This window comes from Neophocaena asiaeorientalis, unplaced genomic scaffold (genome assembly GCF_003031525.2).
Source record: "Neophocaena asiaeorientalis asiaeorientalis breed wild unplaced genomic scaffold, Neophocaena_asiaeorientalis_V1.1 scaffold149, whole genome shotgun sequence".
In the NCBI taxonomy this organism is placed as follows: Eukaryota; Metazoa; Chordata; class Mammalia; order Artiodactyla; family Phocoenidae; genus Neophocaena; species Neophocaena asiaeorientalis.
This window is the reverse complement of record NW_020174442.1, coordinates 1519073-1591161: the sequence shown is the minus strand read 5'-3', so window position 1 is coordinate 1591161 and position 72089 is coordinate 1519073. Positions and strand designations below refer to the sequence as shown.

General features: G+C 39.9%; 1 protein-coding gene across 1 annotated transcript; it reads left to right on the top strand.

Annotated features, from left to right (window-relative positions):
- Positions 1 to 60722: 60722 nt before the first annotated feature.
- On the top strand, positions 60723 to 70875 carry CTXN3 (cortexin 3). Its single transcript, XM_024757173.1, has 3 exons — positions 60723 to 60781; positions 63244 to 63458; positions 69700 to 70875. Exon 3 carries the CDS (start codon positions 69790 to 69792, stop codon positions 70033 to 70035), a length of 246 nt encoding a protein of 81 aa, XP_024612941.1. The 5' UTR covers positions 60723 to 60781; positions 63244 to 63458; positions 69700 to 69789; the 3' UTR covers positions 70036 to 70875.
- The last annotated feature ends 1214 nt before the right edge of the window (positions 70876 to 72089 follow it).

Sequence of the window (72089 nt, the reverse complement as noted above, 5' to 3'; positions counted from 1 at the left end):
ACACTACAAGGGCAGAGCTGCATAGTTAGCGCAGAGACCTTCTATCACGCAAAGCCTGAAATATTTACTATCTGGCCCTTGACAGAAGAAGTTTGCTGACCTCTGAAGCACAGTCATAGGGGATAACTCTTTGAGAAAACACTCAGCCCAGAAGCTGTTCTCTTCTCACCAATAGCAGTTAATTCATTCTATTTCTCTTTTCTTGTTCCCACGAAGAACAAATGGAACATTTTTCTCAGGCAAATACAGTAAGCAGTTTTCAAGTCATGAGTCAGACTTCCTGAAGTTTTAGGATTTACATGGATCCTCATAATAGCTAATGGTTCCAGCAATAGCTATAGTTAGGAGAAATGGAATCATTGAGGACTATACTGTAAATTAATACTAATGGCACTACTAGAGGCCAGATTTTGTACAACACCCTCCCTATATTAACCTCTTACAAAATCTTGTGACGTGTGTCCTATAATCATGCCTGCAGATGAGGCACCGAGAGATTAAGAAATGTCCCTGGTTTACACAGCTGGTAAGTGGCTGTGGCTATAACTGAAAGCCAGTCTGTGGGACTCTGGAGTCCACAGTGCTGACTGGTCTTGGAGGCTGCCTTTCTGAACTGGAATTCACACTGAGCAAATGCAGACAGAGGCTAAGAATTACCTGTTAACACACAACATGAAAATTGTGAGATGTTAAAAGAGAGCAGGGGACTTCCCTGGTGGCACAGTGGTTAAGAGTCTGCCCGCCGATGCAGGGGACGCGGGTTCATGCCTCGGTCCGGGAAGATCCCACATGCCGCAGAGCTGCTAGGCCCGTGAGCCATGGCTGCTGAGCCTGCGCATCCGGAAAAAAAAAGAGAGCAGGGCACTTCACATGACCAGACCAGGAAACAAAACAGAGGAAGTCAGGGACAGAAAATAGACCTTTCCTTTAGCCAGCCCTCACTAAACGCTCAAGCAAGATCCTGATGAGGAGGGCTTTGGGAGGGAATGCCTCAACCACATCAGTGTCAGACAGAATGAGTTTCCTGGAATATGGTCCCCAGAAGTTGCTCCGTGGAAAAATGGTGCTGGGGTCAACTCATTTGTGGGAATACAGCATCCACTAACCCACTCAAGGAGATTCCCGGTGCAGACATTAGGAGACTTTCCGAAAAGCTAGAGTAAGGAAACCCGTTTGCCATTTGCTTAACCCAGGACTTATTGAGTTTATCTGACCACCGAACACTCTTTTGGGTATATATGAGGTCTACAAATATCCCAAAGAATAAACTTTTTTTTAATTGAAGTATAGTTGATTTACAATATTGTGTTAGATTCAGGTGTGCAGCAACGTGATTTGGTTATACATATATATATGTATATATCTATTTTCTTTTTTCAATTCCTTTCCATTTATAGCTCGTTACAAGATATTGAATATAGACTAAACAGACTCACAGACATAGAAAACAAGCTTATGGCTACCAAAGGGGAAGAGGGGGCAAGGGATAAATTGGGAGTATGGGATTAGTAGAGGCACAGTACGAAAGAACAAACTTTCGATCCATTTTGTTGTATAATTTAAATGCATCATTTAAATGCTTAATAATATGAGTTATTCCATAGTCCATAAGGTGAAACCATTGCTTCTCAATTTATCTTTTTTGGTTGTCTTTTTATAATCTTAGTAAAAGGGCCCTTCCAAGGTAATTAAAATAGGAATCTGAAGCAGATGGATTTCTGGGGGCCAGATGGACTGACCCAGCCAATCAGGTGAGCTTCCTTGCCAAAAGGTGCTGTGTAAGACCAGCTCATGGGAAGGCCTGCAATATTAGGTTCACCCATTACAATGGAGCCATCATAAATAGTATTGTTATAATATACTGATATATGAAAGGGCTAAATTCCGCAGGATAACTAAGTAGGAAATCAGAATACAGAAAAAAAACCTGCAAATCATACAAGCGATGAATTCAAAGGAATTTAAAGACTGAAGCTACTGGCATGGCAGGGGCTATTGCTAACAGGGGAGTGTGCATGGCAGGACTGAACGGCTGAGCTGGAGCTAAAAGGGTCTAGTGGACATGGCCGGGGCAGGGCAGGGGGAGAAGTTCGGGTGGGGCTCAGACCAGCAGGAACAGAGGTAGCCTGGATGGACACAGGGCTGGAGGCTTGGAGTGGCTGGAGGGTGTTGGCCGTGGTTAGTGAGATCGAAGAGGTAAAGCAGCCCATTGCGTGGATGACCCTGAAAACCTGGCACAGGATTTCAGCTGATAACATTGCAGGTTTCCAAACATGAGCAAAGTATGCGTTGTTTGACACAGATCTTGGGGGCTGCAGCATAAAAATGGATTGGGAGCTAGGAAGCTGAAAGAGGAAGTAGCATTCCCTTATGACGGACGAGAAAGAGACTGTTAAGGACTGTTTAGTTTCATGCTTCCAAGGGGGCGAATTTCTAAATTACCAAAGTTAAAGTCATTGATTTTATTTTTCATATATTTGTCCATAGGCACTGATTCTGTAGGCAACTGTAATAGACCCGACCCATTGTTTAATCACTGTCTTAATTCGGAAGATGATTTGCTTGCCGTCTTCGAAACTAACGTGTATGTCAAGGGACTATAACCATATATATTATTTGTTTATCACAACGTCAGAAACGACTGTACGCTTTGGGAGCATTTCCTCCTGGATGCAATGCGGTGGGGCCTGTGTGAGGTGGTGGCCGTGCTCAGAGATCACTGCAAGGATGCCTGATGGGAGCCCTGGTGTCCCACTGAGGGGAAGAGCCGGAGAGGGGCAGGAGCGGAGCCTCATCTGTCTGGCTCGTAAGGACGTGCAGGTTAGGGTTAATTGCTCTTGCCAGGCTTGGGCCATTTCAGTGACTTTTCATTCTCAAGAGCAGAGCCTCAAATGCCATCATCTCATTTTGTGACCCTGTCTCATGCCGCCCAAATCGTGGGCATCGAGTCCTGCTTTAAGGTCCGGTCCAAGTCAGTTAACATATTTTAAAGAACCTTTTGCTTTCCACAGGCTTGAAACATAATGTGAGTTCTTACTGAAGTCTTTTGAGGGGGGATTGCATCTTATAATGTATAAATGAACTGCCTTGAAACCTCTCTGCCTGTTCAGCTCCGTGAAGCCCCACGTTGCCCAGCAGTGGCTTCCTCCAAATCTCTTCCCACCATCTCTATAAGTCTTCACGACCCTCTGGCTTTCTTTTCATTGCTTTTGATTCTTAGGCTTGTCTCCTCCTTTCTCTGTTGCTTCTGAAAGTTTTCCTTTTTAGAGAGCTCAAGCTTTTTCTTTCTTTCTTTTTTCTAAATTTACATAAAAAAAGGTAGCATCTCTAAGTATTTTTCTTCAATTTTACCCAAGACACCACCCAGGAGACAAAGGCTGGGAAGTTGAGAAATTCAGCTAAAGAATCTTTCTTAGAAAGCGGAGGAGAGTAGAAGATGGTGAAAACTATGTTTGCATAATATTGTACCTGCCTCACAAACAGATGGGGGGGGTGACCCATATTCCTAAGAGGCTGGAACTTTTTAATCCAGATTATCTGCCGATTAACTCAGGCAAAGATGATCTCTGGAAAGTAGAAAGCTGATTACTGCTAGCAAATAAATGGGCTCTAAACCCTAGTAGTGCCTAAAGAAAACACTGACTTCAAATGAGTTGGCTCCTTTGCTGAACTTTTCTGCCACTTAGAAGCAAGTGTTTGGACACCCCGATTTATAAGATTAAAAGACCTGCGCACCAGGCCGGGGGCCCTGAATGTTGAGCGAGGCCACCTTGCTTCCCGTGGTTGTAGTTTTATATAAACCATTTCAGAAATTTCTGGGTGTTATTTGAAGGCTGAAATGATGACTTGCCAGCCTCATGTTCTCTAGAGGTTATCATCAGCAAACCCAGAGTATTACTATATCAGGCATCCGGGTCAGGTCCTGTGTTAACGTTACGACTGTTAGAGATGGCTGGATGTGGTCTCACTTCTGAAAACGTCTATGGGCTTTCCTTGGAGTTTCCAGGCATCTGTAGGGAAATCTTTCTTTCCTGTTCTTCCTTGAGTCTGTGGATCTGTTCTCCTTTACACTTTCCTTGTCCTTCTGTCTCACGGTTATACATACTCCTGGCTACATGTATGGGTATCTTCTCTATTATAGAGCTTTGCCCCAACTTGTCTTTGTGGTTTCTTCCGGAATTCCTTGAGCACAGAGTATTACTCTTCCCTTTAGCCATAAGAGATGGGCTGTAAGGCTGGCATTGGAAGTCTACAAAAAGGATTTCGGCAGTTTATGCTAACATATTTAAGGAACAAGAAACAACTAATGGGAAGGGATTAACTGTATATTAAAATTATTCCCAGATGCCAGAGAGATTAGATTGAGGACATATATTTTAATTGCAAGTCAGTCATGATGACCAGTAAGGCTATGACTCCTTCCTACTTTAGCCAATAATTTGAATTTATGAAAAAGGCAAATTTTATAAGGATATCAGTATTTTGAAGAGTGGTGTGCTTTTACAGTCAGAAGGAGCTTTAAAAATTACCTTGAGCAGCTCCTTGACTTTGAGGACAAAGACCCAAGGCCTACAGCAATGGAATAACTTGTTCAAGGTTCTTCTGGTCAGTGGCTAGAACTTCTTTAGTTGGGGATCTAACATGTACCAGATGTTACTCTAGGTCCCAGATAAGCCAGAGACAAGGTCAAGGTCGCTGCCTTCTCGGGGTTTAAACAGCAGAGGGGGAGGCAGATCATAACAAATAGCAAGAACATTTTAAACTGCGATGACTCCTTGGACATCATCAAAGGAGGGATATGATAGAGAGATGGAAAGAGGCTCTGAAGACAGGACACTGGTGCTGAGGCCTCAGTGGCGAGAAGTACCGGTTCAGTAAAGTGCTGTAAATCTAAACGTGCAGGACGCCACAGCACTCCAAATGCTTCCAAAGAAAACACCTTCATCAGTTCCATGGAGAGTCTGTCATCTCCTGACAATGCTCCCAGAAAGGTAAGTACAAGCCGTATTAAGGATATTCTATAAATAAGCATCATGTAACAAAACCTAGCATATACAGCAACAGTCCTAGAGCCCTGAAAAATTTAATTTACACAGCATCCAGTCCCTGCCTTCGAGGAGTTTATAGCCTGCTGAACAGCTTCTCATTACAAAAGCAACCTCCTGGGCCTTGACAATTGCTCTGAAATCTATCCAGGTTGAAGGAAGAGAGACAGCTAATTCGACTTAAACAGGGTCTGGTCAAGACCCTGTTCTCTTCTAAAAAGAGCTCTTAGTCATTGTACCCAGTGCTTTGGTTTTATATTTTATCTACCACACATATTGGTGTTTAATTATATTATTACACTTACACAGTATTAAAAAAGTCAACATATATATTCATAATATTGACCCTAAGATGGATACTAATCATTGGAAATAAAAGAGAAGAGCCAGTGAAATTTCAATGAGCAACTGCCAATGTTGCAAAGCATTGTTTTCTTTTTTAAAAAATAAATTTATTTATTTATTTATTTTTGGCTGCCTTGGGTCTTCGTTGCTGCATGCGGGCTTTCTCTAGTTGTGGCGAGTGGGAGCTACTCTTCGTTGCGGTGCTTGGGCTTCTCATTGCGGTGGCTTCTCTCGTTGCGGAGCACGGGCTCTAGGCACACGGGCTTCAGGAGTTGTGGCACGCAGGCTCAGTAGTTGTGGCACATGGACTTAGTTGGTCCACGGCACGTGGGATCTTCCCGGACCAGGGCTCAAACCCATGTCCCCTGCATTGGCAGGTGGATTCTTAACCACTGCGCCACCAGGGAAGTCCCTGTTTTCTTTTCCAAAATAAAATTTAGCTAAATATATTGGGATTGAATGTGAAGAATTCAAGCTTCAACTTGATCAGTATTTTTTAGCCTGTGATCACCTAAGGAGCCACTATGTGATGGATTAATATATATATATAGTGCCGATAATAGAAAATACATTTTGTTGAAAATATTATCTCCATGCCTATTCTCAGAGAAAATTTCTCCCAGACTATATGGGCTTCACATTATGATTGAAGAGAGAAAAACAGAAACCTTAGATAGTGGTATTTAAAGTTTGGAGAAGAGGGCTAGTCTAAGACAGGGAATTTTTTTTTTTAAAGCAAGTTTAACAGAGATGTTGGGATTCTTTAAGACATTTCCAAAGGATCTTTACAATGGTTATAAAATTGTTTTCAGTCTGATTGAAATAACATTTCATAAATTGTTGAAGGGGATGGGATGGCTCTAAAGAATGTAGAAGAGTTTCATAACCTCAAAAATGTGAAAAATCTACGTGGCCTATTCTTCCCCCAGGAAGTGCGGGCTTATGTCCAGTCACAAGGCGAGAGCCAGAGTCGGGTGCACTGTTCGCTACTCAAGAACTTGACAATACAAGGCAATTTGATTGTCACAAAGCATAGAATTTCTCAGAAAGTGTGAGTGATGGAAGGGTGGGAAAGTGAATGTGCACCCTTCCTGGAGTACAATAGGACCTCAACGGCTTCTCTGTGGTTTCCATTGAGCTTCCAATCCGGGAATAAAACATGAGGTGCCAAAGATGTTATTTCCCATGTGCAGGCGTGTTAAGGAGATGGCAGAAGCTCTGTGAAACTGATCAAGGGTTCACAGATGTTTTCTTTGGATGCAGTTTGCAGTGCTGTGGGATTCTCTACTCTCTTTCTCTCTCACCCCAAGTCTGGCTATGGAGAGAGGGAGAATGTCACCTTTGGGCCAAGGGAGAAGAGCTTCAAGGGGCCACTCAGACAGCTAACCTTGTGTCTGCCACACTCCATCCCCGGGCTTGAGTTCACGGCAGGGTCAGCCAGGAGTTAGCAGAGCAAAGGCAGGTGTACCTCCTTGGGGGCAAACAAGATGGCAGGGCGAAAGCGATTGTTTTCCATGGATCTGATGTGGGTCTCACATGGGAGAGCCAGCTTGTCCACGAGGGTAGTCTGGAGCGGGGAAAGGACCCCTCAGAGGCAGACAGTCCTGAAGCTCAGAGGCTGAGGGGATGTAGGCGGCTAGCCAGAACAGAGGCATTGCCTGTTCAAGGGCACTGTGGTCCGAGGCCGCAGCTGGGTTCTCTGAGGAACCTGCGTAAGTGCCTCACACAAATAAAAGCCAACCTCAGACATCCCCCGTGCCCAAAGGGCACTGGTACCAATTTAATCTGCGCCTTTTCTCCCTAAACCCTACCCCTGGGCCTAGTCACAGGGAGGGTGAGAAATAGAAACTGGTGGGGGAGGAGAGATGACAGGAGGTTAGAGGCCAGTGGTTTGCTTCTCCCCTTCCGCATGGCAGAACTCCAGCGGGAGCGGACCTGGATGGAGCAGTGGGGAGAGGACAAGTTGTAACTTTATGAGTTTGGAGTTTTGTTACTCTACCAGAACAGATTGAACACTGTAATTGTCACCGCAGTGGACGGGATAATGCTTAAAGGTGACCAGAGAACTTTTCTCATCTGAGCGTCCTCAGAAACCAGAGACATCCCTAAGATTTCATTTCAGGGTCAAGAGAGAACAGATGAGGGCATTTACCAGGCAGAGAAAAATAAAATGAAACTGGTTTTTAAATCAATTACTTAGCTGCTTTCCTGACTTGAACACACATTGAGATTATGTGGCTTTTGGGTTCCAAGGAAAAGGTCAAATGCTGATGACCAGAGATGGTATTTGCTCTACTGGCATTCTCTCTGAGACAGTGTCTGTAAAGTGCTTAGAACAGCACAAGCCCTCCATGAACAGTAGCATTATTATTCTAGTTATCTTTAATTATTATTACAGGGATCTGATTTAAGACATATCCAACTAAACTCTGAGTACATCTCAACCAGCGGGTTAAGAAGCAGGGGCAGTTCCAGGCCTCAGCAGAGGGAGCTCTAAACCCATCTCTCTGCAGGCCAAGGGGTGGCGGGCACTCTACCACTGCAGCTTCCCTGGGAAAATGGTTTAAGTGATGCATTGGATTCTGGGGAAGTACCATGGCAGAGGTATCAGGTCATCCTAACTCGGAATCTGGGCTCAAGAGTCAGTAAAGGGACAAATTATTAACTTCTCTGTACTTCAACTTTTTCAGGTTTAAAAATCCAAAAATAACATGTACCTACTATGGGGGGGGATTAATACCTACTTAACTGGGCTGTTGTGTGCATAATGGATATTCCATTTGTTTGCCTCCTTCTTTCCAGTTCACCTGGCCATGTTCCTCTTTTTTAATTCCTAAAACCCCTCTGTGGAAGGCCAGCTTCCTTAAACTTTCCTGCTCTGTGCCCCGTTTCCTCCACTTATGTGGAAAAGTAGCCTCATAAATGAATCTCTACTAAGATAGAAATAAAAGGTCATTGCTTAGACTTGAGATTACCTTTTAAAAGAGAAATTTGGAAGGCAGAAAGCAGAGAAGACATCTCAGATCCTGAACTTTCACACTTGTGCCAACCTGATGGGAAAGGTTGAGGGTTGGAGGGACCACATGAGGCATCCCCCAGCAGGCTGGGGCTCCCCTGTGACCTTTCTTCTCACATGGGTATCCGACTCTTATAGCCACTGACTGGTGCCTGCTCTGTATGCCTCTGTGCCCAGCTCTAAGCTCGAAACTTTGCAACAGAATCACGCTGGTCTTTGTTAATCCAAGAGGAAGGTATGTTACTCAAGAGAGGTGGCTTCTCAAACCCCAAGCCAGACAGACTTCAAAGTAGTCATTCATCTCAGACATACCCCCATGAGAAGACGGTGATAAATACAAGTGTGGGTGAAAAAACGATGAAAACTTTGCAAAGAGGAGCAGAGGGCACAAAAAGATGAAAAGTCCCCAAATTTAAATGCTCGAGGTTGTCCTTGAACTCTTTATCTTTCCTTCCTCGTGAGTTAATACTCATTTCTGTCAGATCAGCACACGAGCTACTTTCCACAAATCTGCCAGGTACTCAACCAGCGTCAGGAGGCCACAGCCTAATTCCTGTCCACATCCTTTAATCTGGGGCTGGCAAGTGTTTGTGGGGACTTAACTTTAATTAATTGACTCCTTAGGAATAGAGCTGACAGTTTCCCTTTTATGGATTTTAGACAGTTGAATTATTTTCCTCAGAGAAACTCGCAGGGCTCTAAATCCCTGGGTCTGTGGAGGAAGCTACCACAAAACAGATGTCTTCTCTCAGAGGGTGGCTCTCTTCACCGCCAAACACAAGGTTATTCAGCCTCGCTAGACAACGTAGGTTTTAAAGGATAGTCAAAGGGATATTCGGTGATGAAACCGAGGAGAAATAAAAATATTATAACCGAGCTGTGGCCCCTCTCCCCAGAGGTTCTGAGCCCACAGTTGTCAGTCACCTCTAATCCAGAAAGTACCTGTGACCTCACGCTGCAGGCAGGAGCTACAGGGGGAGGCTGAGCTGCACTCACCTTGAGGTCCAGGCGTGCGCGAACATGTCTGCACAACAGCGGATGGGCTGCCAGGCTCTGCTTCCGTGTCTGACCAGGGTACCCGCTAGGCAAGATGGTGCCCTGAAAGCAGTGAGTCATGCTGCAGGCATTGCACAAAGTGAGTTCTGGGGAAGCACAGGGTGGAACTGTAATTGTCCCCAGGGGTGTTGACCTGTGTCCAAGGGAGGGGGCTAAAGTGAGATGGGGCAAAATCTAAAGACCTCGAGACGAGGTGCCAGCCATCCAGGCCTTCAGAGTCGGCATTGATGGAAGACAGCTCCCTTAGCGGGCACGGCGCCTGCCCTGATGTGGCTTTGCTGGCAACTGCCAGTGGTCTTGCCGTATCTTAGTGCCCTGGCCACGTAGGAGCCGCAGTGGCAGCACTCTGGTGCCTGCCCACAGTGCCGTGCTTCTCGTGAGCATGGTCCACAATGACGGACAACAGGTTGCAGTTGCAAGTCAGCCATGACAAGAGACAGCTCCCCGGTGAGCAGCAATGATAGCTGTGAAGACTGTGAGAAGTGAAATCTGTGAACACTGAAAGAAATACTTCAGGCGGCATGTGCAGGCTGCCTCTGAGAATTCCCAGAAGTATCCAGCTGTATTCTGAGAGTTCCCTCAGACCTAGTGGAGCTGAATCAGAGAAATACTATGTAATTGTACTGTTTTAAGACTCTTACTATCCCAGGTTGTTGTGTTATGGGAAATCAAGCATACATGTATTAGGATAGTGGGTCTATATTTTGATTGTTGATGGTGGGCCATGGGGATGAGACAGTCAGAATGCTGACTGAGAAGCATGCTAGGTGAGGAAATTACTGACCTTCCCTTCTCTTTGAGGTGGCTGGACTATATTAGCAGCACCACTGGTCTGTGAATCCCGGCCTATACCTATGTTTCTAGTAAAGCAGCACAGGGGACTCATTTTCCAAGGAGAGTGGACTAACTGAGCCATGGTAGTAAGTGGTGTTTGCATAGGGGGATACAATTCTGGGCAGAACATGTGTTAGATGACTGTATACCTCTGGTCCAGCTATTTTAGCATCATGGAATAGTGGTCTTGGGATGGTGACTAGGTTTTTGTGTAGGGCAGGGACCTGTGTCTCTAGAGAGCTATAGGGCTGAGAGCAACCTTAGCTGAACAAGACACCAATGCTTCTCTCCCCTGAAGGGGGAGAAACTCCTATGAGGTTAGCACTGGCAGATGTGCTGTGGTCTCTTCAGTAGGCAAGGACTGCACTGGCACATTGGCAAGAACAACCTCTGCAGCTGAAGATCACCAACTACTTGCTGGACTGTTATAGACTGAACACTTGTATCTCTCCCAAATTCATATGTTGAAATTCTAATACCCAATGTGATAGTATTTGGAGGTGGGGGTCTTTGGGAGGTAATTAGGTGATGAGGATGGAACCCTCATGGATGGGATTAGTGCCCTTATAAAAAAGATTCCAGGGACTTCCCTGGTGGCGCAGTGGTTAAGAATCCACCTGCCAATGCAGGGGACACGGGTTCGAGCCCTGGTCTGGGAAGATCCCACATGCTGCAGAGCAACTAAACCTGTGCACCACAACTAATAAGCCTGTGCTGTGAGCCTGCAAACCACAACTACTGAAGCCCACGCGCCCTAGAGCCCATGCACCACAACTATTGTGCCTGAGTGTTCTAGGCCCTGCATGCTGCAACTACTGAAGCCTGCATGCCTAGAGCCTATGCTCCACAACAAGAGAAGCCACTGCAATGAGAAGCCCGCGCACCGCAATGAAGAGTGGCCCCTGCTCGCCGTAACTAGAGAAAGCCTGTGCATAGCAACAAAGACTCAACGCAGCCAAAAAAATAAATAATTTTTTAAAAAAAGTATTAAAAAAAACTCCAGAGAGCTCCTTCAACCCTTCCACCATATAAGAACACAGCGAGAAGAAGGCCCTCTATGAACCAGGAAGCAGGCTTTCACCAGACACCACATATGCCAGAACCTTGATATTGGACTTCCCAGCCTCCTGAACTATGAGAAGTAAATGTTTGTTGTTTAAACCTAACAGTCTATGGTATTTTTGTTACAGTAACCTGAAAAGACTAAGACTCTGACCAAGGTGGGTATTCCATTTACTCATCTGAAAGAGTAAAATGGACCCATTGGACTGAATAAACACCTCTGAGCCTTGGAACTTCTTTTAGGAAGGAGGGCCCCAGAGATGGAAGAGGTATTTTCCTCCATAGGTGGATTGAGGGATGAGAGTAACTTAGTTAGAATATTAAAAAGAATGGTACCTTACTACCTCACACCAGTCAGAATGGCCATCATTAAAATGTCTACAAATAACAAATGCTGGAGAGGGTGTGGAGAAAAGGAAACCCTCCTACACTATTGGTGGGAATGTAAATTGGTGTAGCCACTATGGAAAACAGTATGGAAGTTCCTCAAAAAACTAAAAATAGAGCTATCATATGATCCAGCAATGCCACTCCTGGGCATATACTTAGACAGAACTATAATTCAAAAAGATGCATGCACCCCAGTGTTCATTGCAGCACTATTTACAATAGCTAGGTCATGGAAGTAACCTAAATGTCCATCAACAGATGAATGGATAAAGAAGATGTGACACATACATACAATGGAATACTATGCAGCCATAAAAGAGAACAAAATAATGCCATTTGAAGCAATATGGATGGACCTAGAGATTAAGTGAAGTAAGTCAGAAAGAGAAAGACAAATGCTGTATGATATCACTTATATGTGGAATCTAAAATATGGCACAAATGAACCTATCTACAAAACAGAAACTGACTCACAACCATAAGAGATCAGACTTGTGGTTGCCATGGCGGGGGGAGTTGGGTGAGGGTTGGAGTGGGAGGTTGAGGTTAGTAGATGCCAACTATTACATTTTAGGATGGATAAACAAAAAGGTCTTACTGTATAGCTCAGGGAACCATATCCAGTCTCCTGGGATAAACCATAATGGAAAAGAATATTAAAAAAGAAAGTATATATGTGTAAAACTGAGTCACTTTGCTGTACAGCAGAAATTAGCACAACATTGTAAATCAACTATACTTCAAAAAAAAGAGAGAAAAGAATGGCACCTTATTTTGTTTTGCTGCTGGTGAAGCAGTACAGAACAATTCCATATGTCACTGCACAGATTCTTGAGAAGACAATAAATGTATGTGTCCATTCTGACTGTCTTCAGAGCTGATGTAATGGCCTCAAGAGAACTTTGAAAAATTTGAAAAATCAGTAGTTCCTGCTGGGAGCTGTCCTCATGTAAAGATAGGGAAGAACCTGCAAACACAAGATAGACAAGTGAGAAAACAAGTTTGAAGCTTGTCTTCATGAATTAATTATAAAATGCCTGAAGTAGAAGATCGGCTCTGGTTTGAAAAAGAAAAATGTCCTGCGGTTTAAATCACTGAGCTGTCCGCATGCCATCAGCCTCTGGCAATGATCTCTGAACTCAGTCTTTCTTTTCACAGTCTTTGTGAAATAATGAATCACTTCTCGAAGATGACGGGTAGATAAAATAAGAGATGAAACAACAAAAAAGAAAATAAAACATTTTCTTCCAGGAAAAATGGAACTAGGCACCTTCAAATCTCATAGGCTTTGCTGTAAAAGGTTTTCTTTCTTAAAGCATATATTTAATTAAGTTCTGCCACATGTCCAGGACCAAGATTGAAGAATGAGTTGTGGTCTTGTTTCAAGTATTTCACTGCTAATGGAATGATTCAAAATATAAAGGCTTTATTTTTAACACACTCTCTTCTGAAACATTGTATAGTTAAAACTGCCAGAGGCCAACTTGATTTTGGTCAGGCAAATTAGATTATGTCCAGCAAGTGTCAGAATGAGCAAAGGATGCCTTAAAGACTATGAGGGAGACCATCTCAGTCTACAGGTAATAATCAATTGATTAGAAACTTCGTTCATGTCATCATGAGGGTCAACGTATCTCTAATTATTATTGCTGTCTACTCGAAAACTAGGGAATTGTATACTTCAGAGCCTGACTTCACCTTCCTTTCCAATGGTAATTAACCTTTGAGGCCTGTTCAGGCTATCTTGAAACTGTCTTTCAAATGGAGATTTGTGTGTAGTAATTTATTAATGTAGACACTCAGGAATAATACCTATAAGGGAGTGAGGGAAGCGACTGACCAGAGGAAGAAGTTGAGCTGCTACTGTTGCAACCAAGGCCTTAGCCTATCGCACAGGACCTCTGGAGCTGTGAGGGTCCTTCTGTGTTGCCTGAAATTAGGCAAAGGAGGCAAGGTCTCAGTATCCCACATTAATCGCTATTAGATGTGGGCTGTCCTCCGGGAGGGGCATACCGTGGGTGAGTCAGCTTCCTTTGGCTGAGGGCAATGCCTGGAAAGGGACGCAGCTGTGAGCCCTCAGGGCCAACATTCCTCTCGTCTGGGGGAATGAGTTCCTTGGTTCTGGGATGGAGAGAGATGGAGGGAGAGTCTGGATGATACACACAGATCCACTGCAAGGTCCTTTATTGAAGAGGTCCCTTAATTAGAGAAGTTTTTTTTCCTGTGATCTGATACCGTGTCTATAACACATTACTCCCAAACTTGCTGGCTTAAAACAGCAGACGTAATTTAGTATTGCTCCTGGTTTCTGTGGGTCAGAAATGCCCGAGTGGCTGGGCTGGGAGTGGGTGCTCTGCTTGAGGTGTTTTGTGTGAATGCAGTCAGGTGGTGGCTGAAGCAGTGGGGCTGGCCGGGCACCTCTCTCTCTTCCTGCTATCCTGGGGCCTTCCCTTGTGGTCTCTTTGTCTTTGTCTTTGTCCTCGTTTGGCCTTCCTCACAGCGTGGCCACCTGGCACTTCTCACTGACTTGGAGGCTTAGGGCTCCGCAAAGTGAGCATTGCAAGAGAGTCTGGAAGACGCCGCGTGGCGTCTTCTGACTTAGCCTTAGAAATCATGTGGCATCGGGTCTTCCCCACTGGATTTGTCAGGGGCCCACCTAGTCTCAAGGGGAAGAGACAGGGATCCCACCTCTTGATAGGGAATGACAAGATCTGTGAGAACACAGGATGGGACAGTTTTTGAAAATACAAAAGGCAGTAAAGCTAATATTTTCTGATGGTAATAAATCCAACCAAAAAAGTTTAAAAATAATGGTATAATTCAAATCCTTTGATTTCTAAAATTCTATATATATGCATATAAATTCAATGATTCAAGTATTATGGATCTGCATTAGCAACAAAACACTTGAAGTATGTAAGTTCAGCCCAGAATAGTCCATCAGTTGTAAGGAACCAGATGTAGACAGATATCAAATCCAGCGTTACTGTCTTCTGTTAAATACTATATATGAGCGTACAGGAGACACTAGCTAAACAAAGGTATTCCTGTGTCACAAAAGCCAGCTAAATGAATAAATGAACTCTACATTAGTTTTCATTCGTTATCAACATAAATTTTTACCTTTTGTAATGCATAGAGCTCAATAGTCAATCCCCGTTTTTGTGGCCGTGTTAGGACATCATGAGATCAGCACTCATGTTTTCAACACTTGGAACCTCAGTTTTAGACCAATATTTAGAAACACTATTGGCTCCCATATTTTTACTTGGCCAAAGAAATGTGGTCCCCACCATGGGAATTTGGACTTCACATTCAGTTCCAAAACTCACATAAACTTTGTTATCAGGAAAATTATGTTAGTTCTAATTACCATAGACTTTTGGATTCGTTTGGTCAATGCTAATAGGTTTGCTGCTCTGGCATTTATTTGATGTTTCCCAGGAGGAAAACACAAACACCTCTGTGTGATGTAATGTGAAAACCAAAACCCTGTCATCAGGCCTCAGAGTTTTGCTCTTTGGTGATGGGATTCAGACACTTTTTGCATCTCTGTCATTTCATCTGACCTCTCAGTGCCGTTCTAAGTGACTGGGATTATTACCGAACCCTGCTGGACAAACCTATTGAAGCAGCCACACAATCAGTGTTTGTCATGGGGGAACAATAAGATTTCTTTTAGGCTTGGAATCCACCAAATCATGCTTTTCAAAATGCCTCAATTGTTTTATTATAATATCTTTTGGTCAGGATAGGAAAGGCTGTTCAGTTTACAACATGTTGCTATCAAGTGTACAGTGTACAATTTGGATGATAATAAATGAGGTTCCAATCCTTTCATGATGCAGACCACTTTTTCGCAGTGCTTGGCAGTGTAATCAATGCTGTTTTCACGCCTTATAGATAAAAGCACTTGATGGAATACTGCTGTTGCAGAATGCCATTGTATTTTGGTGCTTCCACCAAAAATGAACATGTCTAAAAATAACTTGCAAAAGAAATGATTAAAACCTCAAAGATATAATGTTATCTTAAAGTAGTTAAAGGATGGATAACTGTATGTTTTAAACTATGTCCTAAATTTGGAGATATTAAAAGCAAAGAACTTTCATTGTTGGACATATATTACATATATTACTCTCTAGGGAGAAGCTTTTCAACTCTTTATGTCTCTGAAGCTAGAGGAATGTTGGGAGATAGGCTTGCATATTTGTTTGAAAACCTTCAGAACTATTCTCAGTTCAGTCTCCGTTTGGCCTCAAGTCAGGAGCTCTGACTGGAGTTGGTGAATTGTGTCTCAAAATGCGAAAACACAATAAAGGGTAAGGCTTGAGAACATTTTAAACTGCTGAATATTATCACAGGTGCAAAGAGTAGCATCGACACATATACACTACCAAATGTAAAACAGATAGCTAGTGGGAAGCAGCTGCATAGCACAGGGAGATCAGCTCGGTGCTTTGTGACTACCTAGAGCGGTGGGATAGGGAGGGTGGGAGGGAGACGCAAGAGGGAGGGGATATGGGGATGTATGTATGCATATGGCTGATTCACTTTGTTGTACAACAGAAACTAGCACAGCACTGTGAAGCAATTAGCCTCCAATAAAGATGTTTTTTAAAAAAAATGCTTTGAATGCTCCCCCTACTACCTTTAAAACTAGCTGAAGGGAGAGAAAAAATGGAAAGGGACAAAACAAAAGGATGGGAAAGAAAGAGGAGAAAAAGTGTTCCTTGCCGGTGGCCACCAACTGGGAAATGGCTTAAGAACTCAACAGTGTGTGTGTGTGTGTGTGTGTGTGTGTGTGTGTGTGTGTGTGTTGAGTGTGTGAATTTAAGCTTGGTTGTTATTACTCAGGAGGTCATTATAAGGCAGGTTGGTATGACACTTCTATGCATTTTTATTTTTAATATTGAAGGGAAAAAGTCCTCAAGGAGCTTGGATAATAAAGCAGGGGCCATGGCTGTCAGCTCAGAGAACCCAGATCTCTGTCTTCTCAGGTACCTCTTCTGGTCAGCAGTGATGATGGTCAAGTGTTTCACCATTTTTTTAAGGAAGAACCCCTAAGGGATTCTGCGGAAATGTCCTTGAATGGTCTCTCAAAGAAAGAAGGCAGGCAGTTCTACTCTATGTTTTTCAACCTCTGTCCTTTGCTCTCCTCAGACTCTCTGAAATTTGTCACTTTTGTCATTTTCCTTTTCAGAAAGTGACAGTTCCCTGGAAATTTTTTCACTCCTCATGATCTCTTGACCTTTCTCTGAGAGGCTGTTTCTCATTTCGCTGCCAGCTTGCTGCATGGCCCCTTTTTATTTGTAAGTTTTTCGGGTGAATTCTTTCTTGTATGAACTTTCTGTACTTCAGGCTGTATTTTACACTGGGGCCAACTCTTACTTGCTAAAGAGAAACTTATAGCTAGGATAAGATAAACTAATAACCTCCTAGGTTTTCCTGCAAGCTCTTGAATTCTACCATTCAGACTTTCATATTTCAAATTTTATGCAAATTTGACTTTGGAGGATTTCTCTTTATGCTTTGTAGGCACTTTTACTGAGAAGAAATATGGCTCCACTGAGATTATTACAGAAACATCAAACCCTAGAGAATTTGACATTCCCTTTTCTCCTTAATATGTTTTTTTTCCGTGTGCGTGTGATGTGCAAGTTCAATATTAATAGATGATCAAAACCACTGGCATTTATATTTTACCCTTCCTGGTTTGAAGAACCACTTATATAATATAAGTGGATAAGATACTAAAAAGGAATCCTTTATTTAGTGATACCTTCTAAAAAAAGAAGGAAGAAATAATTTGGAGAAAAATGTCTTTGACAGCATGGAATTATTCCTGAAGTTTTAATGATGGAGAAAATATTTTACCAAGTGTTGATTTAAAATAGCTAAATTACCTTATTTGTTGAAATGTAGTCTATTTGGACTTCAAACAAATCACCTGATTCCATCCAAAGTAAATAGTAAAATATACATCCAATATGGAAAATAACCTGGTAATATTATAGAGATACAAGAAAGAGAAGGGAAATGAGTCCATCCCTCTTTTTCTTGTTTTAGAAACTTCTGTATAAACCAAGGTAAGCAAAGATGAATCAGAGAAATCCTAGAAATTAATATAGCATTCATGGAAGACAGATTTATTTATAAAACTGCAATAGTTTAAATATGTTCTAGTAAGTGTAATATCTCTACTTATCCAGTTTGTTATGTATTCTTACCTCTCTAAAACTGTACAATTTCTGAGAGGTTACATCAAAAAAATTTTCCATCATGGAATTTTTCAGATTATTTGGGTGAGTAAGCAAATTTTTCATCCTCCATTTCCTGCTGTTAAATGAGCAGCGACTGATGAAAAGGTGCTCAGGCTAAGGCCTGTTTTGGGTGGGATGTGTGGGAGGACCCTGTACCTGTTGTAAGAATAAACACACTCACTCCAAAGTAAATGTGGTACAAGGGGCTCCCCCTCTCTATTTTCTTGTATTATATTTTTTTGAGCTTGGTAAATGTATTAGTTTCCTGTTGCTGCTGTAAGAAGTACCACAAACCTGGTGATGAAAACAACACAGATTTATTCTCTTACTCTTAGTAGGTCAGAAGTCAGAAGTCAGTCCCACTGGGCTAAGCTCAAGGTGTTGGCCAGGCTGTTCCCCTGTGGAGGATTTAAAGGGAGAATCCATTTCCTCGCCTTTTTCAGCTTTTAAAAGCTGCCAGCATTCTGTGGCTCATGGCCTCTTCCTCTGTCTTCAGAGCCAGCTGGGTAACATCTCTCTCCTCTGACTCCTGCTTTGGTCCTTACACCTTCTACCTCTGACTTTGACACCTTCTGCATCCCTTTTGTGAGGACCCTTATGGTTATCTGGCTTACCCAGCTATTCAGGATAATCTTCCCATCTCAAGGTCCTTAACTTAATCACACGTGAAAAGTCCATTTTGCTATGTAAGGTTACATATTCACAGGTTCTGGAGATTAGGATGAGAAGAACATCTTTGGGGGGCCATTAGTCTGTACACCCAAGCAAACAAATGCTCTACAGCCCTCAACATTGTTCTAGCCGAGCTGTCTTTTAAACATTAGAACACCAGGATGCCTTAGAGTTAGCAGGTCCTATTCTCATATCTGAGGAGAAACTTATGAAAGGGTAGTGTAAAAGTTTAAACTGCAACCACTGTTATAATTCTAATATTTATACCACCTTGTCTCACAGGGGTCTCTCTGGTAAAGATTTAATTATGAACTTTAGGCTTAGGAACTTAGCCTTTAAGCTTATAGCACTGTTTTCAAGAGAGAATGAGAGCAGGAATATGTAGATGCTGTGAAATAAATTTTAGGAATGCTTTACTTTTTTGGAGTTCTTTTCAGCAAAAACAACGTTTTCCATTTTCCATCTATAGTCTGGGCCATTTTGAAAATGACTTGTCAAGTTTTCTAGAGGCTGGTCAATGAATTTCAAATATTCTTATCGATGGACTAGATTAATTTTTACACTAAGACTTTGTCCAAAAGCATTAAATCAAGATGCAGATACTTCTTCCTTTCTGACCCACCTCCTAGAGAAATGGAAATAAAAACAAAAATAGACAAATGGGACCTAATGAAACTTCAAAGCTTTTGCACAGCAAAGGAAACCATTAACAAGACCAAAAGACCACCCTCAGAATGGGAGAAAATATTTGCAAATGAAACAACTGACAAAGGATTAATCTCCAAAATTTACAGGCAGCTCATGCAGCTCAATATCAAAAAAACAAACAACCCAATCCAAAAATGGGCAGAAGACCTAAATAGACATTTCTCCAAAGAAGATATACGGATTGCCAACAAACACATGAAAGAATGCTCAACATCATTAATCATTAGAGAAATGCAAATCAAAACTACAATGAGATATCATCTCACACCAGTCAGAATGGCCATCATCAAAAAATCTAGAAACAATAAATGCTGGAGAGGGTGTGGAGAAAAGGGAACACTCTTGCACTGCTGGTGGGAATGTGAATTGGTACAGCCACTATGGAGAACAGTATGGAGGTTCCTTAAAAAACTACAAATAGAACTACCATATGACCCAGCAATCCCACTACTGGGCATATACCCTGAGAAAACCATAATTCAAAAAGAGTCATGTACCAAAATGTTCATTGCAGCTCTATTTACAATAGTCAGGAGATGGAAACAACCTAAGTGTCCATCATCGGATGAATGGATAAAGAAGATGTGGCACATATATACAATGGAATATTACTCAGCCATAAAAAGAAACGAAATTGAGCTATTTGTAATGAGGTGTATGGACCTAGAGTCTGTCATACAGAGTGAAGTAAGTCAGAAAGAGAAAGACAAATACCATATGCTAACACATATATATGGAATTTAAGAAAAAAATGTCATGAAGAACCTAGGGGTAAGACAGAAATAAAGACACAGACCTACTAGAGAATGGACTTGAGGATATGGGGAGGGGAAAGGGTAAGCTGTGACAAAGTGAGAGAGTGGCATGGACATATATATACTACCAAATGTAAAATAGATAGCTAGCGGGAAGCAGCCGCATGGCACAGGGAGATCAGCTCGGTGCTTTGTGACCACCTAGAGGGGTGGAAGGGAGGGAGATGCAAGAGGGAAGAGATATGGGAACATATGTATGTGTATAACTGATTCACTTTGTTATAAAGCAGAAACTAACACACCATTGTAAAGCAATTATACTCCAATAAAGATGTAAAAAAAAATTTAAAAAAATAAGAAAATAAAAGATGCAGATACTTCTGTCAACTGTTCTGTTATTACCCAGGTACCACGTTCTGTGCTGATTTTCTATTCCAAAACAGAGGAGCTTTCAATAAAAGGGTACCTTGGAGTAAGATAGGGACAAATGAGCTCCAAAAATGCTGACAAGTAGCAATTAATGACAGACTGGTTGGCAGAGGGCAAAATGAGATGAATTGTCGCAGTCCGTGCACTACATCCCAGACCGACTCCCAATACACAAGGTGGTTTCAGAAGTCTGAGGGTCATCTCAGTGGGTCTCAAGAAATACCGTCAGCAATCTCTGCCCCAAAATATCCCACGGGCAAATCTTTATGTGCAACTTTCTAGGATTTTCATTCATTCCTGGAGCAGACGCCAAACTGGAATCTTATTCTACTGGTGTGGACCTTCACAGCCCGACTTTCTATGCATCACAACACAGGCAGCTGCTGAAAAGTTCCAGAGCAAGGGTAAAGACCAGAGCAGCATCTGTCAAGTGCCCATGTTTGACATCACCCATTAAGATGCCAAAGATGTCATTCCTCCCACTGAGGGTTTACCACAGTTTTTCTCATAATGAAATAAGTCCTATAAAAGCCTCTTTTAAGATTTTTAAATCCCAATAAATCTGTCTGCACTTCATTTTAATAAAAAATGTTCAAATTAGTCATCAAAATGCCAACAAAACCCAGTCATCATAAATCCTACTTTAAAGGTTATTTAAGGTGAATAAGATTTTTTTTTTTTTTTTTTTTTACCCTTCAACATGTAAGGCAAGTTAGGGATTTGACTTTCAGGAAGTCATAAACTATTTTCTTTTTACTAAAGTACCTGTTTTTCTAGAGAAGCATGAATATTTTTGAATGTTTATCTATAAGTTAGTTCACATAGGTAGTGGTGTTTCTTTTTCAGTTAATCTATGAATTAGATTTTATTTGTTACTGTGGGTGTCTGTTAATTGCTTATGAAAGTGAAAATATTAAATCCATGGCTTTCACATTTTTTTTTACTGTGCTCCACAGTAAGAAGTGCATTTTATAGTGTAGCCTAAAACATATACATTCTATAGATACACACGCTTAACATATTCTTGAAACAAAAGTTTTACGAAAAATAATTTCCCTTCTTGTAGTGGCACTCTATTTTCTATTTTATTCTGTTTCATTAAGAAACTACTTGTTATGACCCTCTAAATTGGTTTCATACCCAGCAATATGAAAAACACTGTGTTATTAAATGATACAAAAGCCTATTTTATTTTGAGTTAAAAGGAGAAAACATGATCACAGGCAATCCAAATTAATTGCCTGACATTTTCCATCATAAAAAGATTAAAAAGTTAAATTCTTGAATCATGAAGATTATGGTCCACATTTTTGTGGAACTTGTTTTTGTTAGATATATAGTGACTTTTGGAACAAAGATATTGAGTATCCCAGACTATCAAGATAAATAAGATTTTACAAAAAGCTGTGGACGTGGTTCAGCCCTACCTTGTCGATACAATCGACAGTCTGTGTACCTCTTACACACCTGTGGTCACATTTCAGCACATAGAGAATCTCATCAAGGGTGTCAACACAAGATAAATGCCTGTATCTAAGGGGATCAAATGCTAGCCCTTTTTCTTGATCATCTGTAACCCCCTTCCCCACAAAAATGGAGTTCCAAGGGTTGAGTGTTTTTATTTTGGAATAATATCAAGATTATCTCCAGCTGGCAGAAGCTTCCAGATGCTCTAAAGGTGCTCTACTGGGTCAGAGGAGAAGGTATTACTAGGAAAGGTAAGGTCTTGCCCGGTGGAGGATGGAGTTCCCTTTTTCAGATGAGCTGAATGGTCCACTAGAAAAGGGCCAAATGACCACCTTGAGAAGTCAAAGCCCAGAAAAGATTAAGATGCTTCTCTACACCATAATTCAAACTTGGAACAAGACTAAACTGTAAAGCAGGAATAATAAACCAATCAAATTCTTATTTTTCCATTTGGTCATCACTTTTATGTCTCGAACATATATAACTGTTTCCAGTTCTTCCTCAGACCCTGTGGTGCTTCTGTTTTGGAAGTACCCTATAGGCACATCCTCATCATCCTGCCTGTTGCCTGGCCTGGCCACTTCTGGGAAGAGGGAAGTTGTAACCATAGCTGGTGGCTGGTGGTCCATGGGTATTTCTTTTCTTTTTTTAAATTTTTAAAAAATTTATTTATTTATCTATTTATGGCTGTGTTGGGTCTTTGTTGCTTTGCGTGGGCTTTCTCTAGTTGTGGCGAGTGGGGGCTACTCTTCGTGGCGGTGCGCAGGCTTCTCATTGCGGTGGCTTCTCTTGTTGCAGAGCACGGGCTCTAGGCACGCAGGCTTCAGTAGTTGTGGCACGCAGGCTCAGTCGTTGTGGCTCATGGGCTCTAGAGCGCAGGCTCAGTAGTTGTGGCGCACGGGCTTAGTCGCTCCGTGGCACGTGGGATTGTCCCAGACCAGGGTTCAAACATGTGTCCCCTGCACTGGCAGGCGGATTCTTAACCACTGAGCCACCAGGGAAGTTCTCCACGGGTACTTCTTAACCATGTATAAAGCACTTTTGCTGGATAGACACATTTTTCTTACTTTACTCCTCCAACACATTTTTACTGAATATAAATAACTTCAATTCATCTTCACTTTTATATTGCCTTAGTTGCTGCTTCTACATGCATTTTGCATCAACTGAAGAGTTTGTTAAGTGGGTGATCTTCACATCCTTTCATAGGAGAAAATACAAAATGAGGCCTGGGATTACCATTTTAATTGGAAGAGCCATAGTTGGAAGAGAAATATCTCCTCAAGGTCCTTGAAGCAGAGTTGATTAGTCACAAAGAGCTAGAGGCAAAATACCTTCCCTCTCTTTGCACTGTTATTGCTGAATTTCTTGACTAGTTTTTAGGTTCTAGATTTTAAAAGGAAACCCCTATATGCAAAGAAGGAATGACTAAGAAATGGGAGATAACATTTGCTCAGTGTCAGGGACTTCGCATCTGTACTCATTCAACTGGCCCAATGATACCATTTATTTGATCATCAAATAGTCACGGAGCACTTCCTATGTACCATGTTCTCACACACACACACACACACACACACACACACCATATACTTTCTATAGGCATATATGTATCTTCCAGTAAGTGCTAGAGGAAACAACAATATATCAAAGTAAGAGATAAAAGGAGTGTGGTAGGCAGGCAAGATCTCTCAATTATAATTACCTCCGACCAGAATCCTAAATAAATGAGGGAGAAGAGCCCTGTACGCATGTGCAAAGCCCTGAAGTGGGAGCTGCTAGGCATGTCTAAGGGGAGGTCCACATGTCTGCCGCTGAGTAAGTGAGTAAAGCAAGAGGGAGTCATGGAGATAAGTAGGGGAAGGGGTGGTGGCTGGGGATGTAGTGCACAGAACATACTTATACTAAAAAACTATTTGCTGCTTATCTGAAATTCAAACTTAACTCGCTGTCCTGTATTTTTTCCTTGTTCTACCTGGCAACCCTTTTCCTTCTTCCCTCCTTTCTTCCCTCCCTTCCTTTCCTTCCATGTGGTTGTAGTATCCATTTGCCATACAGTTTGATTCATTTGTTTCAGTTTGCATTCAGTTTCAATTTTACTTTTCCATCCTTATTGATTTAATTTTATTTTCCAATATGTAGAATATTAACACACTTTCAAAAATCAAAACTGTACAAAATTATGTCCTCAGAGAAGCATCACTCCTTCCTCTATCTCCTCCACCACCACTACCTGTTGGTCACCAACTTCATCACTCTTGGAGTTTATCATTTTTATATGTTTTGTTTTGTTTGTTTTGTAATAAGAAAACAGATACATATTTTCTAATTTTCACTTCTTTATTATTCAAATTTTGACATTCTAAATATGTTCTTTTGTACTTTGCTTTTTTCCACTTAATAATATCTCCAGGAAATCACTCTGCCTCAGTTCATAGAGATCTTTGTTATTCTTTTTAAATAGCTGTATAGTATTCCACTGTGCGATACAATAGTTTATCCAACTAATGTCCTATGCTTGAACATTTAGGAAGTTTCCAATGTCTTACACTTATAAGTAATACTGCAAATGAACAACCTTTATGCCTATGTATTTTTGTATCGGTCCACGTGTATCTTCAGGATAAATTGCTACACGTGGGACTGCAGGATCAACAGTAAATCCACGTGTACTTTTGTTAGCTAATGCCAAATTGCCTCCATAGGGATGATGTCATTTTACATTTTGAACAGCAGTATATGAGACAGCCTGTTTCTTCACAGCCTCCCCGGGAGATTGTGTTGTCATGCTTTTGAATTTTTGTCCATCTGATGAGTAAGAAATGGTATCTCAGTGTACTTTTAATATGCACGCTACTTACTATGAAATGGAACATCTTTTTATATGTTCAAGAGACATTTTTAGATTCTTTTTGTGAATCATCTGTTCAGGTCTCTCACCTATTTTTTCTATAGGCTTTTATTCTCTCAAAAATAATTCATTGTCTCTTAGGGATATTAGCTCTTTATCTAAGATATATGTTGCGAATATTGTCTCAGAGTTTGTCATTTGATTTTGTTCATAATGTTTGAAAGCTGATCCATTTCTGTACTTTATATTCAATTCCATTGATCTGTCTCTCAATTCATGGGCCTGGATATGTTTTGAAGGTAGAGCTGACAGGGTTTGGTGATGGATTTGATGTGGGTCATCAGAAAAAGAGGAGTCAGACATAACTCCAAGATTTTGACCTGAGCTACTAGAATGTTAGAGTTTCCACTTACTGAGGAGAATTCAGGTTTTGTGGGGAATACCAGGCGTTCTGCTTTGGCCATATCAAATCTGAGATGCCCATTAGACCTCCTGGTAGAGATGTGAGGGTACAGATGGCTATGAGCATGAATTTGGGGAAAAGGCAGGAGATAGACATTTAGAGGCAGCCATGTAGAGACAGTAAGTATGTAAAACCATAAAACTGCTAGGAGGTTTTAATGAAAACATTATGTCCATTTTGAGGATATTTTCAGGGTTTAAGTCACTTTTCCAGAGCTGGGCGATGAATCTAGGTCTTATCCTCTGGATTTGTTTGCTAGGGCTGCCATAACAAACACCACAGACTGGGTGGCTTAAACATCAGAAATTTATTCTCTCCTTATTCTAGAGGCTAGAAGTTCAAGATCAAGGTGTTGGCAGGGTTGCTATCTTCTGAGGCCCCTCTCCTTGGCTTGCAGACAGCTGTCTTCTCCCTGTGTCTTCACACGGTCTTTCCTCTGTAACATGAGTGTGTCCTAACCTTTAAAAGGACTCTAGTCATATTGGATTAGAGCCCACCCTCATGACCTCATTTTAAATTAATTACCTCTTTAAAGACTTTATTTCCAAATACAGTCACATTCTAAGATACTAGAGAAGAGGCCGTCAACATATGAATTTTGTGGGCATATAATTCAGCCCACAATGCTCCTCTTTCCATGACACCAACTTGCTATGTATTTGAGAAGAAACAGGGATGTAAAGTCTGAAAACATATTGTTTCGTAAAGGAATGAAAATGATGATGACTCTAATGCCTGGAAGTTAATACTTCTCCTCTCTTTGGAGAACAGTTATGTGGAGGATATAAACGTGAATGATATTTAATATGAGCCCACTGTCCTCAGATCTGTTCCCATGGAAAAGGCCTTGTTCTCCCTGGAAAACATGGGATCTGGAAAAGCCCCTGACACAGAAGTTCCAGCAGTAAATTTGGGTCTTGTCTGGGCTGGAGGGAAGTTGGGTGAACATATTTTAGAACTGATGTTCATGTTTATCTTAGAGAAATCATTCTTTGACCACTAACAAATGTGGATTAATGTAAACCAAAAACATCTCTCAGGTAAAAAAAATATCCCAAACTCTCTACTTTCAGTTAGAAGTAACCTCAAGGAAATTTCTCCTTTTATGTATAGTCTTGAGTTACAGAGGGAAATCAAGAGTCAAGACTTACAAATTTTTGTAGTTAAATCACTAAATATTTGTGTATTTTGTAAATACATTATAAAGAGAATACTAAAACTCTCTGGTTTTCAGGAAAGGATTCCATAACTTCTCCAAGTCCCCTTTACTTGGAAAGGTCCTAAAAGTTCTTTCCTGCACTATTTTGTAATCTGTTTTGTAATACTTTTGCTACTTGGTTATTATTCACTAGACTACAATGTCCTGGTACAGGAAAACATCTTTATAAATTACTAACTGAAATTCATTGAGATTCTATGGGAGACAAAAGACTTTGAGTTTGCCTTCTAAGAATTTATAGTCATTTCCTAGTTACTTTGTCACTGACATCTGTGTTAATTTCTTTGGAATTAGTATATGTTATCTAACATTTCTACTTCTCAAAATAAATTATATGAACTGAATAGAATTTGCTTGAAGATGTCAGACTTAAGGTTGAACAACTTAAATTTTAGCTATGATAGTCTAACAGAATTTTTTAAAGTATAAGATTGAAAGGTGAGTCAGAGAGAACATTCCAGTTGCCTAGGTTCCTTAGGAAGGTGACACTAGGGTGTTTGGATATGGGCAGCTTAAAAGCTGATGTCATGTGTGGATAATGGATGGGAGAAAGCACAGACACTGTGAGATGAAACAAACAAAATTCACACAAAAATGTAAATGTTGATTTCACCAGTACACCAGTTAATTAAGGTTAACTCATCCTTAAAAATGAGAAAATCTACCCTAGTGAGAACAAAATGTGGAAAAGAGATAACTCCTAAGTGTAGTCACATGTACCACCCCATCTTAATTGGATGGACCCTCATCTTCAAGAGCTCTGTGCTCCGCCTTGGGCCCAGGTCTCCTACGCAAACATTACCTCCAAAGTGGGTTACTCAGGAGGTCACAGAGGTACACGGTCGAGAAGGAACACTTAAAATGTTGACACAACACTGAAACCCTATTTTGGCGTTTCTTCTTTTTTCAGGAAACAAAAGTAGCCTGGGCCTCTCTAGATCGTTGAGAATCCTAACACATACGATTACTTAAAAACACGGCCAGTGAAACAGCCTCACTGGTTGTGGACTCGTACTGTTAGGCACTGCATTCCTTAAATGAAGTGGTTTGGGGCATAAGCCTTCTCAGACCTGAGTCCCTCTCTCCTGTGGGCCTTACTCTGCTTCCTGTCCTCTGCAACTTTATTTTGAGGGACAGTTATGCAGGACTTAGGTCTCCAGATGTTTTTTTTCCCTTGGTTATGGCTGCTGCCTTCCAGTGAGGTTTATAATCTGACATATTTTGAAAACATACCAAACTCATCCCAACCCAACCAAATAAAAAGTCCAAACAGTTTAAATACAGCTCCCCCCATCTCTGTTATGATCAGCCCTTCCTGAGTCACTTGTTCTTAAGACAGGTGCTATCTCAGCACATTGTCTGCTTTAGAGAGTGTAAAATGACAGCAGAAGTGAGTGTGCTGAGCCATTTAAATGCTATCCAGTGGACTTATTATACCATTGGATCACCGAGAGAGATAAACGCTGAGATCTTTCCATATGGCCTAACCCACAGTTTGGGTTAGCTTTGCTTTTGTTACATTCCTGATAGGATCCACTGGAGCGGCACCAGAACCATAGCACTAGCATCACTGGGGGAACTGGAAGAGTGGAACACCACAGAAGGGCCTGGGCCTTGTTCAAAACCATATGGACATGCTTAGGAAAAAAGTGAAAACCCCTTGATCTCTGAGACCACCTTCCCCATCCCCAATAAATGTGCAATCAGAAATATGCCTTTATAATGCTTCCTCTATAAATTCACGTACATAGACAATGAACAGAGTTCCCATGGTAGAAATAAATGAAGACCACCCAAATGAGATCAAAGTTTATTGATTCAGGGTTTGCTATAGCAAGGGAGTTAGCCACCATCACTTGCGTTCCGCACATACACAAAGCCAAGGAAAGGAGAGGGAAGGCTTTACAGCGGAAAAAGGGAAAGCTGCAGGTATGCCCTGATTGGAGGTTGTTGGCATGAGGAAGCTAGAGGCAGACTAACCAGAAGCAGGGCATCCTATATGATTGGCTAGGGGTACATATTTGGCTTTCTCCAGTTGGTCTGAAGATGGGAACAGGGGGCAAATTAGGGAAACTGTCAGTTAATAATCAAGTCTTGGTTGTTTTGGACCAACTGCTACAGGGGTAATTGACTTTAGGGGCTGGTTGCTGCAGGTTGTGGGTTAGAGTTCTATTTTTACTTATGTTCTCGCTGTTCAATCTGTATACTGAGCCTCTCACCATAGGTAATTATTTATTCATAGGGACTCTTTCTATATCCTGAAACAGATCCTATTGTCTATTGTACACTGCAAACAATAGTTTCCCCCAGACCATTGATTTTCATGCTGGAGGTTTTGTTTTTTGTTTTTGTTGGGTTTTTTTGGCTGTGTTAGGTCTTTGTTGCTGCGCACAGGCTTGCTCTAGTTGTGTTCGTGTCCCCTGCATCGGCAGGCGGACTCCCAACCACTGCACCACCAGGGAAGCCCGGGGACTATTCTTCATTGTGGTGCACAGGCTTCTCATTGCCGTGGCTTCTCTTGTTGCAGAGCACAGGCTCTAGGCGCTTGGGCTTCAGCAGTTGCAGCACATGGGCTCAGTAGTTGCGGCACGTGGGCTCTAGGGTGCACGGACTCTAGGGCGTGGGTCTTCAGTACTTGTGTCTCGTGGGCTCTAGAGCGCAGGCTCAGTAGTTGTGGCTCATGGGTTTAGTTGCTCTGAGGCATGTGGGATCTTCCTGGACTAGGGATCGAACCCATGTCCCCTTAATTGGCAGGTAGATTCTTAACCACTGCGCCACCAGGGAAGTCCCTCATGTTGGAGTTTTATCTTTCTATATAATCAAACTTTTTTCTTTATGACTTTGGGAATTCGTAGGTTTACTAAGAAGGTAATCTCCTTTATAATATCACAACATATGCCTCCTAAATTTCCTTTTAATGTTATTATAGTTTAAAAATAATTTTGAAACCTAGATAAACTTAATTTTACATTGACTGTAAAAAGGGACTACAATCCAGAGAAAACTATAAGCCAAAAAGTTACATGTGCCCCAATGTTCATTGTGGCACTATTTACAATAGCCAAGACATGGAAGCAACCTAAGTGTCCATCGACCGAGGAATGGATAAAGAAGATGTGGTATGTATATATATAAGGGACTATCACTCAGCCACAAAAATAATGAAATAAAGCCATTTGCAGCAACATGGATGGACCTAGAGCTTATCATACTAAGTGAAGTAACTCACACAGAGAAATAAAAATATCATATGATATAGCTTATATGTGGAATCTAAAAAAGATGATACAAATGAACTTATTTATAAAACAGAAATAGACTCACAGACATAGAAAACAAACTTATGGTTACCAAAGGAGAAAGGGGGGGGGATAATTAGGGATTTGGGATTAACAGATACACACTACTATATATAAAATAGATAAACAACAAGGACCTACTGTATAGCACAGGGAACTATAATCAGTATCTTATAATAATCTTATAATGGAAAAGAATCTAAGAAGAATATATATATGTACACACATATATATAAAACGGAATCACTTTGCTGTACACTTGCAACTAACACAATATTGTAAATCAACTATACTTCATTAACAATTTAAAAAAAAGATGTCAGTAGAGAAAAAAAATGAACTACAGCTTTATTTCGTTTTCCAAATAGCTAGCCATCTGGAAACATACATCCTTCCTGCATTGACTCAAAAACCCATCTTTAACAAACACTAAATTCTGTTATCTATCTGCATTTGTTTCTGGACTTTGCTCTTTGGATCTGTTTGCCTGCTTTCATTACTAGGACATCACAGTTTATTTTGAGGGAATTATCCTCTTCATTTCAGTTTTAAGTTTTTTTTCTTTAACTTGAGTCATTGAAAAAGGTATTTTCTAAATATCAATTTTCATGGGCTTTTTTTCCCTTTGACTATTTAATACAGTTATTGCATCATAGTACAAGAATGTGCCCTGTATGATTTCTGTTTTTTGACTGTTAAGGATTATTTTGGTCTAAGCTATGTCAGTTTTTGTAAAGTTCTTATTGATTTTAAAAAATAATATATATTCTCTATTTCTTGGGTAAACCATATACGGCCAATCTTATAAACCTCAAATCCTCTACGCCCTTACTGTCTTAAACAGTATCTAAGAAAGTTATGTTAAATTCTCTCTGTATGATTTTAGATTTGTCAATTTTCCCTTTGAATATCTAACAGATTTTGGTTCATATTAAAGCAATGTGATTAATTGTGTAAATGTTCACGACTACTGTAATGTCTTGGTGGATGTCACATCTATCTTGGATGCCTCTTTCCTAGTATCGGAAGGCAAATTCATAATTGGGACGTAGTTGGAAATTAAAGAGGAGAGTGACTAGACTTGAATTTTTTTTTTTTTTTAACCTGGACAGAACTGGGACTGCTAATCTCCTCAAAAGAAAACATCTCAGTGACAAAGTCCTTCTGTTTCTGAGAAGCAACAGCCCTCTTCCTAAGACTGTACTCAATCAATACAGCCACAACACCCTAGAGCTCTTCCTCTCCCGGTGTTTGTGTTTCCACACGGTCCATCGCCCATTTATTTACTTCTTTTCAGACACTTAGGATCCATCATTAGGAAACTGTCAAGTTTGCTAGGCTTTTTGTCTTGGCAGTATTCTTCCTTTTATGCTCTTACTATTATGTATTGATTTTATAGGTCAGGCTCTCCAGTTCTAAGTACCTTTTACTATGTGCTCTTTGTACTGTCTTTAGATGAAAATGTTGGGAAAAGAAAAAAAGTGGCTGTCTCATTTTTATTAGATTGCTCTTTGAGTTGACATGGCAAACATTCAATGAAATGTTTTCCACTGGCCTAGAAGTCTATTTTGTACCTATCAAGGCTGGAAACCCCCTCTTAATTCTAAAACACTGTGATTTCTAGGTAAAAGCAAGAGGTATGAAATGCCCAGGACTACACAGGGGCTGGGAGTGCCATAACCACACACTGTGATCTTATGGGACAGTCTAGTTGTCACTGATTTTTTTTCTTTTCAATAGAGGCAATCGATTAAAAGTATAAATAATGAAATTAAATTTCTACAATGTTAGCTGGCTTCATATGTAAATTAACAAATTCTAAAAACCCATTTATTTGTCAGACAATATGTGTTTTTTTATGCAAAATATATGGTAACTGTAAACTACTATAAACAGTAGAGAACACAAAGAACCTGAAGAATGTTCCTTCAAGTATTAACAAACATCTTGGGAAGAAAACACCCTCCCATAAAGACCATTAGAAAATAGTAGGATACAGTGTACAATGAACTGCTAATTTACACAGCATTGTCTATAAACTTTCCAAAAGTTCAGAGACTTTTTAAAATTTAGATACACCTTGATTACCCAAGACATAACTTTTTTTTTTAGATAAGATGCTTATTTCCATCCCTATAATTAAGAGCAGACCAGGTAATTTAAGGAGTTTGGGAGCAAATAACATCCTTTCCCTCAGTCTTGGAGTCTCAACCTGTGCCACCTACGTGTAAGAAAAAGCCAAGCCTAGATTTATTGGGTGCCAGCTATCTGCCAAGTGCTTCGATGAAAATCTCCATTTTTACAGACAACAAAACTGCAACTCGGATTAAGTTTCATGTCTGAGGTTACTGAGGGAAGAGGCAGCAGGGCCAGTGTTTTATACCAAGTCAGAGTTCCTAATCTTTCAAAATCGTTCTCATGCCTTTGGTGGGACTGCACACATGCTAACAAAAGCATCCTATGCATTATTTATTCAGCCAGTTTTTTTCCATATAAATGGTTAGAAAGCAGACATTTTACCTTTTCTGCAAACTACATGTCATCATCCCAAGCAACATGCTGGAGTACTCTTCTTTAGATCATTTCATGGCCATTAGAACCAGGGGAGGAAAATAAAGGATCCTCAAAACCCCCTAGCAACATTGCCAGTCTCGGCAGATAAAAATACAGGATATTCAGTAAAACATTAGGGATAGCCTTGTGCTAAAAACTTTATTAAATTATTTACTTGAAATTTGTGTTTAACTGAATATCCTGCTTTTTATCTGGCAGCCCTATTCCTTAGCCCCAATTTACAATCCCATCATTCTTCTCAAAATAGCAGATTTTTCTTGTTAGATATTTAGATTTATTTTCTTTCCTATAAGCCCCGTGTAAGAGAAAAACAGATGGGAGAATAGCCAATAGGTGCTTATCAAAAGGAGAAATTTTGTTTGGATAATTGTCATCAGCTCTCTGTGCATGGAGTAGTAACTGTAAATTTCATCCCTGATTCTGAAAGTCTCTGACTGGTGCCACAACGTTTTAAATGATTTTATCCGGCGATAATTGTTCTATTTCCTTCATAAAGTTGAGATAATTGTTCTATTTCCTTCATAAAGTCTTAGTTGAGAATACAGGGAGGTAGGAGGGACACCTATACTACCTATACCATGAAACTTGAAGCTAAACTTGAAGCTATACATATATTAAACTTCAACTTAAAGCTTTTTTTTTTTTCAAATACATTTCAGGAGACAATTTTCCTAATTTCTACACTACTGCAGAGTCATGTTGGTGACCACAATCTCTGATGGATGGTTGGTTAATTAAATGATGCAAAATCAATCTGGAAAACTTCCCAAGAATCTGTGGTCAGTTGGAGGTAAATACACCTGGGAATCTCAGATAAATTCACTGTCAAGACTGCTGTGATGAGGGTATCAGAATTCACCCATGGTTTTCCAACACAAGGAAAACAACTGAACGTGGGTGAGTGCACAATCGCAGAAGGACGACCTTCTTATTTTCAAAGGATAAAAACTTCATCAAAAACTTGAAAATAGTTTCTGAATGTGATGGAAAACAGAGCATGGAGAACATGAAACAAGACAGTAATAGAAGAAAAAACTCCGGTTTTGGTTAATGTCTACACGGGGGAATTTTTTAATGCATATGTCACCCCTGGAAGACAAGTTTTCATTGCATTCATGACATGTTCCTGCACACTGTTTTAAATATTTCTCTATTAGTTATCCCGGAGGGATGTGTAGGAATGTAAAGCTGATGGAGACTGCAAGGTGACCTGCTCCAGCTCCTCCCAGAGTGCCAGGGAAAAGGCAGTTCCAGTCATTGCTTAATGGAGAGAGGTGGCGATGGGAGTGGGAGACGGAGGCACAAACATTTATAAAAGTTTTAAGACTAATTGCTAAAAAGTTCCACTGAGAGAGATTATATGCTCTTCAAAATCAGCCATTCAAGTATCTCATTTACCTGATATTTTTTCTTAGTCCTTCATTAAAATCTCTTTCATTACATTGTGAAAACAAAGAATAAATCATTCTTTTAAAATAAATTATAAGATAGTTTCTCCAGAGAGAGGTACTTGCCTCCAGCTTCAGATAAGGGAAGGTGGTAGAGATGTACATCCAGACATGATGGGATCCTGGTGCTCCAAGTGTCTGCACTCACTTTGAAACATAATTCAGCATTTTCTTTACATCCCAAAGAACAAATCCAATTCCACAGAACATGACAAGTATTTTAGATGTTAACAGGATTTAGTAGGAATACAGGGAAGTAAACTGACATTGCCTACACAAAAAAAATGAACTCCAAACAAAAATAATCCAAACAATAAAATTTCACATTAAACGTTTCAGAACTTCATCATAATTTCTCTCCTGCTGCCTCAAATTTCTACTTTCTTTCCCCTTCTCCCCTCAAACCTCTCTACTTTCTGGAGTAATACCGCTCCCACCCTCAGCTGGTATATCCCACTCAGCAAAACGACAGCCCTACGGACAGAGGGATCCGTTTCCCTTGGCAACTGCTCTACTACTGACTATCATTACCCCCAAAACCCCTTGGGATCTCACATCAAACACCCAGTGGCTTTCCAAGTATTCATTAAACAAAACAAGTTTTTTCCTTTGTGGTAATGAGCCTCTGGATGGGCCCCAATGATTCTTGCTTCCGGGAATCTACTGTTCTTGTGTACTCTCCACCTACAATGAATCATGGTTAAATAATCATGGCCTGTATGACCACAAGAATATGGTAGAAGTGACCATGTGTGACATCTGAAGATAGGTCTAAAAGTCATTGCAGATTCCACCCTGGTCTCTTGGGTTACTCACTTTGGGGGAAGTCATGCCTCCAGGACACCCAAGCAGCTGTGTGAAGTGGCCCATATAGAGAGGAACCAAGGTCCTGCCAACACCAGCACCCACCCTGCCAACCATGTGAGTGAACCACCTCGAAGCAGATGATGGAAGTCTTGACTGACATTTGACTGCGGCTCATCAGAGACCCAAATGCAGAACCACCCAAACTACTGCTGAATTCCTGATTCACAAGAAGTGTCAGAGAGAATAATTATTATTGTTTTAAGCCACTAAGTTTTGTAGTAATTTGTTATGCAACTGTAAAGTAATAAGAAATACATATTGGTCTCTGCCCTAGTTATTGCTAATATTTGGTCTTTGACCTGGTTCCTGACACAGAGCTCCTAAATGTTTGTAATTCCCTATGGATAGGAGCATCTTTTGTTCTAAAGAGATGACTCTTGGTGGGCTCCTGGATGGGGGCTGGTCACTAGAAAGACCAAGCCATGATTAGAAGCTCAGAACTTTCATCCCCACTCCCCATTCTCTGGAGAGGAGACAGAGGCTAAAATCTGAGTTAATAATCTATCATGCGTATATGATGAAGCCTCCATAAAAATCCCCAAAGTATGGGGATTGGAGAGCTTCTGGGTTGGTGATCACATCCATGTGCCAGGAGGATGGTGCACCCCAGCTCCACAGAAGGGGAGAGAAACTCCTGTGCTCAGGACTTTTCCAGACATTGTCCTATGTACCCCTTCATCTGACTGTTCATTTGCATCCTTTAAAATATCCTTTGTAATAAATTGGCAATACTAAATAAACTGTTTTCCTAGGTTCTGTGAGCCCATCTATTAAGTTACTGAGCCCAAGGAGGGGGTCATGAGAACCTCTGATTTGTAGCTGAGGCAGACAGAAATTGTGAGTAGCCTGGGGACCCACTACTTGTGACTGACATATGAAGCGGGGGCAGTCCTGTGAGATTGAGCCCTTAACCTATGGGGACTTGCATTAATCCAGGAAGTTAGTGTCAGAATTGCTTCGTGTGGATAACCCAGCCGTCTGGCGTCAGAGGTGTTGTAATAGAGTAGAATAAATACAGGAGTGTTTCCTATTCAGCAACAATATATAATCAATGCATATTCTTAATGGAGGCAGTGGTTCTAATGCTTGACTCAGTTCTGAGGTATGAAGAATGCTGCAGGATTCACAGTATTGGATGATGTCTCTATTTCTTATCTTCTATCATGTTTTCTTAATAAAACAGCATGGAGAAACACAGAAAACTAGTACCCTGAGTTTCTAATGAATTAATTGTTTAAAGTATATTCTATCCAGTACTAAAGACAGTAAAGCATCGTAGTTAAGAGCATGGCCACTGGAGCCATGAAAACTAGATTCCACTTTTTTCCGGCTACATGGCCTTTGGCACATCATTAATCTAAGACCCAGTTTTTCCACCTGTAAAATATACAATGTAATCACAAGTATCTCAACAGAGATCTGAAGGGATGAAATACAATAATGCATATTTTCTGTACCTTGCCTGGCTTGTACTGAATGCTCAAGAAATGTGGGCTATTACCAAGCTGCTGTCCATATTAAAAGTATGTCTATTCTGATTACATTTGAAATGGAAATTTGGCAGATGAAGGATAGAAGTTCGAACCCAAATCTTGCCAGCATGTTATTTTTGTTACCGGTATTAACCGGATCTGAATGACTTTCTATTCATCTAACCTAGCTCAGAGACAACTCCCCGACACTGTGAACTTGGATGTTGTGGAATGCTAATCATTCCTAACAATGTCAACTCGGGGGAAGCATCAGGTGGAGGAAAGTTAATCAGGGAGATCTTCCACATTTTCTGTTACATTTTATGTACACTTAGCTGGTTTGCATGGAAAAATCCTACAATCATAGAACATTCGTGAGGTGTCTTCTTATACGTCTCATGCTTTATTTCCAGGGTTTATCCATTCTTCCGTCTCTCTCTCTCTCTCTCTCTCTCTCTCTCTCTCTCTCTCTCTCTCTCTCTCTCACACACACACACACACACACACACACACACACACATTTAATCTACTCAGAAATCATTTACTGGTTGATTTATTGGTAATTGTGAAGATCCGTTGGGTAGAAGGTGTCATTGATCATGAGATTACTCTGTAAATGAGGGAGAGAAACAGGTGTTTCTCTAAAAAAGAGTTGGAGAAGTAGCAGAAAAAAAGGAAATAAAAAACTCTAATAGAAAACACCAAATAGAAGAGAAAAATCATAATTAATGAAAATATGGGGAACAGGGGAAGCCATAACTAAAGTGAAAATTTGCTTGGTGTGAAAAATTAGTGCAGAAATGACTCAAGGGTAAGCACTATATAAGAATTTTGTATGCCTGTCACCAGCCTTTATATTTCATCTTGTTTCCTTTAGCTAATTTCTTTAAGAAGGAGAAGTCTATTGTTGATTAACAGTGCTAAAAGGAAGTAAAAGTTGAGCTTGTAGATACCTTAAACATTTACCATGAGCCTTATATGCTTACTGCTTATAAACACTGGCTTAAGTTTGCTGGCTCTATATCCTCAGCACTGGAAGTGGAAAAAAGGTTACATATTGAGAAATAAGTTGATTAACTGGGTTCCCAGGTCAATAGGGGAGATTATTGCTTAGAAGACCCTGTGCTGTCACTGAGACACAGTTTTCCCATCTGTATATGGAAATCATATGTGTCCTTCCATCATATCTGAGCAATAAGTGGGTCAATGACTAGATCTGGTTAATGAGATGAAAATACACTCCTCATATTTATTATTTTAAGATGGTAAATTTCAAATGCACTCCACAAGAAAAATGGGAAGGCCAAGGAGGGGGCAGAAATGGGAATTTAGACCACCAGTCCTCACCCTGAAAACCATCCTGAAAACAACAGCTTAAGTGAATTTACACATTTTGGATGCTTAGTGCTTACTTAGGTGCCCCACTGGGCTTCCATCACTCAGACAGGACTTAGGAAGTTCTCCTATGGAGAGTCTGAGAAACCTAAGAGAAAAGACCTAAAGTCACTGACATCATAGTTTTCTGATAAATGGTCCACCCAGATCACATGATAACGAAGCTCAAAGTCAACAAATCTCACACATTTGTTCAGAGCTTCCAACTAGAGAAGACCTCCAAGATGGAAGATAAAAACCAGAACAGATAGGGAAAACACAATAAGGAAGGGAAAGAAACCAGTGAGGAAGAAGAAATCTTCCAAAGCCTGTTTTGCATTGTCCAAAGAATTAAAAGAAGTTAGTGCATCCATGAATTGAAAACAAGATGCTAGGAAAAAACATTCAGTAAACCAAAAAGATTTTTTTGGAAATTAAAAAAGATGATGGCAAAAATTAAAAGCTCAGTGGAAGAGTTGGAAATAAAGCTAGAGACATAGATCAGAAAGTAGAACAAAAAGACAGCAAGTGGGGGGGGCTTCCCTGGTGGTGCAGTGGTTAAGAATCTGCCTGCCAGTGCAGGGGACACGGGTTCAAGCCCTGGTCCGGGAATATCCCACATGCTATGGAGCAACTAAGCTTCGCCACAACTACTGAGCCTGTGCTCTAGAGCCCTTGAACCAAACCTACTGCAGCCTGCACGCCTAGAGCCCATGCTCTGCAACAAGAGAAGCCACCGCAATGAGAAGCCCGCACACAGCAACCAAGAGTAGCCCCCGCTCGCCGCAACTAGAGAAGGCCTGTGCACAGCAACGAAGACCCAACACAGCCAAAAATGAAATAAATAAATTTATTTAAAAAAATACAGAAAATAGGTGAAGGGAGATAAGAAGTTTAGAAAACAGTCCAGAAAATCTAACATACAATAATAGATATTCAAAAAGAGCAAGGACAGAGGAAATTGAAGATAGGAAATCATCAAGAAAATAATTGAAGACATTTCCCCAGGACTGAAGGTCATGAATTTTCAGATTAACTGGGTTCATAGGAGGCTTAAACAATAAATGAAAAAGGCCCACATAAAGTACATCATTGTGAAATTTCAGAACTGGGCACACAGTAGATTCTAAAAGCTTCCAGATGGAAAACCAAGTCATATACAAAGTGTTAAAGGTAATATCAACTCTGTAAGCTAGAAAAATTCTTTAAAATTCACGAAGAGTATTATTTCCTATGTAGAATTTAATACACAGCGAAAATAACAATCAAATAAGAGGAAAGAATGCAGATACTGTCAAACATAAGAGCCATTTTCCCCCCCCCAGGAAACCAGATCCATGATGACTGAGAATGAATGATGAGATAATTAAAAATTATGGCTTATACTAAAAGTTGCTCTCTGTCTTTCAATTGAAATCTGGGTAAGAGCCCGTGGTTCCCATAGACAAGAATGAAGAAGAAAACACAATTCTCCCTGAATACGACTGAATCTCCTTTATATCTCATCATTTAGACTCTATTCTATTTTTCTATCAATAAGGGTTGAGTATCCTTCTGGTAATATGTTGGTTGTCACTCTTTAAGAGGTCACACTAGTTTTGCATCATGGAAGTAGGACTGTATCAGAGGCACCCTCTGCAGGAAATCTGGAAGGCTGGGAAACTCTACCCCCATGGAGCGGTGGGTGAGAACAGGGTTCTTATAGGACAAGGTCTGTAACTCAGTTTTCCTTTAAGGAATCCCCTGTTCTTTATATGGAGAACTAAATTGAAGTGCATAGAACCTTTGTTTTTACACTACGGCAGCTGAGGCTTTCTACATAAATCTGTGCTTCTCAGTTCAATCCTGGAGATTGTCTGATTGAATCATTCCTCACATGGTTTACTCCAAAAATATGTCTCTGTATTTATTGATCTTAAGATCTAGAATTTCAGTGATTTTGTAAAAAAAAAAATGCAGTTACTGAATTGTTTTGGTATATTTTGCATAAATTAATGCTACTCAATGTAACTATAGTCAGTTGTTTACAATATGTAAGCATTTAGAATGATAATAGAATTGGAAAATGTCTTTCAAAATTTCATAGATGAGATATTGCTTTTTCTTTCCACCTCAGCACATCAGGAAGACATGCCATAGTCCCATTAGAAGCAACAACTCCCAGTAAGTAGAACCTGCCTCCATACCTATATTGGTGAGTATATTCTCTTCTCAGTTGACTTTGATCCATGCTGTCTTTCAGACAATTTGGACATTGCTGTCAAAGTTAATCTATTCAATTTATTAAAGTCTTCCCTCCTTAAATTTGTATTGGGAGTTGACAGATGAAATAATGATAACTAATGGGAATTATTGAAATGAAAATGTTTCTTTACTTTCATTTATAGAAGTTGCTAATGAAGTTCAAAGTCCATTTTTGTTTTATTAGAGGAAAAATCATCTTAAGTTTATTTTCACAGATTGGGAAAGATCAGAAATATTTCAGTTGCATTTTACCTGAATTAATGGCTTATTCAGAGAACTTGCATTTTCCCCTAAGACAAAGTAATTCTTGTGTTTATGTTTTATATCCCAAATCCCAACATCGGATTTAAAAGATGTATTTCTTAGCTGATATCTTTTCCGGTTTATCCTCAAGAAAACATTATTTGTCATGAGTGATTCTGCATAGTCTCTTTCATTTGTCTTGAAAACATATCCTCTAATCCTTTTTATTTGCTTGAAAATAGACAATGAGGACAAGACCACCATGATGCTATCAGACAGTAACTTTTACAAGCATACAGATTAAAATAGATATTGAACTTTGGTTTTAAAGACATAAGAGTTTTTAATACAGTCTGCTTTGCATTCATCCAGCAAAACTCCTACCTTATGTACAACTCAATATTTTGAGTGCCATTTTGAATTTCCAGAGCTTCTGAATATTACCTTTGAATCTTATGTTGTAAATCAAATTGAAAATCGCACAATTGGTTGTATAACTTATAATTATAACCCTGAAGTATGTGAAATAAATGCAACTTTATTTTTTAATTCTGAACTCAGAATAGAATGGTTTCTGTTTCTTATTCTGCCCAATAGAAAATTTTTATCTAGTTACTTCTTTTTTTTTAAATTTTTTAAAAGATTTTTTTGATGTGGACCATTTTTAAAGTCTGTACTGAATTTGTTACAATACGGCTTCTGTTTTATGTTTCACCTTTTTGGCCCCGAGGCTTGTGGGATCTTAGCCCCCTGACCAGGGATGGAACCCGCACCTGCTGCATTGGAAGGTGAAGTCTTAACCACCGGACGGCCAGGGAAGTCCCTATCTAGTTACTGCTAAGTAATCTGGGTTACTTGCAGATTCTTTCTCAGTCTCTTGGGTAAATATTCAGTCAGGTCCAGGGTTTCTAACCCCTCTTTCTTCTCCCTCTTCCCCCAGGGTCGAGCAGTGCTCAGTGGTGGGGTTGAGAGGGGCAAGTATTTTCACTCCCAATGGGAAAGGCACTTGAGCGTCTCACTAATATGAGTGTGTGTCCCTGTGTCTGTGTGTCCTTGTGTGTACCCTCAAGGAGCAAGGTATATCCCTGCTTAGTGTATGACTTTGTTGTTAGCAGTACCACTTTGGATTGGGTTGTAAAGGATGATTTTATGAAATGTGATATTTTGGAATACAAATTGTGAATCTAATTTAAAAATCCCAGAGTATGGAAGGTGGTTGAGGAGATTTCAAGTTCCTGGTTGCCCTTTAATCGGGGAGTTCTAGGTTCATTGTGGAGGAAAAGGGAGGCTGGATGGCCCTGCCAATTTTAAAATAAGATGATTCGATTAATCAAGATATATATTGATGCATATCTATACATAAATATACATATATATGATTACATATTGTATTCACACTATACTTCTACTATTTGAACTGATGGTATTTTTATTCATATCCCTGTATATGGTTGTGGGTTTTCTTTTTGGCTTGGCCTCTTTTTTTTTAATTTTTAAAAAATGTTTATTGGAGTATAGTTGATTTACAACGTCCCTGAATATGTTTGAAATTCTTAAGACTTTGTGTGTGTTTATCATACACTCACGTGAAGCAAGTAATGCTCTCCATTCTAACATTTGCACCACTATTCAAGATATTTAGGTGAAATACGTTCTTGGAATACAACTAGTCTAAAGAAAACTTCTGTGAGACTCCTGTGAATAATCTTTTCACTTCCCCATTGCAGTGCTGTGAAATCCATAAATGAAGTGTTATATGATTCCCACTTCTCATCACACCTGAACAAATGCACACACTCACCCAGAAGTGTTTCAGATGGGAGCTGTGATGAATGTGACACTCCCTCCCCGGCCTCCGCTGCCCCTTTCAGCACCACCTCTCCTTAGGCCCTCTGAGTCCTCTGAGGATCTACGACCTGGTTCAAACATGAGTGCGTCTTGTGGTTTTCTGTACTTTCACGTGTGTGCCAGTGGACATGTAGAAAAGAGAATGAGACCCTGAATGACACAACCACATGGCAAGTGTGCGGCCAATCAGCTGCAGTGGAAGATTCTCTGAGGAGGTGTAGCCTCATCTTCTAAACTAAACTCAGAATGCCAGTGTCAAGAAGTGACATGCTCTGTCCCATACCCCAGCACCTCAGGCCTTGAGGGTTCCTCAGCAGATTTCACCCAAGGGAGGAGAAAGGGAACATTATTAACACTACCCTACCTTGATGGACCTTTTAAAGATCAAAATCATGGAGAGCTGGGACTTCACGGCCTTGGGGTGACAGAGAATTTCCCTTTGCCATCCTGGTGGAATCTAAGTCCTTCAGATATAACATAATCTTTTTCAAAATGTCAATTTTGCCTACCTGGCCTGAAAATATAAATCATTAGTATTCTATATAAAAGGGACCTGTTCTATTCCCTATAATCGGAAGTCTAAAGGTTTATTTGGTAATTACTGAATGCGTGTGGATTAGAGTTTAATGGAATAGTGAGTCATGTCAACCTGGTTAGTACTCTTAGGGTGGTAGCACCAACTAGCTGGCAGGGCTTGTGTAAGAATTACTTGATATAGTATCTGTGAAGGAGTCTGGGTCCCTTGACTCTAGGAAAATGTGAGCTAAGCCTGAATGAAGGATGCTCCTATCCTGCTGTTACCCACATCCCAGGGACCTTGAAGGGGTCTGGGAGCCACAGCCAGTTGTCAGCTCTGGTCTCTGGCCCTATCACCAGGCCTATGGCCCTCCCACATTCTGGTGAGAGATCTAGAAACGACAGCCACACTGTTAAGGTATGTGCTTTTTTTCTTTTAGGTTTCCATGAGCCTGTTTGTTGATGTCCCATGCACCCACGGACAGTAAACAAGCCTGAATGGATCCAAGTATCTTAAGAATTAGGCAGAAAACAGTGTTTCCTAGCAGATTTCACCATTACATTTCCATTCAGAAGGGTCAAATTGTCTTCTTTGCTCTGCAAGTCATTTTGCCTCCTTACGTGGAGAGAGAGAGAGACTTATATGCTCTCCCAATTTTAGTTCCTTCAACTATAAAGTGATTACTAAAACAATTGCCTTTTAAATGAATCTGTGAGAATAAGTGAGACATTGTAAGCAATAAATGGTGAATTCCAACAGAAACAGTTTCTCTAATCACAAAAGTCAGTGGCTATAATTAAAAATGTGAGCAGCCAACCCCTTTAAATATTTGGATACATACTTATGAAAAGCAGTTATAGCAATGATGTTTCTTTTTCTATAGACATTTCTAAATTCTTCCTGAAAACTTAGATGTTTATGTCATGAACAAAAAAAAACAAAGAAAAACAGGAATTCTTATTACTTGCATCTGGGGAAAAACTACATACATTTATAACTTAGAATTCAGTTACAGGTCTTTCCTCATTGCTAACCATAGGTTTATCTAACGCAAAAATATTCTGTCTTCGTTAAAATTTTGGGTGCTCATAGTAGTTTAATAGCAGTGACTCAAGTTCAATTAATATTCTCAAATATTTATATCTGTAGTAAAGGCAAATGGTTTTGTTTAACCTGAAAATTGTTTGCCCTTTAATTCACAGAAATATATATTGAACCCTGACTCACGAATTTTCTAACTCCTTTCTTCTACATGGTAATTGTCCACTGTTTTGTCTTTAGCTGCAGCACATATGTAAGCAATATTTGCTTGTGCCTTTATTAGAGACCACATGCAGAAACATATTATCCAAGCCTGACTGAAACATGAGCTACTTGAAAGGAAAATACATTTTCCTTTCTCATTGCAATTAATGACCTAATTAAGGTTGAACCACTTACACAAGAAAAAATTCGTTTACTTTAAGTTTTGGTATTAGAAGTATAAGTGGTAAATCAAATATACTTCAATTTAAAAAAGTATAAGTGAAATTGAAATTCATGAATTGACTAATTATGCTCATAAGCTCATGTATAGCTCAAGCGTATGGCCAATATGATGAAGTTTGGATAGTTACAGTATTATTTAAGTAAATTCCATATATATTAAAGCATAGGTCCCCAAACTTTTTGGTGCTAGGGACTGGTTTCATGGAAGACAATTTTTCTGTGGACCGGTGGTGGGCTGGGGCCGGGGCGGGGTGCTGGGCAGATATGGTTCAGGCCGAAAGGCGAGCGATGGGGAGGGGCAGACGAAGCTTTGCTCGCTTGCGGCTCACCTCCCGCTGGGAGGCCTGCGTTCCTAACAGTCTGCGGACCGCTGCTGGTCCGCAGCCCGGGGGTTGGGGACCCCTGCATGAAAGATTTCCTATTATTTATAATTATTATAAGAGGCTCTTTACAATCATAACTTCAAAATTTTTGCCACGTGTACTATTTGCCATGAATAATTTTATTTACATTGTGTGTATAGTCATTCCTATCAAGATTGTGTATTAAGGTATTTCCCTGGGCTGGGCTATTTAGATTAGCTTTGGTGACAAGTGAGGTGCCTATCTCCTTATATATGAGAGCCCTGAGAAAGCTCTCAGGCTAAAAAGTCTCTCACTCTTTGGCCTGCAATTCCAGCTCTGATATAGATTCATTCCTGCCATTCTAATTCTCTTCAACATAATCTTGATTACAGTACAGTATTCCAGAAAAAATGCTATGTGAAGACATTAATATCTATTAACATCATTTTACTTATCACAGCTCCTTCCAAAATGACAGCTGGTTGAGAGCAGAGTCCTGACAAAGAGGCTACAAGTTGGTCAGTTTTGAGGTGGAGAAATATATAAGGGTCTTCTGGAAGTCAGCATGTGAACTGACGGACAATACAAAGGGTCAGCCCTGAAGACAGTGTCTAGAGACAACTCTGGGACACAGAAGAAACTAAACTCAGTGCCTGCACTACCCTAAGTTTAATCCAAGACATAATATTTGTATAAAGATAGACATAATAAGCATTTAACAGCTCCATTGATTGAATAAGTATTCATATTATATCATTAAAGGGGTGACATAATCTACCTACTCTAGCAGACATTTACTTACTCTAGTGGAAAAATTAGAATCATGGGAATACATATTTAGAGCAGGCTGATTTAGGAAGAGAGCCTCACATTTTTTCAGAGGTCGCAGGCAAGGCTTCAGTGTATGTTTGCTGTTGGAGGAGCTGTTTGTTGGAAGAGAGGAGGTAGAAGTGCTTGGCTTAGGGAAGGTGAAAGAACTCTCATTACGAGATGGTCGAAATGAGCTTATATAGCGCCAGACAAAAAGCTGCAGATACAAAACTGATTACTCCTGAATGACATCAAACATACCAATTTTATTTTTCACTTCAATTCAATTTCTAGGCTAGAGGAGTGTTCCAGGACCAAGCTTTTTGATTGGCTTTTTATGAGTCATATCTTGCCTTTCCTATAGCACACTTCCGCATGCTTTAGTTAATCACCAATGCATAGGGAGGAAAAAACCTTATGCAATTTTTACAAACTTAACAGAAGTTTCAAAGTTCTTTCCTCAGTTTTTGGTATTGTGGACTGGCATAATCATCCATGAGTTTCTGGCAAAATGGGTCTAGCAGATGAACTGCCTCTTAGGATGTAAATTAGGCACAAGGATAATATATGGTGTGGGAGGACCATAAATACTGGGACAGAAGATCTAATGTGCACGGAGAGTGCTTGGGGTTTTCTTTCACCTGAAATGACCTAAGCCTTGTTCTGATAAATGTTGAGGAGAGCTACATGATATCCAAAATTTATTCCAACTTGGTAATTCTAAGATTTTTCCTACTGGAATGAAAGTAGTCTAGAACTTCCCTGGTGGCACAGTGGTTAAGAATCCGCCTGCCAATGCAGGAGACACGGGTTTGAGCCCTGATCCGGGAAGAGCCCACATGCCACGGAGCAACTAAGCCCGTGCATCACAACTACTGAGCCAGCGCTCTAGAGCCCGAGAGCCACAACTACTGAAGCCCACGAGCCCAGAGCCCGTGCTCTGCATTAAGAGAAGCCACTGCAGTGAGAAGTCCATGCACCACAATGAAAAGTAGCCCCCGCTCGCCGCAACTAGAGAAAAGCCCATGTACAGCAATGAACACACAACACAGCCAAAAATAAAATAAATTTAAAAAAAGAAAGTAGTCTAGAGTGCTTTCACGTGGCCCAAGTTTTAGAGGCTCTGAGACTTGTAGCTAGGCACTCATTTGTATTAATAATTTCTAGTTGCAGTAGTGTGATTTTTAAAAAAAGTTTATAGATCTGACAGTAAAATGATTTGGTCTTATGCTTTGCATTAGCTCTCCTAGAGATCTTATTATTCATCTGGAAAGAATGTGTTTGTGGTGATGAGGACAGTAACAAGTAGAAACTTTCTGAATGGGCACTGAGCCCATTTCTCCCCTGGGCACCAGATAAACTCACAGCACAAGTTATCAGCAGAGTTCAATGTGGTTAAAAATATCCAATTGAAACCCAGAAACCCCATGAAACTCTGAAGCAATCTCTTCATCTCAAGGTTTTTTCCTAGGCTCAGAAGGAAATAGCCTTATTTGAATTACTCTGAAAATTCTCTTCAATCCTAAGGCTAGCATCAGAACACATAAACAAGCTTGAAATTTCTTTTTTTCTATTTATATTTGTTTTCTCTCCATCTGCCCTGCAGAATGATAATGGGATAAAGCCATTGCTTCCATTAACCATCATGGCTCATATCTCATCTTTTCAGTTCTGATGCTAATCACGGCAAAGCCGCAGCAGCCCCTTGAAGCACTGCTGAGTAATCCAGGTTCAACTGTGACCTGAATTCTAAAAGTGAAAAATAAAGCCAACGTTTCCTAATAGCTTATCAAGAAATGTTTTCACAGATAGCACAATCCAATTTCAGGCACTCTTAAGATATGACATTTCAGTTATTTATTTCCATGTTCTTCCTTCTGTTCTCTTTTCTCCTACTGGTTTGAACGTTCCTGTGATCCTTAGCATTTATATTCATTGCTGATGATCTGATTATCATTCATTTAGATGAGAAAAATATGGCCGTTGCTCTCAAAGGCTTTATATAGATGAATTAAAACAGGGGTAGGGGACCTATGGCCTGTGAGTCATACTTGGCCCAACACCTGTTTTTGCATGGCCTAAGAGCTGTGAATGGTTTTATATTTTTAAATAGTTAGGGGGAAAATCAAACAAAAAAGTATTTGGGGACACATGAAAATTATGTGAAATTCAAATTGCGGTGTCCATAAATAAAATTTTATTGGAACACAGACATGCTCATTTGTTTATGCATTATCCATGGCTACTTTCATGCTACAACAGAGTTGAGTAGCAAATACCAAGACTGCCTGGCCTGCAAAACTGAAAATATTTTCAACCCAGCCTTTTACAGAAAGTTTGCTGACCTCAGAATTAGAATATAAAGTAGGAAATTCTAAAATGCAAACATGAAGAAAGTGCTGTCCTGAGGGGGAAATGAGTAACTGCCTGGGACAGTTACATTTTCCACAATCAATTTTTCCTGTTTAATATTTTGAAGATATCTCATACTTGCAGAAGTTTTTTTTCCATCAATAGTATTTAACCATCACAGCTAATACAAGCTAAGGTGACTCCACAATTACAGTGAGTCAGAAGGAAATGGCTCTTCCCACTGTGAATGAGGCTTAATGAGAAAACTGAATCCATAGGAAAGGAAAAAATTGCTTTATGTGTAACATATTCTCCTAAATATTAATGAATAAATGTGCATTGCTAAGGGAATTGGAGAAGAATTTTCTACTCTCCCTAATATTGCCTTGGCTATTCTATGGCTGAAGAAGAGTCTAAGCCTAGGGTTTCACATATGAAAGAATGATGAGCAGAGAGGCAATGCTTTCCCAAGATTCTTCCACATAGCTGATTTCTAAATTCTCAGTCTCTTCTCCTCTGCCTATTTAGCCATTTTGGGGTCAATCATCCCTCATCTTTGAAATTAAGGAGACTTACAATGCTTAATCTCATTGCATGCTGCTTTCACTTGTCAGGTCCTGATCATTATTTAGCTGGGTACATGCTTTTTGATGGGCATTTTTAGTACTCCACTCCTCTGTAAAGTTTCTGAGTATCCTGTTTACTGATTAATGTCTTAAAGAGAGGAACAGTGGGAGAAAGAGGGAAGAAAGAACTAGCTTCCAAGAATATGATCCTTACAAAGCTACAGTAATCAAAACAGGATGGTATTGGCACAAAAAAGACACATAGATCAATGAAATAGTATAGAGAGCCCAGAAATAAACTCACCCACCTGTGGCCAATTAATCTGCAACAAAGGAGGCAAGAACATACAATGGAGATAAGACAGTCTCTTCAGTAAGTGGTGTTGGGAAAACTGGACAGCTACATGTAAAAGAAAGAAATTAGAACATTCTCTAACATCATACACACACACACACACACACACACAAACGCAACTCAAAATGGATTAAAGGTCTAAATGTAAGACCTGAAACCACAAAACTCCTAGAAGAGAACACAGGCAGACCACTCTTTGACATAAATTGTAGCAATACGTTTTTTTGGATCTGTCCCCTAAGGCAAAAGAAATAAAAGCAAAAATAAACAAAATGGGACATAATTAAACGTAAAAGCTTTTGCTCAGCAAAGGAAACCATCAACAAAACAAAAAGAAACCTACGGAATAGGAGAAAATATTTGCAAATGATATAAACTTATAAGGGGTTGTTATTCAAATTATATAAATAGCTCATACAACTTAATAACAAAAAAACCCCAAACAACCCAATGAAAAAGTTGAGCAGGAGACCTAAATAGACATTTTTCCAAAGAAGACATACAGATGGCCAATAGGCACATGAACGTCATTAATTATTAGAGAAATGCAAATCAAAACCACAGTGAGATATCAACTCATACCTGTCAGAATGGCCATGATCAAAAAGTCTACAAATAACAAGTGTTGGAGAGGATGTGGAGAAAAGGTAACTCTTGCGCACTGTTGGTGGGAATGCAAATGGGTGCAGCCACTACGGAAAACAGTATGGAAGTTCTTAAAAAAACTAAAAATAGAACTATCACATGATCCAGCAATTCCTCTCCTGGGTAAATATTTGAAAAAAATTAAAATACTAATTCTAAAAGATACATGAACCCCAATGTTCAAGGCAGCACTATTTACAACAGCCAAGATAAGAAAGCAACCCAAATGTCCTTCAACAGATGAATGGATAAAGAAAGAGTGATATATATGTATATGTATATATATATATACACATACATTATATATATATATATATATATATATAAAATAGAATAAAAAGAATGAAATTCCATGGAAAGAATGAAATTCTGCCATTTGCAGCAACATGGATGTTAGGCCTAGAGAATATTATGCTTAGTTAAATAAGTCAGACAGAGAAAAACAAATACTGTTTGATATCACTTATATGTGGAATCTGAAAAAGAAAACGAAGGTATACAGTAAAAGAAAAAGTTTATAGACTCACAGATATAGAAAACAAGCTAGTGGTTACCAGTAGGGAGAGGGAAGTGGGGAGGGGCAGAAAAGGGGTATGGGATGAAGAGATACAAACTACTATGTTTAAAATAGATAAGCAGCAAGGATATCTTGAACGGCACAAGAAATTATAGTCATTATTTTGTAATAACTTTTAATGAAGCATAATCTATAAAAATACCGAATCACTATGCTGTACACCTGAAACTAATATAATACTGTAAATCAACAATACTTCAATAAAAACCAAAAACCAAACCAATCAAACAAAAGAGAATGATGATCCTTATTCTTTATTATCTCCTTACACAGTATGCCTTTTAAAAGGCACACTTAGCTGTGAAAGTGCTCCCTGGAATTAATCAAAGAGCAAAAACCTACTCATGAATAGCAAATGGAGAGGGTTAGCACACCTATCCTAATTTGACATCTGAGAAAACTGAGGCTTGAAAAGGTTAGTGAATTACCCAGGTTTATAGAGTTTGGGAAGTGGCAGAATTGGAACGTATACCATTGGGTAGAAATCTTGAGCTCCTTCTACTTTATCACAGCTACCTCCCTGTTATAGAATATAATGAAAGCTACATGTCTAGACGTAGCTGTCTCTGTTGGACATAGTTTAAATATATTAACTTAGCATATTGTATCTCTGCAAGAAAATCACCCTGAAACCCATCATATGATCTGTATCACCCAACACAGGGCCCCTTGGAAGGTCTTGAAGCCCTATACCTGACAATATCAGCTCTTAAGCTAACATTGTCTCGAGACCTCCATATTTATATCAAGGTCTGAATGATAACTTTCTTTTAAAAGCAAGATAGATGCAGATGGCTCACAGAAGAATGAAGACAAAGTCTTGCCAGGTGGGGTCCCCCAGATAACTCAGTGCAGACTCGACCAGATGTGTGGCACAGGGAAGGAGTACTGGCAGGGGAAACCAGTCCTAAGTCAGAAGTGGAAAAAATCACCTCATTCAAATGGAATTCTGTAATGCTTACCATCAGGTGGGAAGGTATCACAGAAGTCCTATTTATGCAGGGCTGTCTTAATCTATACTGGACTTTCTGGAGGATATAAAGCTCTTCAGAGAGGTTAAAGCATAATTAGGGAGATAGGACATATATTATGTGACAGTGTTCTCATTAAATAAAATTGTGCCCCTTGTAAAGAATCTGAACTTGGGCGGCTCTTCTGAGTTATAGATGGTAATAGCTATAGACTGACTTGCCTGTTATTGCACAAAAGTAGCTATTAGCTCAGGAAGTACAATGAGGAATTTTCCATCCACATAAAGAAACAGTGTACAGGTTAAAAAGTGGTCTCTCGAGGCCAGCTGCTTCCATTTGGATTTCTCATTTACCATTTTCTACCTCTGTGATATTGGGCAAGTCATATAAACGGTTTGTGTCTCAGTTGCAAAATTAGGATGACAATACCTAATTTGTGAGGATTAAATAAACTATCACATGTAAAGCACATTTAAGTTGTTTGACACATAGTGAAAATTCAATAAAAATAACTATAACATATACATTAATGATCCAGTATAGAGTTCAATATTTCTTTAGGGTTCCAATTCCAATTGGAACATAAGCAGTAGCTTTTAAAATTATACTTGCATTTGAATTTGCTGGATATGTGCTGAAATGAAAAATTATAATGCACTTTATCATGGGAAGATGTGCCATTATCATTGGTACAATCAGAGAGAAAAGATAAAAGTAAAATTTATGATTATATAATAGCTTGTACTTATATAATAGCATATACTTCTATGTCCCAGAAACTATTCTAAGCTCTTTTATATAAATTTAATTCACTTAATCCTTACAACAATGCTAGGAGATAGGTAAGTACTATTATTATCCCCATTTTACATACACGGGAATATAGGCACAGAGAAACTGAGAGAGAAGAACAATGTCATTATTTGAATTGTTTTTTGTCTTATGTTGATGGTAACTATGAACTCTTGGCCTTTCATTAGATCTCATTCTTTTACATGTTTAAAATTAATTTAATTTTTAAAGTGAAGTTTCATCTATGAATTATTTATATTAGGATTTTGTTGATTGTTTATTCCATGGAGGGTCATTTGAGGACAGGGCCAAGCTGACTGAGGAATGGATTTCAGTGGCTGGGTGGTTTCTGGGGATGATTAACAGATGGGTCAGAGAACTAGAGAAGCCAACACAAATGACAACTGCTAACAATAAAGTAATTTTGAAATTACTTTCTGGTTTAATATAACCAGATTCCAAAATGTTAAACATGTTTCATAGGTACTTAGTCAATCATTTTATGAGTAGCTCATAATGGCAAAAGCTCATCTAGCAAAGCATCCCAAGAAGCTTTCCATCAGAAGTACCAATAAAAGGGTCATGATTTCTAGCTATTCTCTGAAACGACTCTTTATTTAGGTCTTCTTAGAATATGTTTCTGCTTGAAATCCATGAATTTACTTTCTTATTATAAACAGTGACCTTTGAAAGGAACATAGTCAGTGCTATTACCACCCACTCAGTTTGAATTGAACCAATTATTCAAATCATGATGGATTTGAATTAGTTTTCTTTGTGTTTATGAAAATGTGCTTGTGGAACTGAATTTTTCTTTTCCATCATTTATCAGTAAGAGGAAAGTGCAAGTATTTCAGAATAAGAGTATAATTCTCTATGATTGGTTTACAAGCGATGTTGAACTATTTTGATACTCAAATGGATTGTGGAAAATGCTTTTAGATAGCTGATATTTTCAATTCTAAAGGTAGGCTTGTATATTGAAGTTGCTAGTGTGCTTCAACTATAACAGACCCACTTCTCTCTTCTGCCCCCAGAGAATGGCCGGCGTACATGTTAGAACTGGATGGAAGTTCCTGCAAAAGGAAGAGATACTTCCTGCCTCTCACCACACTTCAGAGCCTTCACTCCTCCACTTCCAACGTCTGACTTTTGACTCTGCAGGTAAAGACTCAAGGCAAATAGTAATGTAGAGTTACCCTATTCCGTCTGTCTTTGAGTGAAGCAGTCTATAAGGCAACACTGCAAAATATTTTTCTGAAAAACATGCGAGAAAACTCAAGAAATCTCTCTCATCCTCCAGATGGAAATTTCCTTCTAATTTTCCTCCTGAAGTGCTGGTGGGACCATTCCGCCTTGCAGAGGTGGAGTTCCCGAAGGGCTTGTACTCCCTCCAGTTATCCTGATGGAGGTGGTAAGTGTTCTAGTAAGCTCTTCCAAGCGTGGGAAGACAGTGGTGAGTTTTTCTTGTGAGCACATGATACATGGAGAATCATAGAATTTTAGGTCTAGTTATACCCTTCTTGATTTAACAGCTGGGGAGCATGGGACACCAGAGCTTAGGATGACTTGGTTTCACAGCCAGTGTAAGAATGCAGATCTCCTTGTGCTACTTTGCCTCCTCCAGGTCACAACTCAAAGGGCCCAGGAGTCTTAGGTAACTGTTAATTCCTCTTTTCTCAGTAGTAGATTATACTGTTCTGAGTGTAATGAGTAGTAGATTATACTGTTCGTGAGTTATCATATCCAAAACTGTATAAGAGTCCCTCCAAACCACAGCTAGTTTGCATTCTGGTTAGTTGGAATATATAGCCTGAGACTCAAAACCATTCTCCTTGAAATAAAGGAACTCAATATTCTTCAAGTAGCAAAACACTGATTGCCTTATTTATTGATACTTCCTACAGTAAAACATCATAGACATGGAGCATGGAGCTCTTGTTTGGTTCCAAGCTAATTAGAGTACAGTTTTGAGAAATGATTTTATAATATAAAACATGAACATAAAAAATATTGATGAAAATTTCTTCTTTAAATCAAGTTATAATAATTTACGTGGAATTGTAAGTTAGACAATCTATTCCCCCAACCAACCCCAGACCCAGTTCTATGCTCAGTTTGGAGCCACCTATAATGTAATATTTTAACTCAAGAGCAAATTTAACTGTCTAAATGTAAGAGGTGGAGGTAGGTAGCAAAGGACCAAGAGAACTCAGCTGCCCACTAGTTGGGTTAGTCATCTGCTACATACATGGTGGTCACTTCAAGACCCGTATTAACCTAAAAACTCAAAATCCATGCAAGAAGGTGAATGGGTCAGTCCCCATTAAGAACATGGACTTCAGGTATGAGAGTGGGTTTTCTTTTCCCTTCCTTCCTTCCTCCCTCGTTCCCTCTCTTCCTCTTCTTTCTTTTCTTTTCTTTTTTTTTGTTGTTCTGAAGAGATTTTTTGCCTCTGCACTCAGGAAGGCCTCAGGCTTATGTTCTCTTCAGAGGACAGCAAAGTAGCAAAATCCATTACACGATGTTTATGCCTTGAGGAATCTAGTCTAAAGGATCACTTCTACCTTATTAGAAATGGTGCTGATTTAAAATTCTGATTCTATATGGATCTAGGAGAGGGGTTGGCCAAGGTCATGGTGGTTACAAGAAGGATTTCAGAGGTTCTGTCCAACTGGAAAAAAGCAGTAGAACAATAAAAGATGGTACAGGAGAACAAGGAAGACAAATACGAATAATCTCTGATTAACAAAAAATTATTTTTGAAACATTGCAAGTAGATCAGAATGATGAAAAAGAGGCACCTAAATAACTTTCCCCTTAGGATCTCAAACCCAAGAAATCGTTGGCTGCCTTATTGCAGAGATCCAGCTCACTGTCTCCCTCCCAACCGTCCACGCCTCAGACTCACCAAGGCCACGCTCTGTCTTTCCATTTGCAGGAACGAGACATTCCTGCAGACCAGAGGGGCAATGCTCAAAATTCAGGTTGCATGCAGTCTCTTGAAGTGTCCACATCCACCTTTCCTGCCCACTAAGAAATGAATGTCACTGTTTCTCCAAAAGCCTCTATCAAACTCTGCGTTATTTTAAGACACTGCCATGTCTATTTATCTTAGGCCCTGCATAAAAGTGAGAGGTGGGCAAAAATATTTTAAATGTGATCTTCGTGTTCCTGAGCAAATCACTTCACCTCCCCAAACTCTGTCTATGTAGATATAAAATTGGAGTAATAATGATATTTTGTATCCTGGGATGGTATGGTCCCTGTGAGGTACCAGGTATGATACCTCACCCATTAGGCTGGAGCCACGGTGTGGGAGTGGGTCTGGAAACGTCAGACTGTGACAGCCCATTATGAAAGAGCCGAAGGTTCTGGGATTGCATCAGAAAGGCAACATGCTCAATAGACTGCCTTATTGTGCCGAGCTAGAAAGGAAATGATACATTGATGATAACATTGATATCTTTGCTGACCTAACTGTAAAACCGAAAGAAAAGTCCAAAAAGAAAGTGGAAGTTAAGTCTGTATTTGATGATGATATGGATGATATCTTCTCCTCTGGTATCCGGGCTAACAACCAAACCAAAAAGTCAATCTTCACAGAAGGTGCCTGAATCAAGATCTGAACAGAAGGTGTCCAACATATTTGATGATCCCTTGAACGCCTTTGGAGGCCAGTAGAGTGTACAGGGTATCCTTCAGCTACATCCTTGAGTTAATGATGCTGTCTTCTGCATCCAGAAGAGGACCCAACAGATCAGAGGCTAAAGAAGCCAAATGAACCCAGGCATCAAAATCCAAACGGAGACTAGAAGCAAAGGGGAGGCAAGGAGGTTTAAGCAGGAGATTTGACCTAGATGAGGTGGAGCTGGAGCTGGATGGGAGACAGTTCGGTGCAGGTTGAAGCTCAAGGATGCTGAGATGCCAAAGAAAGGTTATTGTGGGGGCATGATCTATGAGGAGTAACTTTGTAAAGGGCAGAATTCTAGTTAACGAGTTAACAGTCTACATAGTCTAGTAATGGTGGACTATGGCACTGTTTGACAGTGTTCTGTGTTCCTACCTAGGGAAGGATTATACTATTCAACCTATTAAATTCAGATGTGGCCATGAGATTTGCTTTGTCCAATGCAATTTAAGCCACTTGGCAGAGCAGGGTCCCCAGATGACCCTTAATGAACATGTAGCAAGAAATAAAATTTTTGCTATTTGTTGCCACTGAAAAAAATTTTTTTTTAAAATCACAGCATTATCTAACTGCTCTTGACTGATACAAATGAAGATTACCGGTTGGAAGCCAGTAATTAATGGTCATGCCTGGTTAGACTTATTTTATATGACAGGCAAAGTAGGACAATGACGTTGCGAGAGAAAACAACTAGGAACAAATACGACTACAATGTTTACTTAGGACGATTTGTAACAAAGAGTGAAGTCTCTGGATAAATTATTACTTCTGCTGATAGTATAGCCAGTCAAGTGAAAAATACATTAATAGGAGATCCAGCCTTCTTTATTCTCAAGTATCTAAGTATTCAGCCTAATCAGAAAGCCTGAACAATTTCACACACACACACACACACACACACACACACACACACACACACACACTACTTACACTGGATAAAAACATGTAGAAGGGTTCAAGTCCTGCCACTGTAAGAGTCCAAAGTCAAAGAAGACCAAAGGTACAAGTTTGCCGAGTTATATTATTGTGATTGTACTGTTATTCTAATTATCATCATCATCATTATTTTACTGTTGCTGTTGTGATGTTAGATATTAAGAAGATATAAAAAGAGTAGTTGTTGACAGGAGTTGAAAAAATAAGTTCCATTATTCTTCTTTGCCATATTTAGTTCTCTGAGCCAGGTAGCCTTTGAATGGACAATACCTGAAGGAAGAAATGTAATTTATTATTTTAGATAAATAGAGGGCCTAGGAATAGGGAAGTGGTTTTGCAGTGATGGGAACTACAGAATGAGAGAGGTTTAAAAAAAAGATGCAAGGAACTGTAATCAGGGAGCCAGACAAGGCATGGACTCCAACCTAGAGGGAAATCAAGACAGAGCCCCAGGAGCCAGTGAGAGCTCGTCTCAGATCATAGATGCTAATCCTTAAGGTAAGACTAGGGAAGGGGTCTCTGTTAATGATGAATGTCCCATTCTGCCATCCTGACTAGGCCTATGAACGTGGGCATGTGCAGGGAATGACGGAGAGATTTTTCTTCATCCTTTTCGCATTTGCAAACACAGCTTTTCTTGGCTTACACATTAGTAATCCATAGTCCACTGAATACTGTATTGGTATTTGACCCAAGCCCCTAACCATATTCGTGATACGCAACACCAATTATGGGGTTACTGGGAACACTAAATGTTCATTTTTCTCAATTGACGCCACATCTACTTTTGAAGTAAGAAAAATGTTGAGAACAAAAACAAGGGCCCTTTCTGAAACTAACAATGAAGGGCATTCTCATGAGGACAAAAGCAGATGGAAGTGAAACTTGGCTGATAATCTGCTCTGTCTCAGCTTATTTTAAGGTGCTATCCTTGAGCATTTCAAATGAAGAGTTGACTTTTTCACAGCTCTTTGAAAATCATTACTGGACTCTATTCAGTCCCTATTAATTCGCCATGTAGCATTTTCACCTCTGCAGTAGTAATCTACGCTGAACATATTGAAGTATCAATATATGCTATGCATTTGTTTATGTACAATTGCTACAAAATAAAGTTTATAAAAACCTGGGTTTTTTTCTTTTAGATTAAACATGCTATCTAGTGCTTCAGCCACACAACCCTTCTAAAATGACTTTATCCTTCAAAACTTGAAAACAAGTATATCTAGCCTTTCCTAGCAATGAGAAAATTCATTGAACACATAATAAAAAAATTTTTAAAAAGTCTGCTACCACTAATGACATATAATCTACTTCATAGCTTTCTTCAAACAGTTCTGAAATTTAATGGGATATAAATACATATACATAAATAAATGAACAAATAAATAATTAAATAGAAGTTAGCAATATAAATGAATAAACAGATAACGTATAAAATAGACACTGTCTGCATGTTATGGGAAAACCAGGGCGATAGCTTAGATTCTGTGGCACTGCGTGTGATTACAAGAACTCAGGTTTTGAGTGCACACAAGATGTTTGAGGAGGATGGAGAAGGATCAGCTTTACTAGTATGCAGAATGGACCACAGCCCTTGAGGGGAGATTCTGGGTGTGTGAGGAAGCCTTTGTTCTCAAAGAATTATCCACCCATTTGCTGCTGGTACTTAGGATAACACTGCAAATAGACTCATTGGGTTTCAGGCAAGATTTTTATTTATTTTTTTAATGTTTTGCTCATACTACACTGACCGTGTTTGCAAAGAGAAATTGCACATAGTTAAACAACATGCACATGGTTAGACAGTCAAATTGCTTAGAAAGGCTTATGCTGAAAAGTAGCTACTCTGTGCACTGCTCATCTCTTAGATCTAACCCCAGGGAGAACGAAATTTTAACAGTTGCCCTTTTTAGTTCTCTTGATTTTTTAAATTAAATAATCGACCTCACTCTTGCCTATTTGGTCAATGTTGACAACCTCTATTCTGTTCCTGCTGTCGTAAGTGCTGATTTCGCTCAGTCCCCACCACCACCCATCTTGATAGCTACAACAGGATTCCTGGCCCACTAGTTAGTTACAACCCGGGAGGGCAGAGCGGTCACTCATTTTTCCCCAGGCCTTCCACTTCTTCTTATTTTTAGCCCCTCTTCTCTTCCTGACCTTAGTCTTCCCTGCTGCACGGTCACCTCCTACACAGCTGCAGCCTCCTGTGCATGTTTTCTAAGCTTGGCGTCACCAGCCAGCACTCCTCCATCCACTCTCCTCTCCCAGAAATAGACCAGGCTTTTCTCTGCCTCTTGTTCTACCCTGTTGTCTTTACCACTATGGGCTTTTATTATGGTCGTGTTTACTACCACTTTAACAGGAGGTAAGAAGGGGAGGAAGGAGGGAAGGAAGAAAGAGGAGATGCATGTATTTTGAATGGGCATTTCAGCCAGGGGTTCTCATAGCAGGATATATGCATTTTTCTAATGATGGGTCCATGCATTCAATCCATTTTTTCAAAGAGGTCTGTGATACCCCAAATTTTAAGCTTAAGGTTCTTTCCTCACAGAGTTAAAATGCCTAACATGACCAAATATTCAAGGAGAGGAAAAAAAACATTTAACTATGTTACTTTCAAAGTGTAGATTTCATACTCACTACATCATTAATCATATTGGTTTCTTATTCAACATACAGATTCTTGGCCTTACTGAATTAAATAATCTGGACGCGGGCCCCTCAAATCTGCATGCTTAACAAGCTTGTGATGTAATTTAATATTAATACTAATTTATTTTATTTATAAGTGAGTTGATGTAATTTAATATTAATAACAGAAACACATGATTTATAACATTTATGTACTTGCTATACATAAACATTTAATATGTATTATTTTAAGGCAAAATAATAGATGGTAGGTCTCTTATCAAGGTTTGGAATGTAGAATTGAAAGAGAAACATGTACCTTCATTATGCGCCTTTTAACATAATATGCTATATGACTGGAACTCTTGATTGATCTCATTGAAATATTTGTAAACTTAAATATTTTTTCAAGCAGCAACTGATTACATACGTAATCCATCAAATGCTGAGGCAGCTGAAATTTGCATTCAGTAATCACACACCATAACTTCTGCTAATTACCACGTTCTCAGCCTCCTTTCATAATTTCTACAAGTTTATAAATATCAGAAATTGAGCTTGGTTTTTCATAATTTTTCAACAAGAATTTTTAAACTACTTCATATGATTTTTTTCTCCTCCGTTTTCAAATTAACTTTACAGTGGCAAGATTTTTAGTTCCAGAATTTTGTCAGGTATAAAAGTCAGGCTAAAAGGTCAGTCATTCTCAGGTACATTCGATTTCATTTTCTAAATCATCTTAATGTTCTAAGCTGCTTAATCCTCAAACTGTCCATGCAGCTTCCCTTCTAAAATGCAGCCGTTGAACAGAAGGAAAGAACAATGCCAAAATGACAGCATAAAGATTCAGAGGGATGGTTTGCATAAAACTCTAATTGGCACTTTATATGACATTTTAAAGGCATTAAGTATTTCAAAGTCATTAAGAAAATTGTTATTATTGCACAAGTCATTTTAAAAGAATAAATTTACCCACTAGGCTATTAACTCCTCAGTATGAATTTCCTTTGAACAGTGAATAATCCATAGTGATGTTCTTACACTTTCATACTGTAATTAGAATTAATAACTTAAATTTTACAAATATTGTCTCTAAATAAAATTAATACAATGTATCTTGTGAAGTTGTTCCTTTTTAGACTTGGACATAAGCATTTTCATGAGCATGATGTATTTCCTTCCCATATGCTTTATTATTTTTGAGTTAGAGAGGAATAAATAAACAAATGATCATTTTTAGGGCAATCTGTAATCCTGACAAGTATAAAGTTCTGTCAGTGTTTCCCTTCTTTCAAAGGTGATTCCACAGAGTTGCTCATTGTTTGTCTCCCATTTTCATTTAGAATACTTCTCTGTTCCAGCTTCATCGGCTAATTGAGTACTCACCACACCACAGATGCGATGTGTACAGAAATGCATTCAAGAAAAGATTAAACCAGGAGGTTGCCAATTTGCAGTTGGACTTTAACCTGCTTGCTTTTAATAATGCTTGAATATAGATCCTAATTTATAGACTTGGTGTGAATAGTATTAAAACTTCCTGACTATTCCCTTGCACTTTGAATGTTCACTGACCTGTGAAGATAGCCAAGTGGATAAACTTATACTTAGACCCAGCAAATCAGAGGCTATTAGAAATTGAGCTAATCACAATTTTTTCTTTTAACTTCATGTTACATATGTATTGATTTTTTTTAAACTAAGAAGACCTGAAAATAAAAATGACACACTTAAACTGACTTTCAATTCTTTCTTAATGAATTGACAGTGATGGAGTCATTAATGTATATCCTAGTCTGCCTGTTTTTACATCCTCAATTTCACATTTTCTGGTAGTCACATGAGTTATACTTGGCTTGAGCCCCAGAAGGCAAAAGAGAGCCTCTGAAGGCAGAAGGCACCAAAGAAGAGGGGCTCTAAGGGCTGAGATGTCAGTTCCTGCCACTCCATCCATCTTGCTCTGTGTATTCTTTCATCTGGACCTTCCTTGAAGAGTGTGGTCAGCCATGTCCAATGTTGCCACAAAGAACAAGGAAGATTAATGCCAAAGGTTTTTCTGGTTTTGGTTTTTTTGCTTGAGGCAATTAGAAGCCACAGATAACCTTGTGAAATCAAGTCCTGTAGAGAGGTAAGGACATAATTCAGATGCCTGCTGGGTGAATAGTGAAGGGGAGGTGAGGAAGTGGGAAACAGTGGTGGAGGTGGGCTCATCTGTCAGGAAGCTTAGCAACCATTGCTAGAAAGTGAGCTCCTGGGGCCCCTTACCAGGGAGCCTCCTAGAATTGTGCAGTGCACAACCTGAACCAAGTCAGGCAGGGACCTAGTACCCGTAGCTTTTATTCTTTGCCACACTGAACACAGAACATAACTGACCCTTCATGAACGAACTTAATGAATGTTCCTTGAATGACATCCAAGAAAAATGTACCCAAAAGAAGGAAGAAAAGATTATTTACCAAGAATCTAGTGATGAAAATGAAAAGAAAATCATGTTTCTGTTTTGAAGATTATACCAAGAATCAATTCAATTTTATTTTGAGAATTAGGCAGAGTCAGAAGGAAACATAATGATAGTAATAATAGCACAGCCTTATGTTGGCATAAAGCTTGACTGCTCATGAACCTTTTTTTTTTCATATTCGCTGTTTATTTCTTTATGGAAAAGTGCAGCATAGGAAATTTAGGAAAGAACTCTAACCTAAAGAATGTTAAAAGTGAAACAAAAGGTAGGAAAAGAGAAGGTAGGGAAAGTTCTTAAAACAGATTTCCAACAATATTAACTCATGGTGTTGAGTAGTAAAAAGAAAGATTGAATTGACACCCAGGAATAACCCTGGGAGCAGAATGGATCAGAGAAGCATAGCGTATATAGCCTATGAAATCGTCCTATGTCATCACAATTTCATGTTAGTCTGAAACATGAAACAGCTCTGTGTAGCCTCCTATGCTCCCCGTTTAAAGCTGGACAAGAAAGCAGAAATTTGGGGAGGAATTCAGAGAAGAGCTATAAAGCTTATTAATGACTAAATGACTAGGACCTACTGTGACATTTTCAAAGAAATAAACTTTCTGTAAATCCTTATTCATTGTTTCAGAATTCATGATGATTGAAGTAATGTAACTGCATGGGAGAGGGGCTGATACCAATCATTCCAATGATGATTATTCTATAAAAGAAATATCCAGACTTGGCTGGAAGATCTTTGTAGCAGCAGATCTTCATCAAATGTTCTTTGGTTTACCTAGTTTAGCTTCCTTGGGGAAGCACAGAATCTTGTGGTGGTTAATGACTGCAGCGGGGATAGAATAAAAAGAAATGGGCCGACTCATTTAGACTAAGTAAGCAACGGAGGAGTTAGTTTAAACAGAGGTTGTCAGAGGGGGATTTGGAATCTACTTCTCTGGAGAGTTTTAAAAATAGGCCAGGCACTCATCTCCCTGGGATGGCCTCCGCCTGCAGAGTAGCTAGAGGACAGCTACAGCCCTCTTGCGTTCCCTGCCACCTCTACCCATAGCAAGGCGACAATATCTGAGGGGGCCTCCGGGCAGGGGAGCCTGCAGTAATCCAGGCTCGTTTCTAACTAGAGTCCTTTCTTACCACATGGCCACATGGAACGACAAGTATATAAGTGAGGGTGAGGTCTGAATGTTCCCTGAACCACACTCTGTTAGCATTACCGAGACAGGGAGTTCTGTCCGCCAGCACCGTCGGCTGAAAAGCATGAAGGACACCAGTTTGTACTGAATGGCAGTGCTCTGTTGGATTTCATTTGTTCCACTGTTGTGTGTGTGTGAAGATACAGTAAGTTACACTAATTGGAAAGGAATTTCTGTTAAAAATCTGGAAAACATCTGGGGAAAGAACCTTCATGTTTCTCGTGAGGTTAGGTTCTTATGTCAAGCGTTTGATTCTGACATTAGATCCTAACATTTAGCATTTGAATTTCCTTGGGTCTGAGACTTATCCCGGATTGTTGTCTCTTGCTAGCAGATGGGGGTTTTCCTCTTAGAAAATGAGCTCCCTTCCAGTCCCCTAGAGCTACTGGGTCACCGCCAGCTTCTCACAAGAGCTGAAGAGACAGCAGAGCTGACAGGCACAGGCAGAGTTAGCTTTAAATACCATGCACCCCATCATTTGGTGGGTGGGTATTGTTGCTAACTGTGCTTCCCCTTAAACAAAGAAAGTGGTGAGTTGCCCAAAAAAACAAGGATGTTCCATCTTAAGGATTAGGCTGAATTCTTTCCAGAGAAGCACCTTTTTTTTTTTTTTTAAGATGAATTTTATCCTAAAATATTTTCCAAATTTATTCAGGCACTCTATCCAAGGAAAATAAGCATTGTGCCGTGTAACTATAATCTTTAGAATTAGCACAACTTTCTCTTAGCAAAGGTCTATCTTTACTCATCAAGTGGTCTCTGATGGCCTGTGTGGGGTGAGGTGACTGCCAAGGTCACAGCTATGCAGGCTGCCCAAAGGAGACACTGGATCTGGCGACCTACCACCTAGTCAATTTACAAACAGGTGGTAAAAATAGGATTTTGTTCTCTTTTAATTGTTCTTTCCTCAATGCCCCTCATAACTGCTGCTTTTCTGAAAGGGCAATTTTGTTTTCTTTAGGAAAAGGAGTCTTCCCTTTACCTCCCAAATGCTAAGTTGATGCCCTTCCCCAGAAGTCTTCCCATTAATTAAGTTGGCCTGAAGGTCATAAACCATGATCAATTTGGAGGCTGGTTGCTGCAAGGTGCTAATTAACACCCCCAAAGAGGAACAGTGTCAACAATCAATAGAGAAGAACAGAGCACTGGTAGACTTATGGCTTTGATTTTGAAAAGGTATGGGAATGCCCTGTGATGTTTTCCCCCATACTCCTTTTGAATGTTAATGCTTTCTTGAAGATGATTTCAGACACACTGCTAGGATACTGCCTCTACTCGCTGAAGCAGAATCCTCTGAAGAGTTGCTGAGGCAGAACCGAAATCATGGCTCGCCTCAGAGAAGCAGCTGTATTGGCCGCTAATGATGCCTCACACAGAAAGAGGATGCTCCTTTAACTCGGGGTGTTAATGGGAAGTTTCTAAGCCTGAAACAACAGCTTTAGCTCTGGGGTGTGCCATCAGCTGCTTGCAGCTTACCACTGTCTACTGCTTTAACACAGCTTGGTTGGGAAGAATGGAAACTAAAGAGGCTTGTAACTACCTGTAACTGTTCCACCAGGAAATGGATCAAGTGTTTGTTCAGCCAGATCCAGGTATTTGACCAAAATCTGTATCTCTGATGGGCTAATTAAACGTTTTTCTCTAACTTTAAATATATGCATGAGCCATGATCGCATGGATGCCTTCTGGATCCAAGTTCTGAATTTAGATCTAGCTGTCAGATAAAGTCTAATTAAATAGTTGCTAGGTAAAGTTAATGCGAGCGGGTGAAATGTAACGATGCCTTTATTTTTAAAGCATGCTTAAGTTTATAATGCTACAGATACTGGATAAAGAGTAGTAAAACGCTTTTTTCTTTGCTAAGCTGCAGTAAATTATTCTTGAAAGCTGTTTGCCCATTACAATATATTTTTTTCTGTTCACCTAAAACATCCAGCCTTCCAAAATGTAACAGGGATGTTCTAATTTGTTTACAAAGGATCACAACCCAACAACTCATAATGATGGTGCTGACCGTCCCTGCTGTCCCTGGGTGATGAGCAGTATGCAGCCCTAGCCTTTTGAGGTATCAGCAAGCACTCTCTTTCACTAGGAAACACACAAGGGAAAGAAAACTGAGTAGAACAGTAAGGTTTATCGTTTGAAGTTAAAAGTTCCGGTTTGCTAGTGGTGCCTTTTGATACCCCCATTTACTGACTGGGCTCTTGCACGGTATTTTTCTGTTGTTCTCAGCAAGGCTGCAACCTTGCCCTGCAGTGCCTTTAAAACTCTTTAAGCAGATGTTAGGAGGAAGATGAAGATAGGGAAGAAGTAAAACTGAGGTTAGGACTCAGGCTGAAGACAAAGGTCTCCTGCTGACCAGCATGGTGAAACAGGTACAACAGGGTTTACTCGCAAACCCAAGCAAACGTGTCTGCAGGCTGACTTTGCAGGGATGGGCAGAGGAAACAGACTTTCTGGTGCAGTAGTGGGGGCTGGCAGCAGTTCTGAAACTGCCTGTTGACATTTGTAGCTGACCACATTCGCTTGTCTTTAAAACCATTATTTATGGACTTTCTACTAGCCTTGGTCTATTTTTTGAGTGTTCAAAATAATTTTACTCTTAACCATCCTGTGAATTCGGAAGCATCAGGGATGTTGTATTGGAACAGGAGTTCTGTATTTGGAAAAGAGGAATATGGAAGTAGCCATGTATTTATGTGAGCTGAGAAAATGGTGTGGGGGGAGTCATGGTTAAAACGCAGGAAGTACTTAGAAAGAGCCAGGAAGTCTTTACCTGGAGGTCTTGGCTGGCCACCAAGAGGGCCATGAATTCTTTGAATTTATAGGAAATATTTTGCATCTTTGCATATATATCCTGGAATGCAAGTTGCTGTTCACTGGATTCAGCCACAGAATTTCCAAAAGAGATGAGGTGGCTTTGGTGGAGGGCTCCCAATTGTGGGAGGAGATGTATAATAGGGTTGATGGGATGCTTAGACGTCTGGGGTGGCTGGGTGGGTTGGAGGGTGGGGAGTGCCTCCAGACACTCCAGCTATACAAACAGCCATGCAGCTGAGGCTTCCTTTAGCTCAGAAAGTCGACAGTGATTCTCTTCTGCGTCAGTCTCAGGATATGTATTACTTCAATCATTAAAAGCCAGGTTAACATTTCAACAGCCAGTTTCAGAACGGCTGCAGGATAGTGCAGCCCTTTGAGGAAGGTCGTCCCTGCCAGTCGTTGCAAATTCAGTCCCGCTTACGTAGCCAGTTCCCTTCCTGTTACAGTCTACAGATGGGTCTCACCACGCTGCCAGATAAATATAAACAAGGTACACAGGATGTCTCTGTGGGACAAAGTATCCTGTCCGTCATGTGTGAGTGTACACTGGACAAGCCTGTGAGTGTTCTTGTTCAATGGATGAACTACTTTTTACATCTACTTTTGAAATTATGTCAAGTCATATAACTAGGTTTGTGGCCTAGAAGTTTCAAAAATTAGGTACAGCAATTATGTGGTTTCGGAGTACTTAAAATACAGACTGCATTGTTTCACTGTACCTTGTATGCCATTAACAGCTGAGGGATGACGACTTCCTACTGATTCCGACATTCTTTTGGGGGACGCTACTCTTTTGAATTTTATGATTTGGGGTGGTTTACTTACAATCTCCATTCCTGCCTGGAAAATTAGAAATAAATCTCACTTTGCACAAAAATCAGTTAAAGAGAAAACAGTCGCTCATCATCACCTATTTCTTGAACACACACTATGTGCCAAGCAGGACTACACACGTACTGCATAGACTGCAGCTGTTATTGCAATTCATTGCGGGAGGGAGGGCGCCTGAGTTGAGGACCACAGAAGTGAGATGGTGAAATCAAATGCCTGTGTGTGGTTTCCCAGGACAAGGGGACAAATGCACTGAACTGATTCTGTTGCTGCCACTTGAAAAATAAGAAAAGAAACACGTCATTGTTTTAAGATAGATTTTCTCCAGATAAAGTATTTTTTCTTACCGTGAAATTGTAAAATAAGATGCTAATGAGATGAAAAGTCTGAACGACCCAAGCTTGAGATGGGTACGTGTTGACATTGATAGTTTCCATGTAAGACAATGGGATTTAGGATATTTTAAATGACTGCCCTTTCCCACCAAAAAAGCAAGATAGGTAAGAAAGGATTGACCCCTTAAACATAGGGAGGGTGCTTAATTCTAGCTGATTTCTCTATTTTGGACCCATCAGCACTGAGGCCAAAGAAAATTTAAAAAAACAAACAACTACTTCGTAAATCATGAGCTTTATGACTATTAAAGTGTCATTGTGACCCAGACTATTTGTGATTCTTTGAAACAGGATCTATTTCAAACACAATGGTCTGACATCCCAGTTAGGCTGGATGACGTGGGTTTTTTTTCCCCTCCTCTGTATCAGCCAGCACCTCCAAGTTTGAATTCAGTTCCCTGGACTCTAAGGGGCCAGGGATTTGCTTCAACCTCTATTTAGAGAGCCAGTGACCCCAGAGCAGCAAGGAATTCCTCAAGGACCTTGTTGTTTAATAAGGGGAAGTTGACGAACACCGTGGAGACACGTCCTGTAATAGATGCTGCCACAGGATGCAGGTGAAATGCTGCTGGGGACAGAGCAGGAAGCCCTGGTGCCTTGCGTGAAGGGAGAGACTGAGGCTCCACCAAGGAGGTGGGATTTGGTGTGGACCCCGAGGGAGGGAGAGAAAGCTGAAGGTGGGAATAGGGCGAGGAGGAGGGGATCAGGCAGAGAGCATCATGTCTCAAAGCTCAGAGGTGGGAAACCTGGAGGTGTTCAAAGTAGCAGGTGTCAGGTAGAGCTGCAGAGCAGACAGAGTCAGGATGCTTTCCTTAGGTGTCTGCAGATCAGTTACGTGTAAGTTTGTTTTTGTCCACTGGTCATTTTACTCAAAACCAAATGTGATTTGATCTTTGTTGTTTTTTGCACTTATTTTGAAAATATAGTAATACCTTAGAAAAATTCCACTGTCAGAGTATATGATCTAATTTGTGGTCCAGAAAACAAGGGTATTGGGTCCATAAGGGGGTTAATGGGTGGGTTAGGGTCTTGGACATGGGAGCACGTGGGTTTTCTGAGGGGAGGAGCGGTAAGACTTGAGCTTAGAATGATGAATCATGACGCAGTATAGAGGAAGTATGGGGAAAGAAAGAGAGGGCTTCTTTGCAAATTAACTAAAGTGAGTGGCCTATAGTGAGAAGGACCATGGCTGGGATGGACTGCTCACACAGGGCTTCGTGACTAATTCAGGGTGTATACACTTTGTGAACATCAGAGTCCAGGGAGCTTGGTTTGAGAAAAGGGATGTATTATATGACTTTTGAAAATGGCATCTTTTAACTAAGGTTTCCTTAGTCCATATTAAAACTAGACTCTATTTCCTGAGCACACACAAATGGACCCAGCAAAGGAAAGACAGGTATGCTGCGTGTTGGGGGAAGCCAGTCAGGATTAAAATACTGCCACGAGTAACTCCGGTCCTTCTTGTACTTAAAATAACTGCCTTTTATTTTTATTAACACTGATGATGGTTGTGTCAAAATCTTTCAAAATAATTTACTCGCCCAAATTCCGCTGTTCATCTAAAAGAAACATTTCATTTTTTAGGTAAAAGCAATCGTGAACATTTCCTAAGAATCATTTCTACCCAAAAGGGACATTTTACTCTAAGACAGACATTTACAAAATTTAGAGGTCTTTGAATATTTTTGTACTGTGGTGGCCAAGTGATGACATTTATTTCTATTTCTGCATCTTATTATACTGATGCTTCCTTTAACTTAAACATGCTGTTGAGCTTTCCAAATCTGTAAATTATTGATTAGCTGATTGCAGGTTTAAAATCAAGCAGGCTTTTCTAGGGATTTCGATCAGTCCCAGGCAAAATTGTGAAACAGTTGTCATTTCTTTCTGGATCTCTGGATCTCCATCTCCCTTTATAACCATCTCCTGCTCTTCTCATCTCTACCCAGTCTCCTTTATCCTTCCCCAGGACTCTCCTGCTGGACGATCTGCTCACAGTACCCATGTCTGCTTCCCACAAGTCCTTTCTAGCAGCCCCTCGTTCCCGGCAAGATATTCCTTCAATTTCCTTTCTATCTACCACATTTCTCCCTCCTTCAAATAGGAACAGTATTCAAAGACAAATCCCTACTAATGTGTTAATGTGTCACTTTCCTTGATAAAATACTGCAATTTAATAGAGACCTTTGATGATTTGACCAAATGAAGTTATTTTAATAGGAACTTGGACACCACAAAATATGCTGGGAAGGGAGAGGCTTACAGTTTATAAAGATTTGTAGAGTTCTCAAAATGCTTTCATCTCTAATTTCTCCTCAATTTGGTATATCCAAAAGGGGTTGATGGTAAAAGGGTCAGAGAATAAGAGTATATATTTATATTTTAGCAGGCCTCTCAAAACACATGACTAGGCTACAAAGAGGGTTAACCATATCCTTGCATCTGCCTTTTAATCAGCATAGGGTGGTAAAATTGCAAATTAAAACTGAGTTTTAAATCATTCTAGTCGTGGCTTCCCTGTGAAGAAGTGAGACCCCAGACTTATTTATAGGGAGATGTGGGTCATAATTTGAATTGAGATGACTAGGTTATTTACTGGATCTTCTTGGAATGGTTCCCCTCAGTGCAGCCCACAAATGAATTGTGTACCCATTCTAAAACCTGAGTTATGGGATAAGCCTAGAAATGATAAGATGTTGAGCTAGGAGACGAAGACTTGATACTTTGCCTCGTACAAAGGCCAAGGCTGGAGAAGACTGGTCCAGGGAGTCATGGCGGTGCTCACTGAGTGGAGACCAGTGGTGGGAAGGGAGGGACTGAACAGGTATTGCTATACTAGTCAGCCAGCTTACAGCTAGGGAGTCATTAACACAGGCTCACAAGGTTCTGTACCCAGTTCTCCACTGTTTCCATTGAACTTCACAGACCTAGCAATCTTTATGTTGTAAATATACACAGTTAATGGTCCTCATTTTTCTTCTATTTCCCATTTGGATTAGGTAGTGTTTTCATAAAAAACTTCCTGAAAATGCATACCTGCCTCAGCTGTGTTGAGAACAGACAAAGACAAGGGCTCTGGCTTCATCTGGGCTGGAGGGAAAATGGACATAGAATGGGATTTTAGTAAGCCAGTGGGGATGGCAGGGACCAAAGAGAGGGGTCCTCAATAGGATATGAAAAGACAAGAGGGAACATGGTAGGTACTGCCTAGGCATCTATTCTTCCATCACTACATGGCTTTCTTTTGGCCCAGCCCTTGGAGAAAGTTTAGAGATTCCTTCTTTTCTCTGAAAAATATGATGGTGAGCCTAGAAATAAAGTTGCCCGTTGGCGTTGACTCTTTCTCCTTCCCTTTCTTTATTCTGCAGCTTCTTCAAGGTGCAGCCACCATGATCTCAGCAGGCTGATGATGGAAGAGAAGGAAACTGGGAGACCCTGTGCTCCAGCTTCCCTGGACGATGGATGGAGGACAGCCTATCCCTTCACCCCTAGTGCCCCTTGGGAACGTGTCATCAGATTCTAGCATGTCTCTGGAGCAGAAAACCACATTTGTTTTTGTGATTTTGTTGTTTATTTTCTTGGGCATCCTCATAGTCAGGTGCTTCCGGATCCTTCTGGACCCTTATCGGAGCATGCCAACCTCGACCTGGGCTGATGGACTTGAAGGCCTGGAGAAAGGGCAGTTTGACCATGCCCTTGCTTAGCAGGACAGGAGCAGGAACCCATCCTGAGGAGCAGAAATGCTTCATGTCTTGGCGCAGGACTCTCTTTAGTCAACGTTCTCAGCAACTCACATTTTATCCGTATCTGGTTCTAGAGCCACAATTCATTTATTCGGTGAACTTTGGAGGATATTGGAAATGGAGGTTTATATTCTTAACCCAAAATAGGAAGGTTTAAATTTCAATATTTACTCAATGAATGAATGTTGAATGTGTGTGATGGTGCAACTGAGAACATCTATAGTGACTTTGCCTAAAATGAAGCCCTACCGGACCTGACCAGAGAAAAAGACTAGAAATGATCTGATCTGAATCTGATGGCAGGGCCAAAAGAGGCTTCCTTGTTCTAATCATGTCTCCCAGTTTGTTTCATTTTCATGGGAATCTGGGTCCTGGGCAGAGAATGAGGAAGAAGTTGCTGAGTGGACCCAAAGCAGGTACTTGTTTTCTCCTAAAGCAAAGAGCACTGAAAGGCAATAGGAATGCTTAGAAGAGGTGGTTGATCCTTGGAAAATATGGGTGAGGATGATATCATTTTACTTTTCAAATAAAACTGAATTCAAAGGCTTACAGAGGTTGAAAAACTATTTACCAGGCCAAGTACATTCTGGGTATTCATATTAATAACATGCATAGAGGTAACTATACATAACCTGAATTTACTTTCTTTGCACAACTGGTTGAAATAATAGGTTGCAAGTACTGCTTCAACGTTTTTTTTTAAATAAAAAGTTAATTGTTTAGAGGAGAAGACTTTTACAGTCTTAAGAGGAATGTGTGTTTATGACTGAATAGAAACCAAATAAAATTTTTCAAGAAACAGAAGCGTCTCCTCTCTTATTTCAGCACTCGGGAGGCAGAGAGTGGCATCGAATACTGAGGGCTAACTGTTCTGAGAAAGAGAGCAAAGCCCACAAAATGTCATGTAATTCATCCCTCTCCCATTTCAGGAAGGGCTCCCACAAATTTTTCTGACACGTAAGACCTATTCTAAGCACTGTTTAAGTCCCCCCAAAAGAGAGATATGAAAACCTCTTATTCCAACTTCTGTACTGATAGGAAAAGCTTGCATCTAAACTCCTTAGGTTGTATTTATAGTCTATGTCTTCTAATTTTCTCCTCAGCTAGCCATCATTTTTTACATTAAAAAAAGTTAAAAAAAACCAACTATGCCTAAAAAGACAGCCCTTAGTAAACCAGCTCCCTTGTATCTCTCTCTCTCTCTTTTTTTTTTTTTAACATTTTGACGGTCCTTCTGCCCAGATTTACCCCTCCCCATGTTCCCTCTTGATTTTTTTCATTAAAAAAATAACAGCTTTATTAAAATATAATTCACATACCACAAAATTTAGCCTTTTAAAGTATACAATTCATTGGCTTTTAGTATATTCACAGAATTTTGTGTGACCATCATCACAATATAATTTCAGAATTCTATACTCACCAGCAGTCACTTCCCATCCCTCTTTCTCTCAGACCCAATAATTTCTAATCCACTAATTTCTAATCTATGGATTTGCCAATTCTGGACGTTTCGTACTATTGGAATCAAAGAGTACATGGCCTTTTGTGTCTGGCTTCTTTCACTTAGCATGTTTTTAAAGCAGGTTCATCCATGTTGTAAAATGATCAGTACTTCATTTCTCTGTATGGCCAAATAATGTCCCGTTGTTTGGTTATATTACATCTTGTTTATTCATCATAGATCATGGTAATCCGTTGGCCAGTCTAAAGAATGCTGCTATGAACATATCTGTACACAATTTTGTATGGATATGTGTTTTCAATTCTCTTGAGTAAATTCCTATGAGTGGATTTGCTAGGCCATATGTTAATTCTATGTTTAACTTTTTGAAGAACTGTGAGATTGTTTCCCAAAGCAGCTGCATTATTTTACATTCCCACTGGAAATGTATATACGTTTTGATTCTTTTCTTAACTCTTCCCAACTACTCAGATTTCTTCTTCAGCTATAGAATTTATAACTGAACACATCACTTCAAGAATGAGCCAGGTTAAAAAGAGAACCACTTCAC

Bases quoted from the DNA above. Each gene is read 5' to 3' on its own strand.
- CTXN3 (XM_024757173.1), top strand. From the start codon at position 69,790: ATGGATGGAGGACAGCCTATCCCTTCACCCCTAGTGCCCCTTGGGAAC.